Genomic DNA, 72,089 nt, shown 5'->3' with positions numbered 1-72,089 from the left:
AAGGCAGCTGGTGACCTGAGCCCACCTGTTATGCAGGAAGCAATGGCTTTTTTAGAAGGATTCAGGGATTTAATGACATTCAGTGGAATTCACTTTAGTGTACAGGTGGAATTTTAAGGCTCAATGATTGTATATTAAATTTTAGAACCATACTCTAAGCAATCTTTAATTACTGGGAATGGGCAACAGGGGATGGATCATTTGATGATTACCTGTTCTGTTCATTCCCTCTGAAGCAGCTGGAATTGGCCACTGTCGGAAGACAGGATACTGGGCTAGATGGACCTTTGGTCTGACCCAGTATGGCTGTTCTTATGTTCTTATCTTCTTCATTAGGCACTGTAAAGGTCTAGTTAGCCTAGGTTTTTAGTATTATCATGTAAAGAATTCCCTACTTTCTATTATGGACATTTTAATGTAAGTATGGGCCTTGAGAATGCGCAGCAATCTAAACAGCCCACTAAATCAAAGTGCACATCCACTGTATTTTAAAGATTTTTCTCATTTAAAAATATTTCTTCTGGAAAATACATAATATCTAGATTCTAGTTTATCCTAAACAATGTGGTCTGATAGCATGATAGGAAACCCAAGTACGATACAACACTAATTTCTCTCATAGAATGTGGTTTTTACTTGTGCAGAGCTACTCCGCTGGTCTTTCTGATGCCTATATCCCAGAGTAAACTGAAAGATGGTAAAATCTTCATTCTCACAAGATCCTGACCTCTCCCTTATCTAGTAAGGACCTAAAAAGAAAAGAAGCATTTGCAAAAAACCACGCATTCTGCATAAGGATCTAGAAAGCAGAAGTGTAACAGTCTCTCGTTACCTGCTCCATTATTCTTAAAAGCTGCTATACCTATATTTACATGGGCATCTTGGTTATAATATGATCTTTTACTATGTATTAGAACATTGAACATATTTATCCAGCAATGAGATATGCTGCAATGCCATACACTGCGTCCTGAATGTGTCTTAAGTAGAGATGGGAACTGAAGAATTGAGAGTGCATCAGGATAATTGTGCTCATAATAAATGTCAAAGGAATTAATTAATTGTCATTTGTTTTTACAAGATGCTGCCCCAGTTTCACTCTTAGCATTGTAAGACTGTGTGGTTCATTACTGACTGGTTAATGCAACCCTAAACTCCCACCCAAAACTCCACTGAAGTAATCATCTAATAATTCATTGATTGATGTGTTAAATACACTGCAACCAGAATATGCAAAACCCCCTCATAAATCAGTAATTATCCTCATCATGTACTTCCCAGAACAGAATAGCATTATGTGAAGCAAATACTTCAGATCCTAACCTGTACCTGACCTTACCAAAAGTAAGGTAGAATGCAAGATTTATTTTTGTTAGATTGTCAACTTTTAGCTTTGTAAATGGATCTTACAAGGAGTATCCCGTTAAAGCTCAGGATGGCTGTTTCTGGTCTGGGCATGTTTGTTTAACTTCCAAAAGAATTTTTAGAATCTTCGTTTTGCATTGTTTGTACCTAAAGAACCAGTGTGTGTAGGTGTGAGTTTGTGTGTACACGTAGAACCTGAACCTTTGTGCATTACATTAATGGGCAAATGTGGTTGTTTTTTTCCTGCACTTAATAAATAGACTAAAAATTCAGCTTAAAATCAGAGAACACTTGTCAGTACCTACTGCTGTTTAAAAAAATATATATGAAGAAAGACTTTCTTTTTAAAGCTTCTAGCTCTATTTCTAAAGACTACTGTCAAGATGATATACTCCAGGAAACAAAAACATCTCTTAAATGATCACATCCCAATGCAGTATAAAACCATTTTGAAAAAGCATCTCTCTTTCTGTCACCTTGTCTGACAAGCTTTATGTATTTTATTTGTATGCAAGTGAATGGCAGTTTATTGTGTCCCAGAGGATAGGGTATTAATGATCATTTGCTCCCTGCAGTGTGGCCTGTCATAGTTTTGCAGAAAGAAGACTGACAGAAGTAACAACCAATCAGTATGCTAATACTCTGCCTGACAGTGGATAGTTAGTCCATTTTAGCCAAGGTTCTTCTGCCATATCCTTAGGTAATTTTCATTAAAAATACAATTTTTGATAGCATCTGCAAATTGCTAGATAGAAGCAGCCTAAGAAACCATATATTTCTTTTGTGTAGCAGTCAGACTTCTATCTCAGCAGGTGTTTTCTAGGGGAGGGGTAAAAGACTTCCAATCTGAAAGCCCATTTTGGTCAGCAAGAATCAATCTCTAAAACATTCAGCAATTTGTTATATCAATATCTTAACATGGAGAACTCTTTGCAGCATATAAGAATTAAATCCAGCCCTGACAAGTAAATAGATAGCAGAATCTTTTAAAAATGAAAGCTGGAAGTCAAATGTCAAAAAAAAAAACCACAGATTTGTTCTATATGATGTCATTCATTTTTTTTCTCTTCACTGCCATGAAGCTTGTCCAAAACTCAGCTAAAGACAGTTGTTACCAGCTCTGACATATAAATAACCCAACATTTTGTTAGTCATTTTGTATCATACAGCCCATGCTATGCGCACTCTGTGCCATAAAAATAATGTTTCTGGAAAATGATTTCTGAGTGTTTGCACAGCACATGAACATATGATTACAGAGAGGATTAGTGGATTTAGGTATTGATTATCAGCTGCCATAAGGCAGCACACAAAAAAAGCTGTATTTCTATCCATAAAATTACATTTTATTCTCATTCATAAGTGAAACAATGGAAACAATAGAGAGACCCAACATTACTGGTTAGTTTGAAAACGAAATCCTTAGGTGAATTTGATAATCAGGAAAAACAAAGATGAGGAGAGAGTGAAAATCCTTGACAGGTGTACATCAGCTTGAAACAAAAGTCTGCCTCCTTGTTGACAAATGGGTTTGGACAAGGTATGACCTGTCTAATGTGCCTTACCTGAAGAAGGAATTGTTGGTTACCTAAGGATGGATTGCTTTTTGGACCTAATGCCAATTAATATCACTCATGTGTTACAGCTGTATTTGATGCAAATTAAATAGATACATTATATCAGCTACATTTCTATAAATAGAGGTGGGGGAGAGAAAAGAAAGAAAATATGCTTGCTTGCTGCCTGCTGTTCTTTATATGCAAATCTTGCTATATTACATGGCAACATACTTGCCTTCTAAAGCCACATAAATGTTTTACTGTTTTATGAGATGTTTGCAATAAATGTGATTGATGATAATTTTTTTTTATAATTGCCTATTAGAAATACACTATTTTGTGACAAATCCTTTAGGAATAACTCAGTTTCAAATTCAGACAGAATAAGAGAGGTTATCTGTACTAAGAGGTGGGTGGTTCTGCTAACAAAGATCAAAATGTACATTTAGTGTGCTCTTTGATTTCTGTTTGACAATTCTTTAAGCTTGTTAGCATCTTTTCCAGGTTTACTGAGTTTTGCATTTCAGTCAGATGCAGACTTGTATAAAATACTGCTACTGTACCTCAGGGCAAGCAAATAGCTTTAAGCTACACTCACAAATAGTCACAACGGTGGATAGCTATAATTATATTGGAGTGCATCCAAGAAATCAGCTATTCTGTTTATACTTATTGCCTCTTTGAATTTATGTGCACTTCAAGCGAACATACTGTAAATTGATTTTAATACTAAAACTGTTGACCTTACAATCGCAGTTTATTGACTATTTTTTTCACATTACTGCTGTTGTACTGGAAAGATATAAAATCAAGGGAAATATTTATAGCAGGAAACTCCAGGTATATTGATAAATGACCTTAGGTATTGCTGATAACAGTTTTAAAATGCAAGACTTTTACAATTATTTTTGGTCTAAATATCAAGGGCCAAAATCTTGACAAATTTACTACCTCTGCAGTTCCACTGAAACCAATAGCGAATGCATGAGTTGCAGATCAGCACAGAATTCAGCCTTATCATTTAAATTTGCAAGGTTACTTTAAAATTGTAGGTCACTCAATTATTGCTCTTTGAGCAAAAGGCTTGTTGAGATGTGGGTATGTCTACATTATCATTGCAGAGATCAGAAATGGGCATAATGGACTCCAGCTGCACTGTGAAGGATCATGCTCACTAGTGACCCTTGACGTATTTTTGTCAAAGATCACAGAATTATAGAGTTTAAGGCCAGAAGGGAGCATCAGATCATCTAGTCTGACATCCTGTATATTACAGGCCACCAGCAATACAATTCCACCAGCAATACAATTCCACTCATAAATTTGTTCAGCTTTCTCTTAAAACTAATTAAGTTGTTTGCCCCCACAATTCCTGTTAGGAGGCTATTCCTGAACCTCACTCCTCTGATGGTTAGAAACCTTCTTCTGATTTCCAGCCTGAATTTGTTCCTGGCTAGTTTATACTCATTTGTTCTTGTGCCAGCATTATCCTTCAGCTTCAATAGCTCTTCACTAGGGTGACCAGACACAAGTGTGAAAAACCGGGACAGGGGGTAGGGGATAATAGGCACCTATACAAGACAAAGTCCCAAATATCAGGACTGTCCCTACAAAATCAGAAAATCTGGTCACCCTACTCTTCACCCTCCCCAGTGTTTACCATCACGATGTGTTTATAAAGAGCAAACATATCTCCTGCCTGATTTTTCTTTGCTAGGCTAAACAAGCCAAAGTCTTGTAGTGTCCTCTGGTAAGATAGGCCCTCCATTCCCCTGATCATCCTAGTTGCTCTTCTCAGCAACTGTTTCAGTTTGAATTCACTTTCCTTGAATATGAGTGACCAGAACCATACACAGTATTCCAGATGAAGTTTTACCAATACTTTTTACAATGGCAGTAATACTTCTCATCTCATAGCTTTCCAGCCATAAGCCAGATGCAATGTACTGCCTAGCATTGCCTTACCAGAAGAAGTAAGTAATGCGTGTGTGATGTAGCTCTCTAATGGCTGACTTGCTATTGCTAATTATTAAATTGTTCACTTACAAGCAGAGAATAATACAGAAAGTACACTGGGCCCAATTCCTGCCTTGTGTATCACTCTTAAAGTGGTTCAGTGGGTTGAACTCACAACTGGGAATCAAGAGAAGTAGTTTCTATTCTAGAGAGTGACTAGATGTATGTTTTTGGGCCAGACTCACAAGGCTTCAGTTTCCCTCTCTGAATACTGGGGACAAATCTGACCCTTCATTGTAAATCATTTTGAGATCTATGGCTGAAAAGTTCTAAGAATTATTATTATCCATAGAAACTCAAAACAACTGCTTCAACAGCCTGATCCAAAATCCATTAAAGACTATGGGCAAATCCAAAATATCAGTATTACAGCATTATAATGAATTTGTACCAGGTGATTGAAATGTGATGTGGCACAGCCAGGCAAATATTCAAATACTCATATAGAACAAGAGATTCCATATACCTTAAAGTGCTAAAAATATAGGGTACAGTTTAGCAAACTTGTCATATAAGACTAAGGAGAAAGTAGATCAGTCAGTTTTCTATTTTTCCAGGTAGACTAAACAAACAAAAGAGCAGCAATTTAACCTAATAAATGAATGGAACCAAAATAAGACGTTCACATCTGTGGATTATAAATCACAGATTTCCACAATAATACATATTTTTCCCTTCTAGATTAATTCAATTAAGAGGAAATTTGTCCAATTTTTTGCCAAATAAATTAGATTTAACATATTAACTTGGGAAGACATCAGAGCAAATTTACTAGGCTCATTAGGCTTAGGAAATTAAGTTACAGAAAATTGTGCTTCCTAGTAATAGATTTAAGCAGTAATATTTAGCAGTCTGCCAAAGATACACATATTTCTCATACAAATAGCTATTAGGGACCAGCAGCAGCCACTAAGTATATCTTAGCAGTACTTTGTATCACCTTTTAGCAACAAAGAAAAAACTATTTCCATTTTGAAGCGTTCAGAAATATCAGGACTGTACTATTTATCTCTCTGTAGTATTTATTGATCCTGTCCAGTCAAAACAAGCCTGACCAAGCTCCTGAAAGGGTTTGGACCTTGCTATGTATGCAAAGAGAATCTGTGAGAAAACCCAAAATCCACAGGTTGGGAGGCTAAGGATGTGTCATGTGAGTCTGGACCTATAGGCTGCGACCAAGTAAAAAGATATTGCTGTATGATTTGTTTTAGTATTTTTGTACTCCAGGTTGGAGCTCACATCCTAAAAGAAGAAGTGCCAGAATGCACTTCTGGTACTATACTATCACTCATAAATGACAGTACCAAAGTACTGCAACACTGTTCCAGCTCCCTAGAAAAATGCCAGAACAACTCAAACCCTGCTCTAGGTACACTTGTTATCAACAAAATGCAATGATTAATATAAATGGACCAAATTCAGACCTCAGGTGCATACTTGCAGCTTGCGCTAAGTTCCATAGGATCTATGTTTGTATCTGTGCTCAGGATTGGCCCAGTCTCTTGTAATGTGAGAACTGCTGTGGGCACAGCAATATTGGCAATTATGAGATACCATAGTCTTCAATTAGTGGACTAGATTCAGCCCTAGATTATGCTGATTTTTGGATAATGCAGGACTCCAGCTGGAGAATGTCTATGAAGAAGGGGATGCCACACTGCACGGCACCACACACCATACTCCACCAGCCGGGCCAAAAGTTGGCATATTACTGGAGAGGTGGTATGGTTTGGGAGCCAAGGAATGTGCCAAGTAAGGGCCTTAATCTAAAATTCATTCCATATCAATGGAAAACGTCTCCCTCCATTTATTGTATGGGAAGCTTGAGCGCCTAACTTTCTGAATCCCAGTGATTTTCTAGGCACTCAAAAAGTTAGGCATGCTGCTACTCATAATCACCACATACAAAATCCCTTGAGATTTGGGAAGGATAAAAGAAATTGGAGGAAGAGGGGAGTTAATGGGGGGAAGGGTCACAGACTATTCTTTTGAATTTCTTCAGGATTTTGTAGCCACCTGACTACCATAGTATTAGTTCAGGTCGTTGCAGGTTCAACTCACATTGCTAGTCACACTCGCAACCTTCCATTTAGTGTAGATTATAGGCTAGAAATTGGATATTTTACACTTGTCACACACCTATCAATGGCCCCTGTTGTCAGAGGTAGGGATTCATTTTCCCATGGGGGTGAATGACTTGTTTTGACTGCATGCCCTTGAAGATTAATGGAACTTGAACTTGGGTTCCTAGTAATAGATTCACTGGACTCATCAGCCAGAGCAGTCCAAACAAAGCCCAAATGCTTGAGTCTAGTCCCTTTCCTTAGGGCAGATTTTATTTAACAATAGAAGATACAATAGGTTCAAGGTAATACAAATTGCTTAGCAACAAAGACTCTACTGCTTTCTACAAGTTGGGTGTGTGGGGAAATATTCTTCCCCCCAGGTAACTTTTCTGAATTCTACGGAGAGCTCCTTCCAGGTACTTCCCGGACACTGCCTCTCTCTTGTCTGTTCTTCTTGGCTTAATGAAGGTCACACACACTTGCTCCCAATTCTGTGCCCTACAGCTACCCCCTCCCAGTTTTAAGAGGCCTAAGGACTATAGCAAGCATGTTGGAACATGCACACAAGCCCCAGACCCCTGTTACAGTTCCAATAAGCCATGTCTAGACCTTGACATAAAGGTCTCTTGTCTTTAGCTAAATAAAGTAACATGGAAGGAAGAAAATATGAGTTAGGAGTGAGAGCTGGTGGTAGATGAGGACTGGAAGGCACAATATGCCAGGGGTCCAAAGACTGGGAAAACTGAATAGAGGAAGAAACAACAGGCAGTCTGGGATGGAAATAAAGTTGAAATTTATTTTTTGCTTTTGGGTTTTTTTTAAGAGAACAAAAACAAGGTTCACAGTTAGTTTGAAATTTATATGATTTGTTTGCAAAATATCAAAATGTGTGTGTGCACAGTACCTTGATGTACAAAATAAATGGTTCTTGTGAGATCTGCTTTGAGAACCAGGCACTGGAATCTAACATTATTACAATCTGAGACAGTCTGATTTATTAAATAAATAAAATAAATAGAAGCAACAAAAATTGTTGAACATGTGAAACTAATGCAGACACTGATTTCTTTAGAATGTCTTGTATTTCCCATATACTTATGAATGTGCTGGAGGTCAGAGCTTCTGGTTCACATGTGTTGGTTCTTTTAATAGAACATAATTTGTGACTGACAACTTATTTTAGAATCCCAAATAAATATCCCGTAGGCTCCTTAGGATCCACTCACCTCTCTCTCTTACGGATATTGGTCTGAAATTTTCTAAAAAACCAGAGATCGCACTTTTATTTCAAAATTTGCCCCATTAAATTTGTTTTTTTTCACAGCACCTCTTCAGTTTACCTACTTTTTTTTGCCAACTTATGAGGCTGGGGTCAGTCATGCTTCAAATTGGTGCTGTAATTCTTGACAGTACAATGATCACAGTGATGTCCCTTTGAAAATAGACAGGATTGAATATTTATGGCTGATACGTTTTTTGGAGCTGGGCAGGGCAGAAATTGTCAGACTAGAAGATTGCCTACCATCCTATGATGGACATTTAATGGACTGTTTGACCAGCGGGTCCCATATCTATTGTGAAGCAAATAAGACAACCTTCTACTTGTTTGAGATCAAGCAAGAGATTACTTTTTTGCCCTCGCTTAATGTAGCTGGGAAATAGGTTTGTTATTTTTCTACAAAGAATGCACAGGAAGGAATATGCTAACAAGTGTCAGCTGCATCAATGAGCAAAGATTTGCTTAAAACCACTTTAAACACCAGCTTCAGCCCATATAAAATATCAGCTTTACAATGCTTATTCCTAGTTTGTACAGCTGGGGGCTTTGACCCTTCCTCAGCAGATGGTGTAGATAGATGGCTTAGCATATATTTTCAGGATCCATGTAAGATAAAAAAAACATGCTATCTTTACTATTACTCTTTGTGGCATCAATGACTGGTTAGGAAGAAAAGCAATACCTAAAAATAATTGTGATTCAAATTCCCTGGATATTTTGAGGCAACTGTAGAATATGAATTACACTCTATCAAACCATTCTTCACATCTGAGGCCTTTTCTTACAAGTCACCATCTGGAAATTATCAAGATGCCCAGGAACTAGAAAATGTATAAACATTATGGTCTGATTAATCCCTACACTCCCACGTTCATAAAGACAGAATAACTCATTTGTTTTATTTATTTATTTATTTAACGTTTGCAAAGTATTGGAGCCATGTTGGTCTCAGGGTGTTAGACAAGGTGGGTGAGGTAATATCTTGTATTGTCTCTTTCAGAGATTACTTCATCCACCTTGTCTCTCTTATTTATTTTAAAAATTCCTGCGCAGGAGAGTTAGTTCTTGGAAGGAAGACTTGCATAAGACTGAACCAAAGGTCCAGACAATATAGCCTTCCTATTCTTGGTCAACTTCTACAATGCTAGGTCTCCCTATTATACACAAACACCACAGTCCCCAGTCACTGAAGTGACTCTCCTGGGATATAGCCATTGCTGGCAAGGGCAACTTGAGTTAGACATTGCATTTAGGGCCCTCTTAGGAAGGAGACAATTATGAGTGTCCCTGAGCCATCAAACCATCTATGTCTAATAAAGGCATTGCTGTTTCTCTCGCTCTAATTATCATCTCCTTGTTGACATTCTTTGGGAGGCCAGATTAAATTTGATTGAAGCCAGTGGAAAGGCTCCCATTAATTTCAGGGAAGTTGGTTCAGGTCCTTACTGAGGAAAAGTAGAAAATAAGAAAGCTCCAATAGTTTTCAATGTGTCAGTACAAAAGTTGAGCTTAGCTCTCACTGACTGGCAAGAGAAGACTTAAGAGCCAAGTGTCCTTTTCGATTGCACTGGTGCAACTTCATAGACCACAATCTGGGATTCAAATTTAGGTCGTCTTCTTGGCTGTATATAGCCCTTCTCCTCTATATATTTAAAATTGCTTTACAATTGCGCTAACTGAGGCAAAGAAGGATTAAACAACTTGCTCCAGGTCCAACAGCAGGTTAGTGAGAGAGAACACTCATAGTACGGGAGAGACAAGACTTAGCTGTAGTGAATATAAAGTGGACTCTATAATGAGGATACCAAATGCAAATAGTTTCTGTAATTCTTCCTGAGGCTGTAGTTCTCAGATTAAGCACAGCCTGTGTTGCTAAATATCGCCAAAGTACTGGCCTGAACCAAGCAATCATAGGTGGTATTACTTGCAGTGTATATAGCCAACCCATAAAGCCATCTGATAAAAGAGGTAATTTTTAAAGAAATCCTGGCAGACATGAAGTTATGCTACTCTAGTTCAGTGCTATATATTTTCACTCTGAAGTTTACAAAATACCTGTATTTATCATAGCAAAACTTTTGACAAAATGGTGAAAAATTTAGTTTCTATTAGAGGACACATTTCACTATAATGGAGGGGGAAAAAACACAGTTTTGCAAAATTGTTTTAGGCCTATGGGGATTGATTCTTAAAATATATATATACATAATTTGACTGTGGCTTCTATAGTTTCATGCTAGTAGAATCATATTTCTTAATATGGGATTGCTCATTAACATGATATATCCACTATTACCATATTAATCACAAATTGATTTTCTTTACAGACAGGGTGGTTGAAGAACTAATAATTGAAACAGACATTAACAAAGACAGCTTTATTATGAATAACTGACATCAATATTACCTTTGATAGTTACAGTGTAAATTACTATTTTCCAGCTGTCAAATTTCTTTTGCTAGGATACTTTGAAAATAAAATGTGCAAAACCAAAGCAGTTATTGTAGGTCAAACTGCTAAAAAAGTTATTTTTATTCTGATGCTATTTTTAATTTGCCCTTTAAAGAAAGAGGGCAGATTTTTAATACTGTATATGTATACCACACACACACACACACACACTATGCTCTGCTTAAGGAATTATCTCAATGTTCTGTAAATTTTTAACATTGCCCTTTATAAATGTTTCAGGGGCTATAGAAATGAGACAGGCCTATAAGAAGTTTAATGGGTCCCTGTTTAGCCATTTGTAATGGGGATTTAACTGCTTTGTTTGTGAGCTTCAGCCAAGAAAACAGATTACCTTCATCAAGTGCTAATACTCCAGAGTCAATCTAAACTCAGTTCAGCTATGGAAAGGTATCATGGGATGTCAATAAGTACTATAAACACTAATCCAGCAAACCTGTCAGCTGCTATATAAAAAATTATTTCTAAATCCAAGCTTCAAGTCCAACACTACTTTTCCTTATTCAAGGCGTAAAAAAATATGGTACATCATCAGGGACACATCTCGAATTTCAAACTACTCTGCTCATAATAATTGAAACTGTTGCAGTTAAAGGGATTCTTTCTGCATATCAGCAAGCCAAAAGCATGTGATAAATATGAAAAAAAAATCAAGGCCTCAGAGATGACACCATCACAACACAACAGATTCCATCAAAATATGTTTGCTGAGGCATTAGATGGCTCAGGGCATTGGTAATGGAATTTAAGAGAGTTTCCCAGCTAATTCTCCTTTTTGAATTCAATCCTAGTGTCGGTAATAACTGAAAATGATTACCATCCAACTGTCCGGTGCCTATGTGAAATGACTGGGTGTTCTCAATACATTTCCTCCTGGACCAATGTCTAAATTACAAATTCACCATCACAATTGCCAATAATTATTATCCAACAAGTTCTTGGAATGTATTGAAGACATTTTTTTTAATTTCAGAAGGTGAAGAGAGGCTGTTTTAGATTTGATTTTGACAAATAAGGAGGAACTGGTTAAGAATTTGAAAGTGGAAGGCAAATAGGTGAAACTGATCATGAAATGATAGAGTTCATGATTCTAAGGAATGCTAGTATTGAAAAGAGCACAATAAAGATAATGGATTTTAAGAGTCAGACTTTAGCAAACTCAGGGAGTTGGTAGGTAAGATCCCATGGGAAACAAGTCTAAGGGGAAAAACAGTTCAAGAGAGTTGGTAGTTTTTCAAAGAGACATTATTAAAGGCAAGGGAAAATTACTCCACTGCATAGGAAAGATAGGTAGTATGACGAGAGACAATGGCTTAACCAGGAGATCTTAAATTATTGAAATTCAAAAAAGAGTCCTACAAAAAGTGGAAACTAGGTCAAATTACAAAGGATGAATGTAAACAAATAACACAAGTATGTAGGGACAAAATTAGAAAGGCCAAGGCACAAAATGAGATTAAACTAGTTAGAGACATAAAAGGTAACAAGAAAACACTCTACAAATACATTATAAGCAGGAGTAAGACAAAGGACAGGGTAGGTCTGTTGCTCAATGAGGGGGGGGGAACAATAGCAGAAAATGTGGAAATGGCAGATGTGCTAAATGACTTTTTCGTTTCGGTTTTAACCAAAAAGTTTATTAGCGATTTGACATCTAACATGGTGACTGCCAGTGAAAATGAAGTAGGATCAGAGGCTAAAATAGGGAAGAACGATTTAAAAATTACTTAGACAAGTTAGATTTATTCAAATCACATGGGCCTCATGAAATACATACTAGATTACTCCAGGAGCTGACTGAGGATATATCTGAACCATTAGCGATTATCTTCAAAAAGTTATGGAAGACGGGTGAGATTCCAGAGGACTGGAAAAGGGCAAGATTAGTGCCAATCTATAAAAAAGGGAACAAGGACAACCCAGAGATTTACAGACCAGTCAGCTTAACTTCAGTACCCAGAAAGATAATGGAGCAAATAATTAAACAATCAGTTTGCAAACACCTAGAAGATAATAAGCTGATAAGTTACAGTCTGCATGGATTTGTCAAGAACAAATTGTCAAACCAATCTAATAGCTTTCTTTTAACAGGGTAACAAGCCTTATGGATGGGGGTGGGGGAGTAGTAGATGTAGAATACCTTGACTTTTGATACTGTCTAGCATGACCTTCTCATAACCTAGGGAAATACACCAAGATGGAGCTACTATAAGGGGGGTGCATTACTGGTTGGAAAACCGTTCTCAGAGGGTAGTTACCAGTGATGCACAGTCAAACTGGAAAGGCATATTAAGTGAGGTCCCACACAGATCAGTTCTGGGTCCAGTTCAGTCCAACATCTTCATCAATGATTTAGATAATGGCATAGAAAGTACACTTATAAATATTGCGGATGATACCGAACTGGGAGGGCTTGCAGGTGCTTTGGAGGATAGGATTAAACTTCAATATGATCTGGACAAACTGGAGAAATGGTCTGAAGTAAATAGGATGAAATTCAATGTGGACAAATGCTCCACTTTGGAAGGAGCAATTAGTTGCGCACATACAAAATGGGAAATGACTGCCTAGGAAGTAGTACTGAGGAAAGGGACCTGTGGGTCATAGTGGATCAGAAGCTAAATATGAGTCAACAGTGTAGCACTGTTGCCAAAAAAAACCCCCAAAAACCCCAAACATCATTCTGTGATGTATTAGCAGGCATGTTGTAAGCAAGACACAAGAAGTAATTCTTTCGCTCTACTCTGTGCTGATTAGGCATCAACTGGAGTATTGTGTCCAGTTCTGAGTGCCACATTTCAGGAATGATGTGGACAAATTGGAGAAAGTCCAGAGGAGAGCAACAAAAATGATTAAAGGTCTAGAAAAAGTGACCTATCAGGGAAAATTGAAAAGAATGGGCTAGTTTGGTCTGGAACATAAGAACATAAGGAAAACAGATCTTAAAAGACATTGTAAATGTGGTTGGACATGGCCTGATCCAAAGCCCATTGAAATAACCGGGAGTCTTTCCCTTGACTTCAGCATGCTTTGAAGCAGACTCTGGGAGGCCACTCTGGACATGAAGGCACCACCTCCATTAGGGGCAGAGGACAAACTTTCCATCACCCATGAGTAAGGATAAGATTTTATCATGGAGGTCACAGAATCCGTGACTTCCAGAGACCTCTGACATTTTCTGCTTCAGTCTCAGGGTGGCAAGGGGGAGCTCCCCGCTGCTGGGTGCGATGATGAGTGCTGGACCCCACCACCCCATCCCCATTTTGTCACAGTAATTTTTAGTAAAAGTCATGGACAGGTCATGGGCTTCCCAGAATTCTTGCTTTATTGCCCATGACCTGACCTGTCCTTGACTTTTACTAAAAAGTTACAGTGAAAGTTTTCTCAGCAACCACCTGGCCAGACAGTTAAGAACATAAGAATGGCCATACTGGGTCAGACCAAAGGTCCATCCAGCCCAGTATCTTGTCTACTGACAGTGGCCAATGCCAGCTGCCCCAGAGGGAGTTAACGTAACAGGTAATGATCAAGTGATCTCTCTCCTGCCATCCAGCTCCACCCTCTGAAAAGCAGAGGCTAGGGACACCATTCCTTACCCATCCTGGCTAATAGCCATTAATGGACTTAACCTCCATGAATTTATCTAGCTCTCTTTTAAACCCTGTTAGAGTCCTAGCCTTTGCAAACTCCTCAGGCAAGGAGTTCCACAGGTTGACTGTGAGCTGTGTGAAGAACTTCCTTTTATTTGTTTTAAACCTGCTGCCCATTAATTTCATTTGGTGGCCTCTAGTTCTTATATTATGGGAGCAAGTAAATAACTTTTCCTTATTCACTGTCTCCACACCACTCATGATTTTATATACCTCTCCACACCACTCATGATTTTATATACCTCAGGTATATACCCTATACCTGAGGGATTCTCAGACTTTTGTACTGGGGACCCCTTTCACACAGCAAGCCTCTGAGTGTGACCCCCCCTTAAACATTAAAAACACTTTTTCATATATTTAACACCATTATAAATGCTGGAGGCAAAGCAAGGTTTGGGGTGGAGGCTGACAGCTCGTGACCGTCACTGGATTGTGCCTTTCTGTTGCTTGGCCAAGCAGGGGACTAAGGCCCTGCACCCCTATCTAGACTACTCAAGTCTTGGACAAGAGCTAGGGAGGAGACAGAGCCTTAACTCTGCTTATTCCTACTTTTTGGCCGGCGTAGCTAGGCAAAAGGGGTGGGGTGCCTCCTTTCAGGGCTGTAGTAACTTAGGCCTGGTCTACACTAGGCATTTAAACCGGTTTTAGGAGCGTAAAACCGATTTAACGCCACACCCGTCCACACTGAGAGGCCCTTTATATCAGTATAAAGAGCTCTTTAAACCGGTTTCTGTACTCCTCCCTAACGAGAGGAGTAGCGCTAGTATCGGAATTACCATATCGGATTAGGGTTAGTGTGGCCGCAGATCGACGGTATTGGCCTCCGGGCGGTATCCCACAGTGCACCACTGACCGCTCTGGACAGCAATCTGAACTCGGATGCAGTGGCCAGGTAGACAGGAAAAGCCCCGCGAACTTTTGAATATTTCCTGTTTGCCTAGCGTGGAGCTCAGATCAGCACGTGTGGCGATGCAGTTAAAAATCAAAATAAAGAAAGAGCTCCCGCATGGACCATGCGGATGTGATCGCTGTAAGGGCAGGCAAATCTGTTCTATCAGCGCTCCGTTACAGAACACGAAATTCAAAATCATTTTTAAAAAATCTCCAGACAGACGCCATAGCAGGGGCTCAGCGCACTGCTGCGTGACAAGCATAACGGAAAGCCAAAGAATCAAATGGACGCTCATGGACTGGAGGACTCAAGCTATCCCACAGTTCCTGCAGTCTCCGAAAAGTATTTGCATTCTTGGCTGAGCTCCAAATGCTTCTAGGGTCAAACACAGTGTCCATGGTGGGTCAGGGCATAGCTCGGCAATTTACGCCCCCCCCCACCTCCAGAAGTGAAAGGGAAAACAATCCTCTCTTGACTCTTTAACATGTCACCCTATCTTTACTGAATGCTGCAGATAGACCCGATGCTGCAGCACTCAACACCAACATCCTTGCTCCCCCCTGCCATGGATGGTGCAATACGACTGGTATCTGTCCTCATCATCAGCCTATTGGCACATGGGGCAGTGCAAAAGGACTGGTAACCATGCAGACTAGTATCGGTGAGGTTTATCAAGGGTGCCTGGCCCTAATTTTTCCTGGTAGATGGTACAGTATGGCTGATAACCATTGTTGTCATAGCAACAGGGGGCTGAGCTCTGTCAGCCCCCACCCTTCATGTGTAAAAAAAAGATTCAATTGCCCCTGGACTAGCAGAGGGATGCTGGGCTCCTCTGCTCCACACTCCTTACTGTCCTGTCTGGACTATCATAGCAGCTGGAGGCTGCCTTCCACTCATTTCTCACTAACAAGTCAGTGTGTCTTATTCCTGCATTCTTTATTACTTCATCACACAAGTGGTGGGACAATGCTACAGTAGCCCAGGAAGGCTGGGGAAGAATGGAATCAACAGGTGGGGTTGTTGCAGGAGCACCCCCTGTGAATAGCATACAGCTCATAATTTCTGCAGGATCTGACACAGAGCAGCTGTGCTCTCTGATACAGTGGTTCTCTAATACACTTGCCCATATTCTAGGCAGGACTGATTCTATTTTTAGATACCAAAAAGGAGGGATTGACTCTGGGAGTCATTCCCAATTTTGGCTTTTGCGCCCCTGGCTAAGAGCAGCCAGGGGCACTTATGACAGCAGCAAATGGTGCAAAATGACTGGTAGCCATGCTCATCTTTTTACCAATTTATGGATTGGTAGATGGTGCAGTATGGCTGGTAACCATCTCTGCTGTCATGCAAAAGCGAAAGCATGCTGCTGTGTAGCGCTGCTGAATCGCCTCTGTCAGCGGCATCTAGTACACATACGGTGACAGTCACAAAAGGCAAAACAGGCTCCATGATTGCCATGCTATGGCATCTGCCAGGGCAATCCAGGGAAAAAAGGCGCGAAATGCTTGTCTGCCGTTGCTTTCCCACAGGAAGGAGTGACTGACGACATTTACCCAGAACCACCTGTGACAATGATTTTTGCCCCATCAGGCACTGGGATCTCAACCCGGAAATTCCAAGGGGCGGGGGAGGCTGCGGGAACTATGGGATAGCTACGGACTAGCTACCCACAGTGCAATGCTCCAGAAATCGACGCTAGCCTCGGACCGTGGACGCACACCACCGATGTAATGTGTTTAGTGTGGCCGCGCGCACTCGATTTTATACAATCTGTTTTACAAAACCGGTTTATGCAAATTCGGATTAGTCCCGTAGTGTAGACGTACCCTTAATTTCCTCCCTTCCTACACTACGGGATTATTCCAATTTTACATAAACCGGTTTTGTAAAACAGACTGTATAAAGTCGAGTGCACGCGGCCACACTAAGCACATTAATTCGGCGGTGTGCGTCTATGTACCGAGGCTAGTGTCGATTTCCGGAGCGTTGCACTGTGGGTAGCTATCCCGTAGCTATCCCATAGTTCCCGCAGTCTCCCCTGCCCATTGGAATTCTGGGTTGAGATCCCAATGCAAAAACAGTGTCGCGGGTGATTCTGGGTAAATGTCGTCACTCAATCCTTCCTCTGGGAAAGCAACGGCAGACAATCATTTCGTGCCCTTTTTCCCTGGATTGCCCTGGCAGACACCATAGCATGGCAATCATGGAGCCTGTTTTGCCTTTTGTCACTGTCACCATATGTGTACTGGATGCTGCTGACAGACGCGGTACTGCACTGCTACACAGCAGCATTCATTTGCCTTTGCAAGATAGCAGAGATGGTTACCAGTCATATTGCACTGTCTGCCATTGTAAATTGGCGATGAGATGACGGTTATCAGTTGTTCTGTACCGTCTGCTGCTATCATGGGTGTTCCTGGCTGGCCTCGCTGAGGTTGGCCGGGGGCGCATAGGCAAAAATGGGAATGACTCCCTGGGTCATTCCCTTCCTATGTTTTGTCTAAAAATAGAGTCAGTCCAGCCTAGAATATGGGGCAAGTGTACTAGAGAACCAGAGAGCACAGCTGCTCCAGGTCAGAGCCCCAGAGATCCCGCAGAAATGATGAGCTGCATGCCATTCTAGGGGGTGTCCCTGCAACAACCCCACCCATTGCTTCCCTCCTCCCCCAACCCTCCTGGGCTACCATGGCAGTGTCCCCCCATTTGTGTGATGAAGTAATAAAGAATGCAGGAATAAGAAATGCAGACTTTTTAGTGAGGTAAAATGAGTGGGAGGAAGCCTCCAGCTGCTATGATAGTCCAGGCAGGACATTAAAGGGTAGGGGGGAGAGGAGACCAGCCTTCTGCTGCTATGATAGTCCAGGCAGTACAGAATCTTTTCTTTAGACATGATGGGGTGGGGGGGCTGATAGATCTCAGCCCCCAGTTGCTATGATGAGGATGGTTACCAGCCATTCTGTACCATCTGCCGGGAATGACCAGGAGTCATTCCTATTTTTACTCAGGTGCCCCTGGCTGACCTCACTGAGGCCAGCCAGGAGCACTCACGGGCTGATGACGAGGACGGATACCAGTCCTTCTGTACTGTACCGTCTGCCACTGGGGAGAGGAGGGGAGGGGAGAGGATGCTGCTGTTTAGCTCTCCAGCATCCCATCTACCAGCAGCATGCAGTAGACATAGGGTGACATTGAAAAAAGGCGAGAAACGATTTTTTTCCCTTTTCTTTCGGGGGGGGAAGGTGTAAATTGACGACATACACCCTGAAACACCCGGGAAAATGTTTTTGACCCTTCAGGCACTTGGAGCCCAGCCAAGAATGCAAATGCTTTTCGGAGACTGCGAGGACTGTGGGATAGCTGGAGTCCTCAGTATCCCCTCCCTCCCTCCATGAGCGTCCATTTTGATTTTTTGGCTTTCCGTTATGCTTCTTACGCAGCACTGTGCTGAGTCCCTGCTGTGGCCTCTGTCTATCATAGCCTGGAGATTTTTTCAAATGCTTTGTCATTTCGTCTTCTGTAACGGAGCTCTGACAGAACAGATTTGTCTCCCCATACAGCGATCAGATCCAGTATCTCCCGTACGATCCATGCTGGAGCTCTTTTTGGATTTGGGACTGCATCGCCACCCGTGCTGATCAGAGCTCCACGCTGGGCAAACAGGAAATGAAATTCAAAAGTTCGCGGGGCTTTTCCTGTCTACCTGGCCAGTGCATCCAAATTCAGATGGCTTTCCAGAGCGGTCACAATGGTGCACTGTGGGATAGCTCCCAGAGGCCAATACCGTCGATTTGCGGCCACACTAACCCTAATCTGACATGGCAACACCGATTTCAGCGCTACTCCCCTCGTCGGGGAGGAGTACAGAAACCGGTTTAAAGAGCCCTTTATATCGATATAAAGGGCCTCATTGTGTGGACGGGTGCAGGGTTAAATCGGTATAACGCTGCTAAATTCGATTTAAACGCATAGTGTAGACCAGGCCTAAGTAAGAGGGGAGCAGGAGGTGGTATTGTGACTGAGTCACAGCTTCTTCCTTGGGCTGCTCCTGGGGAGGAACAATTACATGCCATCCCGGTCCTGAGCAAGCCTCCCATCTCTACATATGATTCAATATGCAAATTGAATGTTCCCTTAGAAGTTGTCCCTCCCAAATCCAGCTGAGGCACGCAGAGGCAATGGATTAAATCCTTGAAGATGAATAGAGCTCTGGCCCTGAATCCAACGAAACACTTAAGCATTTACTTAACTGATTATGCAGATATTCCCTTTTACTTCAATGGGATGGATCATATGTTTAAAGTTAAGCATGGCCCAGATTTCTAAATATATTTGGGCACTGCTGCACTCAGTGTTGCAACGGCTAATTGATTTAGGAGCCTAAATTTCATTTAAAGTATTTAGAGCAACTTTTAAAATAATAGTTAGGCTCCTAAATCAGTTAGGCATTGCAACACTAAGCACAGCAAAAATCTGGGCCCATATGGCTAAGTGCTTAGCTGGATTGGAGGCAGCACACAAAGCAATTTGTCAGATCAAGCCCATATTAAGGAATCTTACACAATTGTTGCCTACATCATGCATAAACAGAAAACTTCACTCTCCAGGGCTTTCAGTCTGGCACATTTTATGAGCACTAAAAATTTGGCATAAGGAATCTTTGAGATGTCTTTCTTGATTTTCAGCTCCTTTGGCTGCAGCATTTATTTGATGTGTTTTTAATGGTGTTATCGTTTTTACACAGCTGAACCTGTGTTCTTACAAAGTTTGGTTAGCTATATTTCTTGCTCCCCAGTCAGATCTACTACGTACTTAATACATACAGTGTGCTTGGGAGTAAATATTTTTCTCAAAGCTGTGCTAGATTATAAAGAGGGGTGTTCAATGGAAGAGAAATTATAAGAATTACATATGATTGGCATATGGAAAAATATAAACAGAACACTATTTGCATTACAGTACATTAAGAGAATTTCTTTTATGTTTATTCAACAAATGTTTCCTAAAAGGTTTTCCTCCAAACCAAGAAATTTAATTTTCTTTCTAATGTTATTCTCAGTGGTTATAAACTTAATTAAGCTTCTTAAACTTCACATTTATTTGCATTTGAGATAAATGTAATCTGTTCTTAGTATAACTTTTTGAAATCAAAATATGGACTAAAAAGGGGCAAGTTTGATTAGAGGAACAGATACTGTAGCAAGTAATCATAGCAATGAGATGTTAATTGATGTCTGGGTGGTTCTATTCATAGCAACAATAGGCCGTAATAACACTCAGTGTCCTCTACTGCTCAATTGTATTTTGCTGTGGCATTTATTATACTGACAATTATATTGTACTTGAATTTCCTGCCTGTCTTCCCAATAGAAAGGTACATAAAATGAATCAGGCACCTGTGATTTTGTGAAGCACACTGTTTGGAAGTAATATACTGTAATTTACCATAACACCTGTTTGCTTCTGAAAGTCAATGAACAAAAATATAACACATTTTTCTGCACATCATAAAGGGCTAAATTCTGAGTCTCGTGCTTACACAAACAGTCCCAGACTGTCAGTGGGATTAGTTCAAGAGTCAGGTGAGTAAGATTTAGCCCAAATTCTAAAGAAACAGGAAGAAATCATAGGGTTTAACAAGAGATTTGCCACTCATCATCCTGATCTCTGTATATATGTTATATCCTTTTTTAATGTCCCACCCCATCTGTCTTGTCTATTTAGATAGCCAGCCCTTCAAGCTGAGACTGTCTTATTTATGTTTGTACCATACCTAGCATGATGGGACCTCAGTCTCTAATCTGGGTCCTAAATGCTACTGAAATACAAATAATAAAATAATTTTCTGTGCCCTTAAGGCACAGGTCAGAATTGGAGCCAATGCAGAGCTGCACCACGCCACTGGCACAGTGCCTTATGGAACTGGATGGAGCCCCATTACTATACCACCCTGAAAGAGGTGCAGCGACTACCCCTTTCCTATCTGTTTTGGTGAATCTAGCATCAGCAGTAGCACCGGTGCTGCAAGGGTGAGACACTTCTTGTGTATACGTCTGGGGACATCTTGTCTATAATTAGTATATGTGATTGGAAACACACTATAGTCTGAGGCATACTTTTGGGAGGTAATTTGGAGGAATGAGCACAGGGTTGGGAGTCCAGAGAAGTTCTAATCCCGGTTCTATTGTGTGTCTTTGTACAAGTCCTTTCAAAATTTCAATGCTGCCTCAGTTCCCCCATCTGTAAAATGGGTTAATAAAAATTGCTCACCACACTTGGAGATTCTTCCCAAAATACCCTGAGCTTTCACTGGGTCCTCTAAGAGAGTCTCAGATTTTGAAGAGGCCAGAATGCCTTTCACTTCTTTGGACTGAGATCCCATTGTTCTAGGAACTTTACAAGAAACATGCAAAGACATGGTCCTTGTCCCAAAGACCTTACAGCCTAAGAAAGACTCCATGCTCAAAGTCCTAAATGCTTTGTAATCTTGACACTTATTGAATTTGTGTTATTTAACCCACAAGTGAAGATCAGTTTATTCGCATGTAATGTTGTGGATGCTCCTTTGTTTTGACTTTGATATCTTAAATACGGGAATTACATTAGCTACCCTCAATCTAGTCCTCTGCTAATTAACCTTATGGAGCAAGTCATGCTTCTTTCTCAGAAGGTTTTCCTATTTCCCAGTCCCTTCAAAATTTTGGTATGTAATTGATCTGTGCCTAGGTCTTTGCCAATTTTTCAAAATTATTGTACATGTAAGAAGAATTATGCAAAAACAAATATACAACCCAAAAACATACAAGTTTTGGGAGGACAGGATTTGCTGTTGTAGTTTATTTGAAGACTATGAACATAATATTTAGCTACATTTATGAAGAAATTTTTTTTAAAAATCCTCTTTCATGATTTAGAAACTACTTCTAAGAGACCTAGTCTCCTATTAGGACATGCAAAAAATTAAATAATAGTTTCAGATTGACTATGAAGGTGACAGGAAAAGCCTCTAGTTTTCACTACATCTACAAGAAAAGTCAATCCTTTAGGATTTAAAGGGTGTTCAAAAATAGTAAATAAACCAATATATTTTTAATAAATTAAAATTTAAAATTTTACTTGCTCAGGCGCTGGGGTGAAGTACTATGTCCACATTTCATCTGTGAAAAAAATAATTACACTGCACTAAGCTATGGGAAGGTGAGATGGGAAACAGACTTTCCTTGTCCAAAACCTTTGTGCAGATGAGGAAGGGAGGTCATCACAAAACCTCTGTGAAAAAAGTACTTTTTGCAAATGGGTGAAAATTTGCCACTTGTTATATGTCTGAACTTCAGCATTTCTCACTGTAAAAACGTTGACAATTTGCCCTTGTGGAAATCAGCAAATCTTGGCAAATGCAGAAATCAGAGTTTTTGCATAAAGATACTTCCTGTTTCACACACCCTGCACCTTAACCTCTTTCAAATGTGAAAGTCAAGTGAGGCACTCCAGGCTGTAACTATTCACTTTCATGTCCCTGATGTCATCAAAACATCAGGTAATGGCATGACTGGGCTTAATCATTCATAGCTGATAAGGAGAAGGTGGTTGCATCAATAATTGCAGCCTTAATTGGGGTTATAAATATCAACCTGGATAGGATTTAAAACACAAAGAAGAATGAGTTGAGTAAGTGATGAAGGAATAAGATTTGACAAGGGCAGGATTGAAAATAATGAATGAGAGAAAAATGAGAGAGGAAAAAGATGAGATAAGAAAGGCAACAAAAAAATTAATACATGCAGTATATGAGATTTAAAATGGAAACATCCTGTAGCTGCTTCTCTCATCACCTTTAATGAACAAGGGATAACCAGAACTCAGTTCACCAAACCTGAGCCCAAAGATTTTCCCTATCTGTGCAAAAACCTAGTAATCCTATCACTACAGTGCATCTTTCTTCTCAAACCAAACTCTACCCTCCTTTAAACAACAACAACAACATAAAAGTACTCCAACAATTTTGACTACAGTTTCTCTGGAATTTTTTGATGAAGTGTTTTTTCATCAGAAAATGCTGATTGGTTGAAATCAAAACTTTTCACGGGAACATATCACTTTTGATTAACTTTTCTTGGATAAGGTTTCTCGGGTCAAAACCAGTGAGAGACAGACAGAGAGAGAGAGAGAGATCTGTTTGATTCAGAGCAAGGATCTGAATCTCTCTCCCATTTTTTGGGCAAAAATTCAAAAAAGTCTCACATTCATCCCAATGCAGAACAGGACACTTTGAAAGCATTGCAATTTTCACAGGGTGGGAAAACTGTATCCTGCTCACCTGTAATCCTGACCCAGGAAATGAAATTCCACTTTCATTCATAAGCAAGGAGACAATACAGTTCTCATAGCTGCAGTCACACATATTCCAAAAAAGTGTGATTCAGCTGGTTCAAAATATCTTTCTAGTATCTTCTACAACAAAGCAATCTGACCTGTGCTAGTTTACTTCTGCAGGAAACTGTCTGAGAATGAACAACTCTTGCATGTAAAACAGGTTCCTCATACCCCGAAATTGATTAACTAAAATAATTACAATCAATTAACAACCTTCCAAGGGTTGCTACAATTCAAAGAAAGAACAAAATCAAGCAAGTGACCTTTAGCATTAAATATGCCAGAAAATTTACATACTAAGTTAATACAAAAAGACTCAGGGCCAGATCCTCATTTGATACAAATGAGATGGTGAACCATAGCTGTATTGGAAACAAATATAGAAACAATAAAAGTTAAAAGGGTTGAAGAAGAACAGAGTATAAATCACATCAGATTCAGCCTCTTTATCAGCTAACAATCTTTATCAGGCATATTTGTGAGGAGAGAGATTTCCTTCATTTTAAATTACTGGTACTCTATGAATTTACTCTGAATTATTTTACTAATTTAATTTTTTCTATGGCTTGTTCCTATACGTCTTAAAACAAGCTGTTTTGGTTAATTTTGACTGGTCACAAGAGTTTAATGGAACTGTAGCTTTTGCCCAATGATCTTTTTCTTTCTAGCTTGTGTAGTCCTGGCTTCAGGCTAGGGTTCCGGACATGGAATTTGGGAACACTCTACCCTGGTGTATTAAGAATGTCCCATCCTATACATAATATACCAGGTTCTTTATAGCATTTTCTGGCCTGGAGTTTTCTGTCAGCACTATCATAGTCATAAGGCATTTATTTGTGAGCATACAGTGGAGGGTATAGACAGATGGTTGAATGGTTTGTTTAGTTGTCTCTGTGCCTCAGGACTAGTGTCCTCCTCCTGCGTTAGTATCTTTATCGTACTGTATAATAACTGCCATTCCTGGTCATTGAATGGATAGAAGAAAAGGAGTCATAACTGCAGAGGATGAAGAAACTGCTCTGCAGAGTAGGTATATTTAGGTCCTAGCATGAGGCAAGCATCAGCCCTAACATGGGAACCAGCACAGTGTTTTCATAACACACCACTTCTGTCAGCTTCAGATGACAATGGGCTACTGCAAGGAAATATCAGGCCATTTTGTTCAATGTGATAGAGAAAGCAGTCAAAGACTTTGAGTTCAGACTTCAGGGGGACGTGGTGCATATTGTTCAGTTGTAGTCTGACTAGTTCCGTGTACTGTTATGGTGTCTGGAGAAGACCATTTAGCAGAGAGTGACATATTTCTGGGGTATACCAAGATAAATGACAATGCTACCATGGAACTCATTACTCATGATGATTTGGGAATGAAGAAGCAGAAAGGTGATGAAACTGAGTCATAGAGAAGGTACTAGAAGAGGAGCTCTTAAGGAACATTGTTATGGACACTGTTAAGTAAGGTATTAGCAAAGTACATATACCTTCTGTGGTGGGTTGTAGGGAAGAAATTGGAGCTGGAATAAGAGACCAAACACAGTGGGACAGCAGGCACTTCTCGACAGAACACGAATGGGAACTGCACCCCACAATACTCCAACAGCTTTTCTCCCAGTGGGGCACCCCATCAATAGATCTCTTCGCCACGACCCAAAACCGAAAATGCCCCTTGTTTTGCTCCAGGGCGGGACTCAGGACTGCATCCCTAGGGGATGCATTCCTCATCCCATGGAACAACTACCTCCTATACGCCTTCCCACCTATCCCTCTACTACACAGGGTTATTCGGAAGATTGCGGACAACAAGAACTTTTTAGGAGGGTTGCACTCAGTCAGGATATCCCCTTAGAAGAGGTTCAGGAAACGCAACACAAACTCCTCCCAGAGAGTTTGCCAGAGTGTGTCAGCTGGCTCCATGAGTGCTTCGTTTATAGGGAGCGCGATTTTCGAGGGCGCAGACGGTTGAAGGATTTTGACTCCCCCTTGTCTGTTTGCACAGATGGTGCAAGTCCCTGCAGCCCCATTTATGTTTCTAATGCTACACACAGGCAATCTCATTGGAAACACCAAAAACAAATTATAGCTGTGAGTATTTTTCCCAGTGATCCAACTCACATAATTTAGTTACATGCAGACTGACCCCTAAGAGCTGGGTATTTCATTTCTCAGTAACCATATAAAGCATAATCATAGCAATGTATACGCACATCAGAAGAGCCAGGGTCAGCAGCATCTTGGCTTAGGTGAAGGGTTGCCTCTCTCATCACTAAACAATAACTCAGGCAAATGCCTTTTCTGATGCGGAGACAGGGCAGCAAAACCAGCAACGGACTCAGTTGCTCCTAAGAGCCTCAGTGTTTTCCTACGCTAGTTGAATTTAGCCTAGGGTAAAATGGGCAAAAAGTACCACCATGAATAACCTCAGTCTTATTTAGTGAACGCCGCCTATGCTGGCCAGAGGGGTTTTTTTAATGATAGTTGCTACCACTTCATGATCGCATGTACCTCCTTTCCCTTCCTACTCCCCACAAAACAAGTTGTATCAGGGCTCTGCTGATCAGCGAGGTAGCAAGGCAAACTCATGTCACCATGAGAGGATCCACCTAACTGCAGACACACGGACAAGCCACTAACTGCATTGACAGTACATAATGAGCTGAAATTCAGCAGTAGCAATCAGCATGTCACACTGCACACTTCCAGGCTGTGCTACAACAGTGGAGGGTGATATAGTCTCTCATTCAGGTCTGTAGTCTCTGACAAGTGGCAAAACACAAGGAAGGCAGTGCATGATGGCAGTTTTCTATATGCATCCTGCAATGTGCACTGTTTCAGTTGCTCTCTCATCACTCAATGAGAACTTTGTGGGATTCTTATCACACCCAGGAAGAATTGTGAACACTTCAGCTGATCTCATGCCATACAACATTCTCCAGGAACTTATGTGGAGAATCAAATTCCATGCCACTCGATGAAAGAGAAGGCAGCAACACAGTGAAATTTCACATCCTGGATTAGCTCTAGGAGCATCAATTAGCTACATACCATCCATGCTCCACTCAGATTCAGCAGTCTGCACTTAACACCAGAAGAGTGGTCATTAATAATGACTCTGTGACACCTCTAGTCCACAGACATGGTCAGTGATACATATTGAAATTCATAAACAACTTCCTGATGGGATACCAAAATAAAATAAAACAAAACAAAAGCTACATAAGCAGGAAGGCTCTGAAAGATAGATCTACAAGTGGCCCATGCTTCCCCCACTCCTGCTAAAAAACTCATGCTTGAAAATACTAGGTCTTCTTTCCTACTTGAAAGAGAGGAAGAAAAGATCAACTGACCTTGATTATTAGCAGGTAAATAGGCCCAATGGTCTGTGATGGGATGTTAGATGGGGTGGGATCTGAGTTACTATAGAGAATTCTTTCCTGGGTGTCTGGCTGGTGAGTCTTGCCCACATGCTCAGGGTTTAACTGATCGCCATATTTGGGGTTGGGAAGGAATTTTCTTCCAGGGCAGATTGGCAGAGGCCCTGGAGGTTTTTTGCCTTACTCTGCAGCATGGGGCATGGGTCACTTGCTGGAGGATTCTCTGCACCTTGAGGTCTTTAAACCACGATTTAAGGACCCAATAACTCAGACATAGGTTAGGGGTTTGTTACAGGAGTGGATGGATGAGATTCTGTGGCCTGCGTTGTGCAGGAGGTCAGACTAGATGATCATAATGGTCCCTTCTGACCTTAAATCTATGACTCTATCACCTAGTGGCTGTGTATGTGACAGGAGTGACCATAATGGAAATGCCAGGCAGGACTAGTGTGAAAGTAGTAGTTGAGTGAGGGGAGCGCTCTGTGGGAAATCCTGGAATACTTTGATTTTATTGCTGCCAAGCTGCAGACTTCATTTAAGAGAAAGGCTGCACATATGGCCAGTATACTATTGTTATATCTGCCAATATAGAACTTGACTGTATTGGTAGCAGTACAGGGATCCATAGCTAGCCTTGTTTTGCGTTCAGCTGTACAAATCCCACTGGTAAGCTGAGCCTTTCCTCTAAATGCCTTCTGAGTACAGCAGATGCTGTAGTCACCAACAGGTGAACTTGCCTCTCCACAGAAAATATGCAGGGGCTTTGACATCATAAAAATGAACAAACCACGGCTTCCACAGGCATACAGACTACCAGAACATATGGCTAGAAGCAGGGAAGCAGATGCACAGGACACAAACAGGGATAATGAAGGGGATAACATGAAAGACTTGGAGCACCAACAGTTGGTTTATTTCTCTTTCTGCCTCTCTTTGTGTCTGCCTCACACTCGCACATCCATAGAGTTTTTATTTGAAGTATGTTATGAAAAGGTTGCTTATCTTACTGACAGCAAGTGTGGCCATTCCTCCATTTCCTCCCAATTAGAAGGACAGGATCTGCCTGTGTCTCAGTTTTCTCCTGGTCTTGAGTAGTTTAGCTCTTCAGCCAAACTATAAGCTCCCTCGGTCCCCTCCAGGGTAAACAAGAGTCCAATTCTTTTTACTCTTCAGTTCAGGGATTCCACAAAGAATCATTCACCTTCCCCAGATCGCAGCCTTCTCTCTAGGATCTGTGTAATCTCATCCTTCACTGGTCACAGCAGCCCCATAACCATTGGTTGCAGGAGTAGCCACTCATTCCCCCAAAGGACACAACCAAAGTGGAGAGCACATTAGCTCCCTTATCTACCCCAGACTCTAGGCCCAAAGTCATAAACAACAAAGCAGCCATCTGCTTCTGCCTCAAACTTTGCTTTAGCCTTCCCCCAGGATTACCTCCTATCTAGGCTAACTGACTTCCCTCTCTCCCTCTATGGTCTTTTTCCCCAAGATTCTTTTCCAGCACTTGCTTATCAGGGAACCCCAGGGCAGGTCTTGCCCAGTCCCCTACCAACAAGCTGCTGGTCTAGCTAGCTCTACTCACACTGAGATTGTCGCTTGGCTTCTTAGTAGGATTTGCTCTTAACCTATGGTCATAGTGATCTCTGAGAACTACAAGTCCCAAAATTCCTTTGATCTGGGAGGAAGCCAAACACGGAGCAGAGCCAGGATTTCTCTTAAAGGCCTGCCTTGTCCTGTGTCAAGGCCACTTGAGTACTTCTAATGCAAATGTAAATATGCTAGTCCTGAATAGAGCTAGTCAGAAATTATTGTCATTTTCCCCAACAACAAAAGACATTGTTAAAATCAACACACTGACAAATGTTTTCATTTTGATAAAAGATCATTTAGAAAAAAAGATATAATGCACTTTGATAATCTTGAAACATCCCACTTCAAAATTTTCAAAATTCATTTTTATATAAAAATAGTTGAATAGTGATAAAAGCTCAAAATCAAAACAAAACATTTCACTCAGCCTGAGATTACTTTTTTTTCAAAATTCCATTTTGCAGGAAGTTTTGAAATTTTTAAATTATGTTTCATTTTGGAATGGAAAATATTCAAAATCACAAAATTTTGAATCACATGAATCACATGAAACAGAAAATCTGGTTCTCACCCAGCTCTGTTTATGAGCATACTACAGTAAGAGTTGAAAAGCCTCTTTCCACAAGTATTTATGTAAGTGTAACTAATCCCCCTGGGACTGACAGTAGTGTTTGAATCTGGGACCTTTAGCATTAAAACTATATCTTGGTACTTTTATCTGCCCATCATCCCTACTACTTGAGACCTCAAAAAACCCATCACCTCCTGTAAGTTATCATCCCTGTTTTGCAGATGGGGAAGTGCAAAGACAGAGTAAATTAAGTGATTTTTCCAGGTCATGCAGGAAGTCTGTCGCTAAACTAGGACCTAAACCCAGGTCTCCCTGGCTAAAGCCAGTTCCCTACCCAGTATACTATCCTCCCTCTACTGTTTGAGCAAAGGATTAAACCTCTTGTTTTGCTGAAGTGAGAGCTAAGTCCATTAGCTAGAAGTAGTAATAAAATGTATAAATCTCTCATGTACAGCAGCCACAAGAAGAAGACAGAGACCCATATGGTCCTAGCATGAATTACAAGTGGAATGTACAATCACAAAAAGGGGAGTGAATACACTGCATTTATTTTTATTTTATTTATTTTAAAATGCTTGTGGAAATGTTACTGTGATGTTTCTCCAGTGCTAGTTTAAAAGTAGGAACAATTCTTAGAGACCTTGTAATATAGAAGCTGCACTTTCGCATGTGTTCTACACCTTCTTGTCCTCTTTGCCATCAGAATGATACAAGTCATATTCCTGTTATAGCAGCAGTCAGTTTATTATCTGCTAAGCACAATGGGCCAAAATGTGTGGGGCAAAGGATTGTTTTAGATCTGAAATCAATTTTAGAGTTACTGCTGGTCATACAGCTACAGTCCCCATAATGGAAAGTGATTTGTGCAGCAAAGACAGAAAATTTAGATTATTTACCTCTTTGTAGGCTGAACCCCCTAGTCATTCGATGTAGTTGGTAGACCAAGCCAACAACGGAAGTGAATGGGGGGAAAAGATCAATGAGTGGAGGAAATTCAGTTTCCTGGTCCCTCCATGAGAAAAATGGCAAAGGAACAACATGTAGCCCAATGCATTTTCTTTGTACAATTACCTAATCATTATCTGGAAATGCATATTTGGGTAAAGAGCCCAAAATCATTTTTGGAGATAAGGATCATCTCATGAACCAACCTACATAACACATTTTTGAACACGTATCTAATTTTCAGTATACTGAAACCTCTCACACCATATCATACTTCAGTGAATCCAATGTAAAATTGGAAAGTTCTTCTATGAATGTATAGTTTAAACTGGGGAAAACCCAAAACATATCTATGTAATAGTTGGAATTAATTATGGTATTAAAGTTTTATTTGATTGTTTTTTGTGTTGCAAAGATGTCAGATATAAGAATGGAATATTTTCATAATACACGGGCATTAGCACTTTTTCTCATCATCCTCAACTTCTATAGTACCTTCCCTAAACTATAGGAGCCAATCTAGCAAACATGCACAAGAACAATATTATTCCCATGAGTAATTCCAGTGACTTCAGTGGAACTACTAATTTATCAAAAATTACTCAGGATGCCTGTGGTTACTTCAGTGGTTGGGCCTATAGGCATGACTATTTAAAAGGCTCTTTTTGAGAGTCAGCCCATCATTTTTAATGATCAGTTGTAGTCAGCACTTATGCTAGGCTCTGATAGAATTACCTGCCATTTCCAGATTTTTTTTAAAACAATAGTTCCAGTCCATAGAATAAGATGGATTATTCCTGCTGACCCATTCCACTAAGTGTCTTTCTGTGTAAAAATCCTTGCTTTGGTTTCCTGCAGGAAAACATATACCATTTATGGAGTGAAATAAAATCTTCTATAATTGGGCACAATTTGTTACAGAAAATTATAGCTTAAATTGTGTATTTAAATAGCTTATTTTGCTAGTGATTTCTCCCTTAGTAAAACTTCTGCTGAATGGATCCTTATGTTTTGGGATACATCTTTTCCTTGATGCAGATGCATATCCCTCATTTATATCAGAGCATGTTACCTGTGGGTCGAGGACTAGATCATGCAAACCCTTCCTCACATCAATAGTCTTTATTCGTGCAAGTATTCCTATTGGCATCATTGACTCTACCTGTGTGAGAACTACTCACGTGAGAACTGTTTGCAAGATTTGGATCCTGAAAGAACAGATCTGTCAGCCCTTTAACACATTGCAGGATCACTTTCCATTGTGTTGCTCCATACTAGAGTCCACTGATACCCTTATGCATACAGAACAGTACCTTACTCAGCAAATCCTCAGTTGAAAGCCCTGGGAATATTCAACAAAACAGGGAATATACATTCTGAAGAAAGGTATCAGTTGAGCCCAAAGGAAACACTGGGGATAAAACTGGAGTAATACAGTAGTGAATCTGGCCCAGATTGCATAAAAAGTTGATTGAGCAGCAACAATAAAATAAGTTCTGAAAAATGGTAGAAATAATTATGATTTCACAAAGATATAAATTATTCTTTTAAATAAGAACAAAATTACCCATTTGTTTTTCTTTTGGATGCACACAAGAGGATAAAATATTTTTCATGTTATGTCTTCCTGTTACTTCCACTTTTGCTGATTGATGACTCTCTTTCTTTCTTTTTATTGGCTTTTGATTTTGCAAGGCTAAATCAAAAGCAAGGTCCCAAAAGAGAGAAGCAGTGATATGTGACCATTCAACATAACTGCCTGTCTTTTGGTCCACTATAGAATATTTTTAAAACATCAAAAAAATTCAGTTCCTAAGGACAGTAATCAATCCTGGTTAGCTGAGAAACTGGAGATCCCATGTTGGCTGTGTGCTTGGCAAGTATCCACTTTCCTGTGTATTATAAGTTTAAGTAGAAACAGAGCTAGGCAACAACAGGCGGCCTCAGGCTCCAGAAACGTATCCTCTCCTCCAATACAAAATGTATAATTCATAGTTAATACCTCATCTATGCCCAAACAAAACCAACGGTCCTGTTTTGCCCTTACTCACACTGTGCATGCCTTAGAATTTAGCATAATTTAAACAAAATAGAACACTTTCACAGATGTCACATGATGTTGATGTTCTCTTCTTTGCAGTTTAGGACTTATAATTTTCAGAAGGTTTGACTGCATAAAGGACTGTGCATATCCCAGAGGCATACATGAAAAAGTACTCATGGAGCTAAATAACTAGGGAACACATGGAAAGGGGAAAAAAGCCATTCTCCAATTTAAAAAAAAATTATAGATGGCCCACTCCTGCAACAGAAGTTTCATGTGTTAGGTGGCCATTTCAGCCTGGCACATATAGCCTAAACATAATGCTGCTATAACTAGTGCCAAAGGCCAAGCTATCCCCTGTCAGGCTCCAAATTCAAGGGAGCATAAAGGACATCCGGCCAGTGCTGTTAACTGGTGTGAGAGGAGACTCAGACCCATTGTCAGACCCATTAGCTGTAGATTCCGAGAACTTCACTGTAGATATTAAAAATGAAGTCTTGAGATCAAAGGGTCCAAAATATGCTGCCAGTTATAGTTGTATGGCAGTACTGATTTTAATGAATCATGACTTAGAGCAACACTTATGGAAAAATCCTATAGGAGTAGTAGAAATATTTTTCTAGGACTCTATTAACATTAATAATGGTCCATAATGGTTACTTTAAAGACCTATAAAACTTGCTAGAAAATTATACCCTTCTATGGTTTTTTTTGTTTTTGTTTTAATTGTCTTGTAGAATTCTATAAAAGGAATATAAATCTCCATTGAAAATCTGTAGGATAGCTGAAAGAACCTTACTATTAATTTCTACAGGACTTTCTGCCAAGGGGAATTTAGCCCCAGATGTTTTCAGTATTATTTCAAAATGACTCTTGAATTAGCAGTAAAGCAGAGTGCTGATCTGTTCCTGGCCTCAGATTTGAAATAGCTTTTTCCAAAATGTGCAGAACTCTCCGAATTATCAAAGGAGCTATATTTTTAATATCTGGGCCCAGAGGTTTCAGCAGTGTTAGTGCGAGCTGCATGATTAAAGCTCCATTGGGAAAGTTTCCCTTTCCTCCTCCTTGCTTCACATCTATACTTTGTATTATATACTATTCCACTGCAACTTGATCGCAATTCAACATTAATCAGGGCAGTATACAGAAACTGGAAGAGCTATTCACCTCTGCAACGGATTTGAAAGTTACAGCTAAGTTCAGATAAGTATGTTCACTTTCCAGGACTTGTCTGAAACCTCCAGAACTTTTGATCCTGTGTACCAAGATTTTCCAATCCCATGGTGCACTCTTAGTGCACAAAATTGCAAGGAAGCTCAATAAAATTAAACATTTTAAAAGACAATTTAGTAGGATGTAGTGAAGGGATCATTGTTCATATACATCTACGGTATTTTACTGTAATATCCCAGGCACCACAACTCATAAAGTGATCCCACAGTATTTTGGACTATTGTATCCTTTTATTTTGACATGATGTGTCCTGCTGAGACCTATCTGCTATAATGAAGAAAGGAGCAAGCCATCTGGCCACCTTCTGATGGAAGAAGACCTTTGGTGGGAGAGGGAAGTGGGCCAACTTGCAATCCTTGAACAGAAGGCCTGCTACTGGAGGTAAGCAATGGGGGTTGGAGTCAAGGGACTTTGTGGAACCTTCAGAATGTTTCAGTTCAGATTATGTTTTAAACATAGGCAAAGGTTTAGTCAGGTTCTTATTGTATCCAAATCAGTTCACTCATCGTTAGTGTGAGGAGCTCATTTTAAAACAGATTTTTTTTGTCAGGCTTTGATTCTGTCATTTTCAAAGGTGTCCCTTGAAAAATGTGGTGGGTGTGTTTACATAAAACCATAATATTGTTCACAAAGGTATATGGCAGAGTACAGTACTAAGTATACAGCTCTGCTGATATCATTTAGTTGAACTGATTAGACTTTGATCTGTCCAGATTAGGCATTATAACCAAAATTCCCTGAGCTTTTGAGAGTGTTATAATCTTTTGACTCATACATCTGCATTCAGTTCTACTGAAATGAGGAAAAAACTCATACATGGTTCTATGTTGTCCATATAAAAGGACTGAGCAGTTGTTTACTATCAGGCACAGTAAATACTGCTAGTATAAATTACACATAAACAAGGTGATCCATTGCCCGAGAAAGCTCTATGATACTTATCAATTATACAGTTAGTTCATACGATTCACAGAGAATGTTTCATTCCTATATATAAATGAACAATTTGTTCCAAAATCTCTGTTTTATATATATATATAGGCACTAAATAGAAATAATGCACTATAATGAACAGCAATTGTATCATATACTGTAATTATTTAAATAAGTTCCTAAATCAGTTCCTGTATTCAAGTAGATTGCCCTTCATGATCCACAATTTAAGAATCTTTAGTTTGCAGGAGCCAAACATTTTAAAATCATAATGCTATAAAAGGTTTGGCAACTATAGTCTAATTTTGAAATAAAATGTGAGCTGCTTAGAATTTTGGAATTATATCTTAGTCTCCTTCATTGAGATATTACTTTGGTGTCTATCAAGAGTTTGTCTTCAGCTGGGAATTATTGGGCTTTTTGTTGTTGTTGTTGCCTTCTTTGTTGTTTTTACATTTAAAAGCTGTCTGATTCTAAAATGAAACTATTTAATCCCTTGTCATCACATAGCCATAAAAATTGCAGGCAGACAGAAGTTAGCAATGGTTGCTTCACAGGCCCCACAGCAATGCATGGTAACAGATTTTCAAAGCAGTTCAAAGAGTCCAGTTTCCATCTGTGTTTGGTGAAAGGTGCAAAAACCTCGGGGCCATCTGAAAACTCTGCTTCATCTCTAACACTTGGAATAACAAAGGTGTTATTTTTCAAAGCCACATTCTCCCCTCCTGGGGTGGCTCGGCAGATATAGTTCAGGGAAGGTGGAAAACTTCAGAGTAGATATTCTCCTTCTAGACTTTGCCTCCTTCAGGGAGTTCTTTTGAGGATGTCACAATAGTGGCCTATATAACATGGGTTACTGCCAGCAGAGGCCAACAGTTAATGAACCCTATAGACAAATTCTTTCTTCAGATTTCTGTGCAAAAATCTGCAGAAAAACAGCATCCAGGTTATTTCCAAGCCCTGGAGTGTTATTTAATCAAGAGAAAGCAGAGGGTGCTCTATACCCATAGTACGAGCCAACATATGCCATACGTCTCCATTTCATTCTGCTGTGCCAGTATCACTAAACACCACATTATGAAAACGATAACTTAAAGATGGTTGGATTGTTTTATTCCTAATAAATTGCTGATTGCTAATGTTTGCCTGACCTTTGCAAATAAGGCAAACCTTCAACATTTATTTTCACTTTTGGTATCATTTTTTAATTTATTCTTTGTACACAGAGCACATTTCTATAGGATGCTAACATAAGGAAACTGATCAGTAGCATGAACCAATAACTTGTAATTATTCATATAGCACCAACAATATGTCAGGCATTTACTAGATTCTCACTGTACTATCAATACACTTACTTATTTACCATCTGTTACTATATTTCTTGTATCCCATATTTATCACACAAACATATGTGACCTCTCCTATATTGGGATAACAGAATGGAGAATAAGTCAGCCAGAAAATACCAGTTACTCTCAATCATCAGTGTAATAACTGTAGTTTCTTGCTTAAATGCCAAAGTTGCTTAAGTAGTCCAGTGTTGTGAGGTAATGAGGTTTTTTTCAGCCCTTATGCTCATCTGAGAACTGGAAGTGCATTATTTATGAGCATTTTTGTTTTGCACAAATATTGCAATGGATGTGCTTTACTTGTACACTTAGGTTTGTCTCAGTGCTCACTAAGGGTCTGATCCACTTCCATCTGAGTCCATTAGGAATCTTCCCGTTGTCTTATATGGATTTTGGATCAGGCCCCAAGGGTTGAATTCTTCCCTTACTTACACAGAAAGTAATTCTATAGGGGTCCATGGAGCTGCAGGGAGTGTAATGCTATTTGATTAGTTAAAACTGATATTACTAGAGTTTGAGAGAATGAATATTATAGTGTATTTGGGGTTTGGAAAATGGCTTTGAGTGCTGTAATGTTCTAGAGTTTATCAAACAGTCTTAAAATGCAGACATATTTTGCAGATTGTAATCAAGCATTTTTTTCTTGCATAGGCTACTCAACAATATCAACTTCATTGAAAATTTGCAACTGTCTTAGACTGATAATCATCTTAACTGACTTCGCTTTCTAGAATTGTATCCATCAACAATGTGCCTCACAGTACCTTTTCAAATCTCTTTTTCTTCCCCTCATTCACCCCATTCTGGCCCCGATTCTCTCTGTTCCATTACATCAGTTTTACATGGTGTGACTCAGTGCATTTCAGTGGAAATAAAACAGGATGAAACTGATGTAAAGGAGGTCTGTTTCAAGGGCCCTGCCTCTCTTTCAGTGCTGAAATTTGGATGCAGGGGGGAGATGCTGGTACTTATGATCCCCAGAACATGGATGATATGCTCCCACTTTCTTAGTCATTTTCCACTCCCACAGACATCATTGTGAAGTGGAGAGCGACATAACCACTGTACTCCCCCACAAATCCAGGAGCTGCTCTCTTATTCTCTACATTTGAATGAAACTCCATCCATAACTGTCTGCCCACGGGGTTCCCTGATTTTTCCACAGGCATTTATTTCTATAGTTCAAAGCTTTTCTGTCAGGGGCAATTTTTGCCCTGATTGACATCTTTTGCTACCCCGGTGTCTTCAGCATGGTGAGCCAAGCCAGAATTTAGCCCAGAGTCCTATGCTAAAATGTTTTCTTCTAAAGTTCTGCTCTGACCTCTGCTAGTAGGTTTATTTATAATTATTGCAGCCTAAAATTAGACAAAGAAAGGAGGGAAGTAGTGAAAGAGGTAGTGCAAATATGATGTGTACCTTGTTAATTCCATATGACTTTGGGTTCATAACATAATGTGGGTGAGGTTATAAGATTATGAGGTAAGGCAGACAAGCAGGGATGAGTGGTTAGTGGTGGAAAGTTTGCCAAAGAACTGAGCTTTTAGGATATAGTTGGAGGAGGACAGCAAGATGACTTGTCTCAGCAAAAGACAGACTCTTCAAAGTCTGATCCAAACCCCTCTTGATGTTCAAAGATATGTTCTCTCTCTGCTGTGACCTCTTTGTTCCATTACTGTTGGGCTCTACTTCCTTCTAGGCCTCTTTATCTAGTCCAAGGAATTCAAAACTCTATGTGTTGGTTTTCCAAGATTTTTATAACATCCTCTCTATCCCTTCCAATTTCACCACTTGCCCACACATCTTCCTGGTAGTGGCCCTTGTCTTTGCTACCTTCTGTGTTTCTGGTGGCACTGGATAGAGGATACCCAGTACCCTATTTTGATAGCTAATCAAAAGGGACATAAAAAAATCCCAAAGCTGTTAAAGAAGTCACACACATGGGAATCTTTCAAATGGCTAAATCAATTCCATTCTGCTTCTTGGGGCACAAGAGTCTAAGGTTCCATTGTAGTATGTACACATTTTTGCAGAACCAGAACAATAAAAGCACAATTCATAAGAAGAGAGGAGAATGACACTATGTCCCCTCCATACCAGTGAGACTGAGGTGTTCTACTTAGAGGAGTCCAATAAGCTCTCCACCCCAGGAACAGCTTTGAGAGAGTAGCTTCACTATCCCAACAACTCATCCAGCAGAGCCAGCTCAACAGCCAGAGATTCCAGGAGGCCATCCAGAATGCATGAGAGCAAGGCAGAAATTCCAGCAAGAAGTGAGGCTGGAAATCTAAGACCAGCAGAGACACCAAAGCTGTTAGTGAGTAGGGAATGATGGCATTTTTGGGTGGGAAGGAAGCACTTTGAAGTTGTCTATTGTTCTATCTGTGATGGTTCTTATACAGTACCCATTACCACGGTAACCAAGTGCCTTAGAGAAGGAGGAAATCTACTTTGGGGCCATACATGTACAACACTGGTTTCCCTGACTAAATTATTAATGTCAGATCCCCAAGCTGGCATAAATTGCCATTGAATTCAGTTGAGCTATACCAATTTGCACCATCTGAGGTTCTGGCACTTAGTCTACAATTTGTATGAATTATTATAATAGTGCTGCATGTACTAAATACTGTACAGCCCCCAACATGATATCCATGATGATCCAAGGAGCTTACATATTACCAGAGATCCTAGAAACTCATTTGCTGCAGAAAAATGCAGAATTTACATTTTTAGAGAATCTTTAGATTTTACATTTTGTGGAAAAATAAGAACATATTTTAACTATAAACTATTTTTACTGAAAGTATCAGTGTCACTTATTCAATGCTTGCAACTTCCCCCCATTGTAGGTGATTTTTGAATGTGCTTTACATTTACAATGGAACCCTGTTTTATCCAATCTAATTGGGACCGGGGCCAGGTCAGATAATAAAAAATTCAGATAATCAGGAGAACTGGCAAAGAGCTTTCTACCCCTTATTTTAAGATGGGCGGTGGGGCTTGGGAGGTCAGCCCCATGTGGCTGGTGGTTTGGCTAATATGGACTGCTAGATAATGGAGGCTTGATTAAATGGGGTTCTACTTGTATATCAATAAAATATTGTGTTCAACTGATACCTATATATACGGTGGTTAGGGAAACTAAAGCTCAGTTTTTCATTTTAATTGTGGAAAAATTGTGGAGAATTTTGGGGGGTTTATCATGGAAAATTAGGATCTCTGCACATTACTAAGCTCACCACATTAATATGAATATGGAAGTGCTAAAGGTATTAGCTATTTGTTATGTTCTGTGGTAGAAAGTTCATCTTTGCAAAGCTGCTTTATTCCTCACAATGTTTGTGGTTGGACTCAATTTAGAATTTACTCTCTTCTCCATATTTATGCATAATTCCCATTGAAACTAACAGAGGCTACTCCCAGAAGAATCAACCAAATATAAATTACTTATGGTGAATGGAAAAGGTGTCAGTTAATGGACTTGACAAGGACCTTAAAATTAAAAATGATTGTGTGGCCATGCACACAAGTTTACACAGGTGTAATTCCATTCACTTCATTAGCATGACTCCCAATTTTCATCTCTGGGTGAGAGGAGGATCAGACCCTACCAATGCAGTACATGTCAAGCTATGTATACAGATATTGCCTGTGTATCAGGCAACAGAGTAGTAAAGCTAAGAACAACAGTTTTAGCTGAAGGGTTTAAACGTCACAAAGCTACCGTATATTTTACCATTGATTATTATTTCAGTGGCATTTGCTGTACCTCCTCTTTGGATTAGATGTTGTACTGATCTCCACCAATGACCTCTCAGAAGCAGTTGTGCTATAAATATTTCACTTTCAGTGTACAGCCTGCTGAAATATATCTTAATTTCATGACCATCATTGCTGGCTACATTTCAGATACACCTGGAGTTAAACTTCAAACACAATTCACATTTGGTAATCAATGGTTAAATCTGATGTAGATACCAAGAGAAAAATCAATAATGTAACACCCAGTCAATACAAAAGGTCAAAAATAATATAAACAGACAAGAGTTGCACTTTACGAAAGACAATGTGAATTCACTGGTATGTTTATCAGCGATAACGTAGCACAGGAACTCTTGCTATCCTGATATTCATGGGTATTGTCAAAATACCTAGAACTATCCATGGGCATTCAAAATTGGTGGGGGGTTGCCATGCTTTGAAGCCATCCTCACAGATAACACACATGAAATCACAGAATCAGCCAACCTGGACTGGCAATTCAATTCTTTGTAGATGTATTATAGGACAGTACTCCAGGGAATGCAGAGAACAGCATGTTGTGTTCACTGAGCTCAGGCTAATGCAGATATAAAACTTGCTTCTTATTGCTGGCCTCATAGTAGCTTTATAGGGGGAGATACCCCCACTTCATTTTAATGATTAAGCTACTTCAATACTTACACTGACTTAATAGAAATTGTTTATGATTCCTTTCATTTCTATATTGTTATATACAATTATAAGTGTAAAAGCTATTCCTTTAATATAAGGAGCCATTTGGTAGGCAAATATTCTTTATATTGCAATAGCTGTACATACTACAGTAAATTGTCTGTCCACACTAAAATTCTAGATATTCCAAGAAGACTTCACAGTAATAATTTCTTTTAGTGACTCTTATACATCAAGAAAGTTGTTAGGGTTTTATAAACATAGGTTTTAAAACATCACTCCCTATGTGTAATCTATGATCAACAGTGCGGAATTGGTAGTGAATCTGAAGGTGGAAGGGAATTGGGGTGAAAGTGATAAATTTCATGACTATAAGGAAAGGAAGGAGTTAGAGCAGCAGCATAAGGACAATGGACTTCAAAAAAGAAGACTTTACCAGATTCAGAGAACTGGTAGGTAAGATCCCATGGAAAGAAAATATAAGAGGGAAAAGGAGTTCAGAAGAGCTGGTAGTTTCTCAAGAAGACAATATTAAAGCCACACTAGATGGACAAATTGATAAGGAAGAATAGAAAACAATAGCACAAGCATGTAGGAATAAAATTAGAAAAGCATGTAGAAAGGTTAAGGCACAAAATGAGTTACACTTAGCAAGGGACATAAAAGGCAATAGGAAGAGGTTCTTTAAATACATTCGAAGCAAAAGAAAGATGAAGAAAGTGTAGGTCCTCTACTTAGTGGGGAAGGAGAGTTAATAAGTAATGACATCAAGAAAGCTGAGGTGTTTAATGCCTATTTTGCTTCAATCTTCACTAAAAAGTTAATGGTGACCAGACACTCAACACAATTAACATTTCCAAAATGGAGAAAGGAATGCAAGCCAAGATAGGGAAAGAATAGGTTAAAGAATATTTAGATAAGTTAATTGTATTCAGGTGGGCAGGGCCTGATGAAATTCATCATGGGGTACTTCAGCTAATTCCTTAAGCAATCTCAGAACCATAAGCAATTATCTTTGAGAACTCTTAGACAATAGGTGAGGTCCCAGCAGACTGGAAAAGGGCAAATATAGTACCTATCTTTAAAAAGGGAAACAAAGAGGACTTGGGAATTACATACTAGTCAGCCTAACTTCAATACCTGGAAAGACACTGGAATACATTATTAAGCAATTGATTTGTAAGCATCTGGAAGATAATAGGGAATAGCCAGCATGTATTTGTCAAGAACAAATCATGCCAAACCAACCTAATTTCCTTCTTTGACAGGGTTACTGGCCTAGTGGCTAGGGAAGAAGCAGTAGATGTAATATATCTTGATTTTAGTAAATCTTTTGACACAGTCCCATATGACATTCTCATAAGCAAAATAGGGAAATGTGGTCTAGATGAAATTACTATAAGGTATGTGCACAATTGGTTGACTGATTGTATAGTTATCTGTGGTTTGGTGTCCAGCTGGCAGTGGGTATCTAGAGGAGTCCCGCAGGGTCAGTCTTGTGTCCGGTACTATTCAATATTTTCATTAATGACTTGGATAATGGAGTGGAGAGGATGCTTATAAAATTTACAGATGACACCAATGGGAGGTGTTGCAAGCAGTTTGGAGGACAGAAATAGAATTAAAAATGACCTTGACAAATAGGAGAACTCATGTGAATTCAACAAGATGAAATTCAATAGAGACAAGTGCAAAGTAATAGACATAAGAAGCCAAAAAATCAATGCACAAAGTACAAAATAGAGAATAAGTGACTAAATGCTAGGAGTGCTAAAAAGGATCTGGTTAGTATAATGGATCACAAATTGAACATGAGTCAACAATGTCATGCTGCTATGAAAAAGTCTAATATCATTCTTGGGTGTATTAAAAGGAGTATCATTCATAAGACAAAGGAGGTAACTGTCCTGCTCTACTCAGCACTGGTGAGGCCTCAGCTGGAGTATTGTGTCCCTTTCTGGGTGCCACACTTTAGGAAAGATGTGGCAAACTAGAGAGAATCCAGAGGACAGCAACAAAAATGATTAGAGGTTTAGAAAACCTGATCTATGAGGAAAGGTTAAAAATCTGGGCATGTTTAGTCTTGAGAAAAGACGACTGAGGGGGGACCTGATAGCCTTCAAATATGGTAAGGGATGTTATAAAGAGGATGGTGATCAATTGTTATCCATGTCCTCTGTTGTTAGGCTAAGAAGCAATGGGCTTAATCTGAAGCAGGGGAGATTTAGGTTAGAATATAAGAAAAACTTTCTAAGTATAAGGGTAGCTAAACTCTGGAATAGGCTTCTAAGGAAGGGTGTGCAATTCCTATCTCTGGAAGTTTTTAAAAACAGATTGGACAAGAACCTGTCAGAGATGGTGTACGTTTACTTGGTCCTGCCACAGTGCATGGGGCTGGACTTGATGACTTCTTGAGGTGCTTCCAGCCCTACATTTCTATGGTTCTATACACATTATGTTGTACATCCAAGAAAGCTTTGTCCCTCTATTGTAATGATGCATGAGCATATGTGAACATAAGTGTAACAGTCATCAGACTATAAATACAGCTGATTCTGGAATAGAGTGAATGGTTCTAAATTAAATCTCTGACCACTTAGCAAGCAGAGGAAAACTTAAATGTCTAAAATGTGTACAATATACCTCCGTGCCAACAGAGGCAGAGGTTTATATGCATAAAAAACTAACTCATCATTATACAGGTGAATGAATTATTAATAAATGCATTTGATAAATGTATTCTCTTTTTCTCCTGAAGAGTTACATGAGCAGACTGATATCCTCAGATCTATCCAGTTTTTGAATTTATTCAAAAATCTCTTCTCAGATTTGTAATTCAGTGGATTGATTACTAGTACTGATAAATCAAGCTGAGTTACTTACTTGTGATTAGTCAGATAAGTCATATGGTATTGTTGCTATTCACTAACAGGATGAGCATGCAAGCATTTCTAGCACAAGAGATTGTGTGTGAAAAGAAACATTTGGTTTCTGCAATGACTCCTGCATGCAAGTTTGAAGTGTTCTTTCCATAAACCTTTGTACCAGTAAGACACGATCATTCAGGTGTTCATGAAAAGTAAACATCGGGGGGGAGGGAGGCATGGCCAAAGCAAGTTCATTTAAAACTTAACATGAATATTTTCAGAAAACGAGTAACCTGAGTCTCCCAGCTCTGATAATTAGAATAGCTCTCGTGTTCAAATAAATATTGCTGCATGGTTCATGAATGTACTTTATATACCGCTCACAAGTATTAATATACTTTGTATCAAAAGGAACCCAGCTGAGTTAGCTTTAAAAAAAATAAAAAAGACAGGTGCTTCAGTGAAACAGGGGGAAATGTATTTATTTGTCCTCCCCACCCTGTGAAAAACAACCCAAATAAACAGATTACACATCCAAGTTATTTGCAGTACCATCTTAGACAGAATAAAGACCTGGGGGCACTCAGTAACATTAGGCCAAGGAGATAGGAAATACCAGCTCCCTTTCAACTCAGATTTCTGTCCTTTTTAAAATACAGTTTACTGTGCCTCAAGATTTCTAATTCTTAACCTATTGCACTTCACTCCCAGTTGCAAGCAAGCATTAACAGCAACTTGTCCACAGGTAATTGCATATTTATACTTTACTGGTTTTCTAAGGCGATAGAGTGAAAAAAAACAACGCTGCCATAATTAATACAAAGGAGGAAACAAAACTGTTCTACCTTTCACACTTCATTTAAATCTGAAGCCCCAAACAGTAATTTGACCTGAATCTTTAAGAGGAAAAAACAAAAATCCAAACAGCCATTTAAGGAAATAGACCACCGTGTCAACACTTGGAAAGCAAGTTACTTTATCTGACATAAAGTAAAATGATGTAAAGTGACCCTCTACAAACTGTATATATAGAGAGAAATAAGTACATCTAAAATTATGACAGAACTAGTTTTCTCAACTAAAAGTGTGTATATTGAATTACATGCCCTAACATAAGTCCCCTGATACCAGAGAAAGTACTGGGTTTACAACTGAAAAATTACCATCTAAAGCTGCACCACTTTTACCACATCAGCAACTGGTATCATGGCCATATCATAGCAGGCAAAAGAGAGAAAGCTGAGAGAGAGGTGTAACAAAACAAGGACACCTAATTAAAAAAAAAAGGCCTGGGGAGGGAGAGGGCAGATTCTGAGCAGATATAAATCAGCTGCAGTAAGTCGGTGAAATGCTGGCAATTTATACTTGAATGAAGATCTGGCCCTTGACTTTTTTAAATGGATGGGGTGATAATGAGGTCAATAGTATGAACTACTGCTCATAGTTTACAACAAAATCCTTTCTGACTGGATTAAGTTAAGGAAATGCCTCTGACCATATTCTGGTCATCATGCCAGAAAACAATGGTGAGTTATTTTAAGCAGTGTGTGTGAGGGGAGGGAGAGGTTGCTATATATAATGCTTATAGCTAGTGCCACTGTCCTTCACTGCATGCATTAAGGAGACAGCATCTGTGGATGTAATGATAAACCACAAACCATTTAAAACAGACAAGCTGGTGTCTCTTGAGCAGATTTCCGTTATAGGCAGAGTTCATTATAGATCAGATTGTTGCTGGTCTTTGCAAGGAGGGAAGGCATAAGATGCTTTCTCCATCCACTTCACACTCAGCAAAGAACCAGTTACAGTGCAGTACCTCTGGACAGAGGAGTAAAAAGGACTGCTTGCCCTGGTGACATCAGGCCAGAGAGCGCTGCATACACCACCTTTGCCCATAAGGTCTGCCCAAGACACAATCCTGCTATGAGCTCCCCCTGAGTGGTTCAGCTCTGCAAGGGACCAGTGCCATAAGGGAGGGCATAATTTGGCCCTACATAAGCATAACATGGATGTGTGTGCGCGTGTGTGGGGGATGGGTGAGGGGAGAATATATACAGGGAAAAGAACTGATAGGCAATTGCTGGTTGTCAATTAGAAATCAACTAAATCATTCTGTGTATTCCAACATATAAATTATGACATTTACAAAAGCGTTGTGCATTTCAGATTTGTGAATGTCCTAATTCTAGAAGTAATCAGTTATATGGAGCTGATCAGGTAGAAAAACAGTTGATAGTCAGCATCTGACAAATCTGCATTTAATCCCCTCCCCTCCATGAGTTCTCCTGTATCACATGTAATTCCATGATTTCCACCTCTATAGCTAGCCATCTGCAGATTTAAAATCCTTGTCCCTCATAGCTGAGGTGAGCTGCTGTGATTTTGCATTAGCAGGGGACTGGTAATCAGTGTTTCTCAATCCCTGGCATTTGAAAACCAGCATAACTGATCTTACGCCAGTCCTTTGTTATTTATTTATTTAGGCCAGGATTCTGATTCCTGTTCCATTCTGACAAGAGCTGTTCTACTTTTTGCTTTAATTAGGTCATTGGAGGTCAATTTAGATAGAACAAAGGGAGCTACCATGTCTATCAGGTTCATTTTTGGCAGAGATGCAGCAAGCATGATTATCACAATCTTTCAGCAAAGAGATAGAATGACTGATTTTTCTGGAAGCCATCATGAGCAGAGATTAGCATACAAAGCTGAGGGTTATTTACACCTGACTACAATAATAAGTTTTTAACTGGTTAGTGCTAAACCATGCTGACACCAATGAACACTAAAACAGCACTCATGCAAAATTATTTCAGTGCCAGTATTAAGTGGAAACAAGTGCTATCATGGCATGTATTCATTTGATCTGGGAAATTATTGCAAGTTTTTTTATTTCAGTGGTGCCATCTCAAGAGAAGTGTGCTGTACATGGTTCTCTGATGGACTCCCCTTGACAGCCCGCTTAGTGTAATTCAGAAATCTAGTTATGGCGCATGACACAGATAGATCAGCTAGAGCAGATTTAACCGATTAGCCAAGCACTCCGTCTGGTGGGAGGGCTTCCTGTGCATGCATACTTTGTATGACTGTATCTGAACCCTGAACAGGGAACCAAAAGGAGCTGGCTGGTTCGATAGGGATTTTCATCTTGATCACTTGTGGGAGTTCTGCTAAATTTGTCTCAACTGGAAGTTTTTGGTTCTTGCATTAACCAACAATAAGCAGACTGGGCAAAGGTGTGAGAGGATGTTTCATACTTTCTTTTAAAGCATCAAGACAAGCTACTTCAGCAATAAGATACCAGACTAGATGGACCTCTGGTCTGTTACATGTCTAATTCCACTAATATTAATAATCCCTTTAATAGGCTCATGGCTTGAGCTAGAGCCCTTAATCTTGCTCTCCTCACTCCACTCTAATTCTGACTAACAATCAAGGAATCTCCATCCTTCCCTGTTACTAGGCTGCAGATTGTGTCAATAGGAATTAGGCAGGCACCTGTGATACTACCTGCTGGAATCTCTAATTCGTTTAGTCACTTAACCATTCTTGGTTTTTTTATAGTTCATTCAGTGCAAGAGAAGAAGGAGAAAAGAGAGAATGCCATTAATGCCAAAGCTACAGCACTCAGTTAGAATATTATCCCTATCACATGGAATTAATCTGGTCTAGTACCCAGGCATTCAATTGTTTGTATTCAATCTGACTACAGTCACTACAGAATTTCTGAACAATTTCAACCACAGCACTTTTTCTCTTTTTTACTCTTTGTGCTAACTTAATAAGGATCTGTAACTGTTGTCCACTCGTTTCAGCTTCTGGTATGGTGGTGAACTACAAACTTGTGCCTTGACATATTTCAGAACTGATTTTATGTATTGATTTTTAAACATTGCAACAAGTCAGCAAATTGGGAACGATGTCTGGAAAGGAAAACCACTTGCCCAGTGTACAGAATGCAGAAGGAGTTAGATCCTACTTGCAAAAGATGGATATACAATGTCCAATGGGCACGTAACACTCCCTTACTCACTCCAGAGGAGGGAGGTCTGTCCACCTCACTACAGAATGATTTTTGGGGGTTGACCAACTGTGAGCAGATGGAATATAGATGGTGATGAATTGGAACAAGAGGAGCAGTGGAGTGTGTGGGCCAATAGGTGACCAAAGCTGTTCAATCTCATATTCTCATGTAAAAAACATCCCTCACCACTGCTTGAAGTCGTTTAAGCCCTTTTGGCCCCATGCATTTAACGTTTAACAATGCAACTTCAACCCTGATGAAGCTTGTAAAGCCAAATGGAGTTCACACAAAGTCACAAATAAACACCTTGTGAAAGATCCAGTGCAAAATATCCCTGGCTTCAATCTCCCACAAAGCTCATGGCCAACCCTAAACCATATCTGCACAAACCATGGCAGATGCAGATTCTTGCTGCACAAATGGAAAATTAAAGACTCTCCAGTGTGCAACTGTGGTTGTCCAGAACAGACCATGGAACATATAACAGCTCAATGCCTGATTCACAAATATGAAAGAGGCATTACAGCAATACACTCTGCTACACCAGCTGCAATTATCTGGCTTAACCATCTAAATTATAGTTGTTGCTCTACATTCACATCAGCCATATGAAGAAGAAGCAGATGTGAATCATCACATGCTTAGAACCAAGAACGACACTGTAAAATAAAGAACAAGGATGAAAAGGAAGGCACTATCCCCTCAGCCTGCACCTGAGAAAGAAGAGTAGTATGATAAGAAGTGCTTCAAACTGGTAGCCCAAATGCCAAGTCTTCAGGGAGATTTGGAATTACCAAGCAACAAAAGAGGAAGAGAAAACACTGTTAATGATATGTCTGTGGCACAGTAGTGTGTTTGTGTGCATTTTTTTCAAATTTAGTAACACCTTCTGAGGAAGTTAAAGTGTGTAGATTGGGTGTGCATCAACCTGTTAATCGCACTAATAAGTTAGTGGTTTATAGTGATGCTATTAAAAAATGTGTCTCTTGCAGCTGTAAAAGTGCAAACATTTATGAGATGGGTATAAATTCCTGTGGCTCTTGTTACAAAGGTAACATTTTTGGTCTGTGAATGTAACGCACATGGGTAAAGCTTGTGTGATTGAGTACAAGTAAAAGCTGTCAGTAGACAAAAGTGCAGCATTTGCCAATAATAGGTACGATTTTTGCATGGAATAGTATGCAGTTACATAAATACTCCTGCATGGTGCATAGCCCCATCCAAAGGGCATTGCTTGCAGCAATTGCAGTATCTGATCCTGCAAACACTTTACATGTTGTAAGTAGCTCCACTGTTTTACAGTCAGTAAAATTAAGCATTTGAGTAAATCGTCTTTTGTTCTGCTAACATATTCTAACTCTGATTTCAATCGGCCTGTAAAGAATATTAATCTATGTGATATAGTATCAGAGGGGTAGCCGTGTTAGTCTGGTTCTGTAAAAGCAGCAAAGAATCCTGTGGCACCGTATAGACTAACAGACGTTTTGCAGCATGAGTTTTCGTGGGTGAATACCCACTTCTTCGGATGCTATATGTGATATAGTAATTTTGCAACACAAAATTAAGTCATTAACATCTAGGGATATGATGTATTGTAATGTTTGGGGATACATTGTTAAATTGTTTTAGCATCAATAAAGATCAGGAACATCCTATTTAGGGGTGTTAGAAAGGTGTAAGGCTCTCTTGTTCTTATAGAATCATAGAATATCAGGGTTGGAAGGGACCTCAGGAGGTCATCTAGTCCAACCCCCTGCTCAAAGCAGGACCAATTCCCAACTAAATCATCCCAGCCAGGGCTTTGTCAAGCCTGACCTTAAAAACCTCTAAGGAAGGAGGTTCCTTCTTGTCTTCAAGGTCCTTCATTCCTCAGCCCCACCCTGTATCTCTGACCTTGTCTCCTATCAAGTTCCCTATTCCCCTCTCTTTTGCCAATAATACTAGTCTAGACTCACCCTCCTTTATTCCACTTCATTTTTTTCATGCTGTCCCCTCTACATGGAATTTCCACCAAGCCACCCTGCTCTCTTTATTCAGATCCCTCCTAAAAACTCATTTCTGCCCTGTTGCCTATGAGAAGGGAGGATTAAAAAAACCCGCAAACCCTGATGTGATGGTACCGCCAAGATCTGCACACAACATTTCTGAATGAGACTTATTGTCCTGCCTCTCATTTTTCCCACCTTTTGTTTGCTTATCATCCTCACATTTGTGATAGGCCATGATTGAGGAGCACATACTTAAGCCCATCCCGATTCAGAATAGCATTGAAGAACATGCTTAACATCAAGCATGTGCTTAAGTTCCATTGTCTAAAGTTAAGCACAGGCTCTAGTGCCGAACAGGTTAGGGATGCTTTTCTGAAGAGCTGCCTCAAGTGGTAAGCAGTGTGGGTATGGACCATGCCTTTACTTATTTCCGTGATGCAACTAGCAAACTCTTGGGCACTTGAAAAAATAACAACTATAATATAATTAATAGCGCAGAAGATGGACGTCAATGGAGCTATGACAATTTATAGCAGCTGAAGATCTACCCCTAAATCTTTACCTCAAGCCTTCTTCTAGGGAGGGAGACTTGTGAATTGATGAGAGAAAGTGTCAGTGGTGAACTTGAATTTTCTGCACATAACTGAGGTATTTAAACTGAATCCATTAAATTGTTACTATCCAACTAGCTAGCAACATCCACCTCAGTGGAAATGACCTGATATAAAGTGAAGTAAGCCAGGTAACGGAGACAGACGAAATATTAACTACAAATATTTGGGACACACTACAAAAAGTAAGAGCTGTGTACAGTGCTACCTGTCTCAAAGTCACAGGACCTGTTTGCATTGCTTTTCTGTGATAGGCGACCTAATTGGATGGCTAAGTTCTATATTCCTAATAAAATATCTATTTTACTCCTGAGTAGCTGGGCATCTCAATGTTTGGAGGTAGCTAAACTTCAGAGGTAGTTAAACAAATTGCTTTGTCCCAACTCTGTCTTCAACAAATTCTGTTCCTAAAGAAAAACACAGTGAGGCAGTGAAATATCACTTTTGCTGTATAGAATGTGCTTTTTTCATGGTTTTATTTCATTTTGCTTATCAAAATCAGGAGCCAACTATCAATTCTACTGAGGCCTTGTAAGTGAAGATTAAAGCATTCTAACATGCTTGTCTACAGGTGTGCCATGGTGAATTATGATCCTCGCATAATTCATAGAATGAAAAAGCTACACCCAGAAACCAACTGTTAATCAACGCATTGGCACAGAAGATCAATCTTTGATTCGTATATTCACAAATCCTGTTTATTTGGCCACATTAGAGAACAGTCCGGTGAGCTGGAATGGATTCTGAGAAATGATGGATGTAATTGTCAAAACTGCCAAGGTCAATGTATAATGTTCAAAAAAGAACTAACTCATTTCAAGCACCTTCCATTTATCATTCATGCAATTTGACCCCCAGTTCTCTTTGTAATAACATACTATGAAGGAACAACTGCTGTGTTCATTCCTATATACTCCTGTGGACTTTTAAATACCATTCAGGTCACAGCCTTTCCAAAAGACTGAGGCCATTTGTATATAACTTTTTTTTTTCTAAGTATGTTGAAACTATTAGATGAAGCCTGGATTTAATAAAGAATAAGTTGACTTCATATGTAGTTGTTGTTGTGTTGCCATACGGTATACATTTAAAAAGGACCCCGTTACAATATTTTTCACAATGTTCCAAAAAAATTTTTTTTTTTAAAAAGGACACTGATTTACAACAACCTCTTGGAACCTGAAAAAAGAATTCTGTTTCTGTATAGAGATGTTCCACCATTGCTGATGCATTCTAGTCACTGACCCTCATGCTGCAGAACATAAGCCAGCCTCTCAGCAATGAGGATTTGAAAGAAACTGTCCCCAGGGGCAAGTTTATTCTATAACGGCTTTCTACAGGCTTTCTTGCACATTCCTTTGAATACCTGCCACTGTCAAAGACAGGATACTAGACCAGATGGATCCTGGGTGTGATCCAGTTTGGCAAGTCCTATGTCATTATGTTTGATTCTTTGAGTACTGGCTTCTGGCCAGAGCTGGTTGAAAAAATGTGTTTTATTTTCGACAAAAAAATTGTCAAAAAAGAACATTTGGGGTTTTCATAAATAAAAAAAATGCAGATTTTTTCAGGTGTCAACCAAATTAAAAAATATAATTGTTGTTGTTGAAAATCAAAACAACAACAAAAATTGGGTTTGTGACAAAAACCTGAAACATTTTTGACCAACTCTACTTCTGGTACCTTTCATAGGGGACCCTGTTTTTCTCATTGTTTCCTCTTACATGGGCACATAGGGCTTATGATTCCTTTTGTAATGGAATAAAAAGCCTAGAATCATAAAATAAATAATAAAATATACTGGATATTTTCTGTGAGCACAGGGTAGTGACTGGACTTCAGGCTTTGTGGGATTTTCGACTATTGCTTTCACATTTTCTGCGGAGCAACTAAACATTATTAGGCCAGATCCTCAGCTTCTGTAAACTGGCCTAGCTCTAGCTGAGAATATGGCCTGAGTAATCTGAATAATTTGGAATCAAGTTCAGATGAGCTCCTAAAAGTCAATGGGAGCTGTTTGGTGAGCATCAGATGGACACAATTTGGCCCTATTTTGGCCTCAGTTCAGGAAAGTATTTAAGCTTATGCTTAACTTTAAACATGTGCTTAACTCCCATTTACTTGAATGAGACTTAAACACAGTTAACGTTAAGCACATGCTTAAACACCATTCCTGATTAGGGATGCTTTCCTAAAAGTTAGGGCCTTTGAACTCTGAAATTAAGGCACCACGTAATAAATAATTTCTTGTCATTTTTAAAGCAGCATTCTCCTAAAGTATCACATGTTCAAGAAAACATTTCAAAGTGTGTAGCAAATGAAATATCATTTCCCTCCTCAGTGATAAATCATTTCTCCTACTCAAGCTTATGACATTGTAGTTCAGCATATAGTCAGTTTACATAAGTGCTTCCCTACATATTTAAAAGGGAAGAAGGCACAATATGGCAAAATTTGTAGGTGGGAAACTGTGACATCAGAATGAGTGGCAGCGAAAGGTGTAAAGGGAAGCAATCATGTCTGAAATGGCACAAGATGGTTTTAAAATGTCTTTTGTTAACTTTTACACCTTAGAGCTGAGCTGTAATCTTGGTAATAGAGCTTTTTCCATTTGTGAAGAAGCACTTTGTTCAAAAAATATCCTTTAAAAATAAGAAATATAAAGAAAAAGTATCTTCAGGGGATCTAGAATACAGAAAATACGGAGACAAATTAAGTGATAACTTAAGTACATGAGTATCGTGGGTATGAAAAAAAATGGATTAAAGCCTTCAGTTTACTAGAAGGGTCAGAAATGCATTGCTGGATGAAATTTATGAATTGTTACCCTTTTATTCACAAAACTCTTACTACTTATATTTACTTGCTAAAGAGAAATAAATACATAGGCTTAATTTGAAAGACATTGGCTGCCATTTGATGTTAAACTGGTCTCCCTGACACACACTCCAGATTTAAATAAATGAATTATCTCCAGCAGAAGCCTCATCAGAATTTTGTGTCATATTGTGACATTCCATTCTTCTGCCTTCTCTCTTGTCCCATGAATCTTGAAGCATTTGTAAATGGACTTACTAAAGTCTCTCTTCATTGTACATTAGCTCTATCTGCCAAAGGCTGTGAATTAATTTTTTTAAATGAACCGTGGCATAATAGGACAAAAATTGAGAACTTATAAACTCCTTTTAGAAAAAAGAAATTGAGACTGTAAAAATTGATTCCACTTATGACCATTACAATACAGGAGAAGGGAGTTTTACATTGATTAATCTCAATAGGTCCCCTGGAACCAATATTACTTGCCTGGAGGGCCAATTTTATATGCTGGTGTAGAGTCATGGAATGCACAGCACTGGACATTTGATTCAGTCATACTTTGTATACAACTGCTAGGACAAGCACAGTGCAGTACTATGGGCGGAGCTTGAATGACAGTGGGAAATGGCCCATTTGCTTTAAATATGCATCCTGGGCAACCTACTAGAGGTGTAACTTTGGCTGCTAAAAAACTCTGCACAAAACTATAGCCCCTGCTATGTCAGTGGCTGCAACGAATCATTAGGACACCAGTAGGCAAAATTGCATCACTGCAGATGTGCTATATAAGTCATGGATGAGGCATGCCAATGAGCAGGACTCTGCAGGATATGTTTAGTTGCAATATACAACCTGCTTACTTCCCTGTGTCCCTTGCCTTGGGGTTGGATTACTCAAGCCGTAGAATGATACACCCATTGAGGAAGCTATTTCATTAAGGCTGGTCATGTTTCAACCTCTGGTATGAGGCTAGTAACTATATTGCTCTGGTCATTACTGCCCTGCGCACACTGGCAGTGGTGTTAACAACTATCACGTGAGAAGTGTGAACAGTGTGAACACTAGTGTCAGGTGCTCACCCTTCTCTCTGGCACAGTGCTGATTCGCTGAAAGCTGCGTACACTGAGTTTTTGAAGTAAGGCAATAAAAGTGAATGAAAATGAGGCTGCTTTTTGCATCCCTTCTCCCTTGGGTCCATGGGACTTTCCACTGGGCAGCTGCTGTCCAAAGCTGTTGGAATACCTATCAGAATACCTAGTGGCCTCTCAGCCAATGATCACTCTAGTTTGAAGGAGGGAAAGGGTGGCTCAGTGGTTAGGACACTAGCCTAGGATTAAATTCTTTGCTTCACCATATACTTTGTATGTGACATTGGACAAGTCTGTGTTCCTCAGTACTCCATCTGTAAAATGGGGATAATAGAACTTCCCTCACAGGGGTATCATGAGGACAAATGCATTAAAGATGGTGAGGTTTGAATACTACAGTGATGGAGGAATCATAAAGGTACCTAAGACAGACAGGTACAGTTGGAGCCCTGCTTTCCTGTTAAACTCTATACATTCAGACAACATAGATGATGCACACTTGATGCATGAATTGATTTACAACCCTGTACTGAAGGTGGAAATTAATTATTGTATTAATTGCTACAAAATGTATTTGAGAATAGTAACCATGTGGGATGGTCATGCCCCTTTTCTATGTAACTCACTACTAACCTGAGCCCTTCTTTGCATCCTTATAGGTAATATCCATACCTTTGTCACCATACACCACACCAAACCAGTGGTATAACTATTTTAAATATTCTTAACATATATAAGAAATGGCATGGAATAAAAGAGGCAAGATCATCTTATTGTAGGTGCGATTTGCTTCTGTCACCTAATTAATTCTTCTCTGTTTTCCAATTTTGAAATTGTCGAATTCCATTTGAAAATTAATTCCACAAAAAACTGGGAAAACTGTGCCATTCAAGTATATAATGGGACAGAAAATTCTTTGGAGTTTGCTGAATATTCTGTGGAATATTTACTCTCCCCCCACCCACAACCAGAATATAGCTTTTACATTTCAATATTTTTTATTTATTTCACTACAGGTCTGGTCAACTCATGTTAGTGTACGTTTTTCTTATATTTTTTCAAGAGGATTTTTCTGATATTAATGATTGCTAGCTGATTAACTCCACCCCATGTAGACACAGGAAGTTTGATTAAGTTTGATTTAATTTTTCATTGTTTGTGAACCAAGATAAGAAAAAAGTAGAGATTAATTATATTTCTGCTTACATCTCTCTCCAGCACAATGTCAGATAATGCTGTATGTATTACTGTAGGTTTCAGCAAAACAAACCAAAAGGACGACGAGTGTCAGAATAGAAAATGGAAGAATAAAGTCAGCTTTGAAGTCTACCTGTACATCTGCAATGCAGTGTCAACTCTGAGCTCATTTTGAAATCAAAGAATGATCACACAAAATTCCAAGCAATCAGACACAGATTGCTATATAGAGACTTCACATCAAATTATTTCTTTGTAGGAAGGCGATGTAAAAGCCCTGATGTTTTGAGATGAACAGTACAAGCAAATTAGTCACATCTAGCATACAATTAATGTTATCAGCAACACACTGAAAAACAGCACTTTGAAACTTATAAAAATGTGGAGTTATTTTCTTGGACATATAGTATAAAAAACCTGTCATTTTTTTGAGACAATGACTATCAATTTAAAACTTTCACAGATGTGCTGTTAAAGTTATTAATTTCACCAGGATTATCAATAATACTTTATTCAGTTGTTCTCCAAGCATTAGAATAATAATGAATCCTCTCACATTCTAAATTATAACACCTCTTGTCCTTATGGTCAGGATTTTTGTTTTGCCTTATATGTTTTCAATCTCCTGGCATTAAATTAGTAAGACTGTTTTAAAGAGTTGAAAGCTTTAATTCATAATTGCATAAAGTACAAAATGATTATGGAGACTTCAGTCAAATATATTAAGCTGTGTCAAATTATGGAAAAAAAAGAGAACTCTAGCTACTTTTAACCCTATTTGTGAAAATGTCTGGGACAGTAGACTTCAAAGAGAAGGAAAATGACTTAAATAGGTTGCATATGACAACATGTATGAAAAGAGACAGTGAAATAGAAGTCAGAAATGTTTGATTCAATATTAGTTTATTTTCACACTGGCCATAGTAGATATGAAAATTTGGCAATCTGTTATTTAAGACAAAATTCACTATTGTTATGTAACCCTATGAAATACTTCGTTAACAGCATCCCACTCAATGCAAGACAAACAAAGCTGCTGCCGCCAATATTCATTTTAATTAATCCAATAGTATTAGCTGCTTATGACTTCACTCTCCTCAGTCCCAGTGGGCAACCTGAAAGGCAATTCTCACTATTACTTAGCTCCTGTGGTGTAATCCACGAGAGGCTGTCAGCTTGCCATGGTTTGTGACCTCTGACCCAATCACTTTCTTCCTTTTAACATTACTACTTTTGCACATTTAATGAACTTTGTACATGGTTAAAAAAGATGTCAGCACAGAGAAATGATAGGCCCTGCTGTGAAAGGCTCCATTGTTTCTATAAGTCTAATTGACCTTTCACATCACAGAAAATGAGAAAAAAATCAATATGGTTACTTAGTCACCAATCCAATGCTATCTTTTATTAATATGCTAAACACATTGCTTTCAGAGCATTGACACCCAAACACCCCTAGACGTACAAAAATGACTTCTCATTAATAACCATTATATTAATCACTGTTGCCCAGAACTGGAATCTCACTGCGAAATCCCCTGGTGGAAATTGCTGTAATCGTTCAAACTACAGGAACGAATATTTTTTCAGTATAATTACTGCTGTCTTCTTATTGAAAAATATTCCATTAGATGGCAGCTTTTAGTTACGTAAATCGAGTTGATTAATTTTTAATTTCTAGCATTTATATGACATTGCACAAGTAAAGATCTTTGATAATTTAAATGATGAGCTGAGCAATTATTAAAATAATGTACAGCAATTCAAATATTCATTTAGTTACTAGCAATGCCATACATCATTAACTCTTGGTTAAAATAAAATTTGGGAAATTGTAAATGCTGATGTGATCACAATGATATTTGTGTTCTTGTCACTAAAGAAATGTGCTAGTGTAAAAATACGTCTACTAAAAATAGGTTAGAAGGAGATTGTCTTACCTAGTAATTCCTTACTGTGACTCTGTTCCACCACTGAGGAGGGAGGAGGAAATCAGTTCTCCAGTGACTGTCAATCAAGCAAGAGGCAACAAATAGGAACATAGCATTTTGGTGCTGCTCAGAGTCAACTCCCCCTCTAGGAGTCGGAAAGTGTCTGACTGTAGAATATAGACAAGCCGACTATGAGAATAGAAAAGCCCTCTACCTCTAGGCAAAGTCCTTTAGGGACATGGAACTGGCTCTGATCTCACTAGCACTGATGTGAATCAGGAGCAACTCTACTGAAATCAATGGAATTATTTTAGTGTAAAAGCAGTGTAAATGCAAGAATTGGGCTGCTCATGGTATCTGGGTCTCTGCTTAGTCACCAGTTTCAAGCATTTTTCTGAACTATGCATTCTTATCCCAAAATATATGAGCCTTGAACATCTTAGTTAATCACCCCTGACAGATCCTCTTCTGCCTTGGTGTTCACAAACTTTAAAAAATTTTACACTGTTATGTCACCATAGAAATTGCATCCACAATGTTGCACATGAAAAATTTAGTATTTGCCTGAATTAATCATATTTAAAATAATGAAGTAAAAAATCTCATGCAATCCCCATTTCTTCATACATTTAAAATTTAGATTAGATAATTGCTAATAAGTGTACTGTAGGGAACCATTTCTTCACTGGGCATGGATTAGATGAATTAATAGGTCTTTTCCATCTCTAATATCTATTATTCTAACTATGTCAGGGAATGTTTAGGAAATTCTTGCATCATTCTTATGCAATTTCCCTTAAGGAAAAGAGTTTGAGTAAAATTATAATATAATGGCTTAATAATTACCTTCAACAAGAAATACCCCAGGCTCACAAACAGTTTCAACAAACCTTTCTATATTTCTCCAACTGTCAAGGACAATAGCTTCCCTGGCTGCTGCTGCTGCTGTTTTATATATGTTTGGTTTTTGTTTTTGTTCTATTCCTATTTTTATACAATGTTCCAAAAGGTGATAAACTGGTTTCACACCTTTCAGCAATAAGAAATGTATATTTAGTATGGGAATAATAAGGAAAAAATTGAGTTTTGCCCTTGGGGAACCTCAAAGATGAGAGAGAATTCCTACATCAAGGAAATGACTGTGCTGTAAAAGGGTGGTTCTAAAGTAAGAGATTTCCATTCTACATAATAGACCTGCTCTTTTGTCTGTATTCAGGGTCATATCTGCTTACTTTTCTGACCAAAATCAGCTTACAAGATTTTACTCCTGATAGTTACAGAATTCTAGGAAAGTGAGCCAAATTCTATTTTGACTGTGTATCATCAACAACATTGTTTGCTATTATTATTTATTGTTTAGCAGTAGCTAAAGATCCAAGTCAAGATGAGGGCCCTATTGTGACTGGCAAAGTAAAAAAAAAAACATATAACACTTGGTCTTGTTCTGACTCCAGAATCTTATGATTGATGATACATCAGTCAGAAAGAACCCAATTTCATTGTTTACAGGACTGTCAGGAAAAAAAAATAAAAACAGCTGCTTACCCACAGACTGAGCAGATTTCATCTAGGAGCCACTGAGAAAGACTAAAGTATAGGACTACACAAATTCATTTTTACAAAGTCATTTTTCAGACTATAACCACACTAAAAACACTGCAACATATATGGACTTCCTGGTAAACACTATGCTTCACATATGGGCCACTCAGAACTTCACCACAAAAGCAGTGAGAGATCCCAACTTTCCTACTCCAAAAGTACACCCCCTACCGTTTAATCTAAAAGAGAGTCTCCCAATTATAACTGCAGGGCCTGTGACACAGCTGATCAGTTTTGATTCCTTCCTACAGAACACAGGTTCCTGAATTATTATTTTTTTGCTGCATTCCCCCTTCTCCATGGGAATTACTTAACTGTTCCCCTACCCCCCGCTACTCCTGCCTGTACATGACAAAAAGTGACTGATTGCGGGGAGTGAGTGTCTCACACCTGGGGCAGCCACAGGACCCTGCTGGCTCTAACCCCAGAGGAGCCCATGGCAGTACAGCATGAAGCGGACTGGGGTTCTTTGTCCTCCCTCCCCCCGCCTAGATCCTCTTGCTCCTGCAGGCTTTGGAGTGTTTAAAATATGCGGGGTTTTGGCTGGCGGGGCATCCCGGCCAGGGCAAGACAGCAACAGGGAGAGCACACGTGTCCCCAGTGGTCAGGAAGGGGAGAGCAGCAGGCCGCTTCTGTGGTGGGCCAGGGCTTGTCAGGGCAGGGCAGGACTGCATTCCCCCCTCACCCTGCCTGCTGGAGTCTCCCTGCATGCTCTGCCCACTGCTGCCCTGCCTTGAACCAGACATCTGGCTGGCCTCTGCCCTGTGCCCCGCCTTACACCTCCATGATAATCTTGTCATTCCACCCCAGGGGCGTGTGCCCCACAGTTTCAAAACCAGTGCTACAGCAGTACGTATACACTAACCAGTTTATTACAATATGTTCTGCAGCAAAAGGGAGGCTTTTAGCTTGAACATACTTCTGAGGAAAGATAAAACCAGAATAAACTGGGTGTAATTAGCTTTGGTTTAGAAGGTTAAGGACCATTTCCGATTAGAGATGTGTGAAATGTTTTATCTGAAACTTTTTTTTTTTGGTTAAAAATGCAGATTCAACACCACAAACATTTTGTGAGTTTGTGCCAATTTTGCCACATTGGTCTTTTTTGGCACCTCTGGGAGGAGGGGATAAAGTTTTGTTTCAACATTTTCAGAATGAAATAGTACTTTTGTTTTAAAATTACTTTTTTTTACAATTTCCTTTAATTTTATTTTTTTAAACTATAAATTTAAAAATGGTCGGTGATTTTATGGAAACAAAATTTTGGTTGATCCAAAATGATTTTGGGGGGACTTTCTTGAAATTGCCAACAAATTGAATGAGCCTAACTCAATTTGTGACTACCAGCTTGAATGACTATTTGCAAGGAAGCATTTTAAGATTTCCTCCCCAACCCTAATTCTGCATTTACAAGCATTATTGACCATAGACTGATTTCAAGTCTGTTTGATTGGTAGCTACAGTATTACTATCCCATTAGAGAGAAGGAGGCGGGGACCAAAACTAAGATGCAGAGAGATTTAAGGCCAGATTTTCAGTTTGGCCTTATTTTGCCTCTTCTTCTACATACACACATGAGGCTGCACTTTGAAGATGCAGGCAAGTGTTAAAATTTGCACCCACAAAACCCATTTGGACAAATACATCTGCAGTGAAAACTGTAATACCTTATATGAGCATATGTTAAAATTATTAAAGTGTCACACCAAGAACATTGTGCACAGAGAAGCAAAGGTTGGGGTCTGAAATCAGGCAACAGTTGACTTGCCCAGAGTCACACAGAAAGTCTAGGAAAGAGTTGAAAATAGAATCTAGACCAAGTCTTGAGTACTCCCTATTCCCTGTTTTGAACCATAAAATCATCCAAAGTTTTGTACATTGCCATATTTGTTTATGACACTATCAGTTAACACTATTAGCTGCCTTTCACTGATATCAAATCTTATTATAAACACCCTCCTTACCTGTTCTAACACTCAAAATATTTTGCTCTTGGGAACAGCTTAATACAAAAAATAAAAGAAACTTTATTTTTGGAATGTTGGTTGTTTTTTATGATCCAGTTCAATATGGTTCCTTAGAAGATTAGCATTATTAGTATGCAAAGCATAACATTCCCAAAGAAGAACAGATAGTATGAACAACTACCGTGTCAATTAAATCTTTGCATTTATTATTCCTGTGTCCTCTTTCTGCCCCTTTCTTCCTTGGTGGTCTTCTGGTATTTTCCTTAAATAATACCAGCAGCAGTGTAGAAAAAAAAAAGAGATACTACAGGCAATATCTTAGTACAGTTACAGAGAGAAACTTTTTTGTATAATATTTGAAACTGCAGGCCTTGGAACTTTGAGTTCCACTATTTACACAGATGTTAGAGAAGGCAGCTTGTAACCATCTACCTCTGCCCTTGTGGTCACCTTTGCCTCTGAGCAATCTTTGGGAGGTACATTAATAACATTTGTATTAGATACCCATTTCTAAGATACAATATTTTTATTTCACATTGTCTGTGTGGAATGTAACTTAATATATATTCTTGATGCAAAGAGATGTTTACTTAGTATTTTATGATTGGTTCAATTGTAGAGCAGGGGTTTTCACAGGCTAATATCAATAGCCCATACAGTAAGAAACAAGGCAAAATACAGTTATGCTGTTTTAAAGAGTGGCACACACAAAAAAGTTAGAAACTAATCTTAAAGGCATAATATAAATATTCTGCTACAAAAAGGAAATAAAAGAGACCTCATCTTTAAATCTTGTTCTTTGAAATGAAATGAAAATATTTTCAGGAGAGAAAGATTGAATAAAAAACAGACAACCATATTGTGTATAAATTATATAAAAATGATTCATAATCACTTGATAATGTGATTAAACTGAAAGGCCTTTTTGTTGTCTCTCTCCTGATTATCTTACTTTAGTCATTCTTTAGAACATTCCAAAGAAAGAATAATAATGTTGATACAGGGTATTAGAGGGCGTTATGCAACATTTCCTTTGATTTTTGTCTTTTAATTCCATTCTCTTATTTTATGGAATACAGAGTAAAATTGGAAGAGGGCTTATTCCATAGGCCCTTCCTGCCTCTTTAATCTTTAGTCTTGTTCTTTCAGATGCTGCAGGTGCCCATATCCTGCTGGTAGGCCGAGTGCTAGTATCCCACTGGGATTTTTACTCAGCCAGGTGTCATGGCTGCCATGCTGAGTGATAAACACTAAGTAGAACCTGTCAGAGGAATATTTGCATTGTGGCTTTTCCTTTAGAATCAAAAGGTGTTATAAGATGTCATTGAAGAGCTTATAATAGTGACTAAGCATTTTCTATACTTTTGCATCTCTTGGCCTAACTTAGTCATATGGGCCTCCTGCAGGTATGCCTAATAACTCCAGCTCTACTGCCTATATCTTTTCACACCTTTTTACCATGAAGGAAGCATTGTCTTTGATTGTCCATCAGCCGTAATCCTTTCTCAGCATGACACTTGTTAGCATAATTACAGAGAAGAAACCAAAAGGTACATTGTGTGTGTTTCTTTTTTAATGATGTGGGCTATTTGGATAAAAGGACCACTGTATTTATTGCACTAATCCAGCATTTTACAAGTTTTTTTCCATGGGCGGAAAATACCCAACAACTTCCACCTTTTAGTTTTCCTCATTTATATTAAATCAAAAATCCCATCCACAATTCAAAGAACCCTTCACAATAGTCACTACATTAACAGGGTTAAAAGAGATGCCTTGCTAGCATTAAAATTGGAGTTTCTATTGAATAAATTATGAATTATGATCAGCACTTGCACTTCCAAACTCATTCTCATCTTCCTGGTTGGCTAGTAGAAACTGTGGCACTGATTATGAAGAAGAAAAGTTATGGGGATTGTAGTTTGACCCCCTTCTTTCAAGAGAAAGGAAAACTTTTAAATGATCTCTCCTAGAACACTGGAGGCTAAAAAGGTAACGAGCAGCTAATGAGCCCTAAAACAACCCTTTCAAAGTATTTTTTTTCCTTGACCACCACAGGAGCCTGCAGTCCTTATAGTCATGCAATTGTTATTTTTGAAGCAGAAAAGAGACTAGAACATGTTTAACCCTAGAAAACTCCCCCACACTTTATAGCAAGATTTGCATCATTTCCTATCACTCTCTTAGGAAGAGTGGAGGATGCTGAGCTGCTAAAACAAAAACAAATAAAAAAATCCTACAGATGGATAGTGGTTTGGTCTATGTGTCCAGGCAAGGGAGTATGGGGCTGACCCATACGTTATGTAACCCATTTTGATGATTTTCAAGGTCCCCCCACCTCCCTTGTAACATTGAAACACACAAACAAAATTAAGGATTCACCCACCCCGTAATCTGTTACCTAATTTATGGACAGCCCTTAAAAGAACCTCCCCTGCACTTCTACAGGGACTATGTGCACTGTGGATCCTGAGTAGGTGGGTGAGGAAGAGCAGGGGAAGGATAGATCCTTGGCTCCACCCCTCAATACACTAAGCATCATAGCTGAGCCAGTGTGGGTGTTGTAATTTGATGCTGGCATAGGCCAGCAGCAAAGAGAACCAGACAGGGAATTGTGTCTCTGAAGTATGCCTCCCAAGATCTGCTCCTGGGTAGGTGCAGTTTACATACCCTCCCTTGCTCAAGATACAGTTTAGTCCTAGGTGATCTTACACAAAAGTCTAGGGCACTATTGTGCTTTTAAGAAAGAGTGGGTCTGGTGTGAATGCAGACATGCTGGCAGTGGCAGGAGAGCTGAGGAAAAGGTGGATACTGTACCACCCTGTAAGAAGATGCAGCTCTCTCATTAACTTCATTAGGAATTTTGAGGGCATCCGTATCAGGGCCTTGAGAATAAAGTTAGTGAAATCAAGATTTCAGGTGGCTAAAGAGGAAACTGAGGCATACTGGAATTTTTCACTTGAAACACAAGCATATAGTTGGGGTGTGTAACATTCACAGCATTTGCATATGTACAAATGGCATTTTTATCTAAATACATTTAATTTTAGTCTATAAAAATGCCTAGATATAATAACTTCCAAAGATTTATTGTAAAGAAGAACAAGGAAATTAACTGTGTAAAATGTGAAATCTGTATTACTTACTAGTCATTTTATATGGCCTAAAATGATATACATTTAGATAAAAGTGTCATTTGTACATATGAAAATAATGATTCTTACATTTTGCGTAAGTAGCCCAACTATACACCAGTGCCCCAAGTAAAATAGGTTGTTTCATGAAGGATAACCTGGGACCTACATAAACAGTACACTCGAGAATTTTGGAATACCAGAAACTATACATTCCCATAATGTTTTTCCAGAGCGCTATATATCACAGTGTTAAGTGTATATCAGTCATTACATGTAAGTACACATAACAATTTTAACACAGATTGTTTATTCCGTAGGAAACAAAAGGAAAACCCATCTTCAGTCAAAGAATGGTGTACAGGGAAACCAGATATCAAATGCTTCCTGTTTCTGAGAAGAGATGTAATATTCTGTGAATGACTGACCCAACTTTGACCTTGATCATGGGAAGAGATTTGTTTTGGTAGTCTGCTGTAGCCAGCTACCTGAAGAGAGGTTTGGGAATCTTACCAGCGGGAGTTCTCAACACTGCACATTTGTTTGGGTGGAGATACTATTGCAGATAGGATATTGCCATGTATTTAGATTTCTTGATTAATTATTTGTTCTGCTTTTAATGTATTTAATACATAAGTATTTATGGCTTCTTGAACATAAGGTGAAATCCTACAAATAGCACCTTCATTGATGGGATTTCTATAATAAAAACCAAACCTTCATTAGAACAACAGTAAGGATTTAAATTATAAACAACCCAAGAAATTCAAATTTAAGATTTCTCTTTCCATATATACATACATACTGTTGACCCTAGGTAATGCAGAGGTCTGAGAAAAATGTACCATGTGTACTATATTGTCTGGTACAGAGGCAAGAGTAAAGCACAATGAGAAATGTTAGTTGGATTTCCAGGCATTTAACAAGACATTTACATTATTTTAGTTAGTTCTTTGTGTGCAACTTCCTGTTTTTGATTTTGCTTTAAAATCAAGAGTGCAATAAAAGAAAGGGGGAAGATGGTAAAAAGGAATTTAGCACAGAAATGGAATGGAAGTTATGGAATCGGGTATTTTGGTTTATTTTTCACTTGAAACATCTACTGTATAGTAATAGAACTAATTGTCAAACTGCCAATGTTCCAAACCACTGTGACAGTGATTAATTCGTGTTTGAAATTTTCAATCAAACTCTTCTTCAGATCTGTAGTTGTTTGTTGCTAGGAGGTCTGACAATAAAGTATACATTTAAAATGTGGAACAAGCACATGATCCTGCATCCGTTTTGCATCCAAACCTACCGCTGTCTTCAAAGAGAGTTATATAGGTGTACAAAGAGATCAGACCCAGACCCCAATAGAGAAAGCAGAATATTGGACAGTATATTACCAAATTCTGCAACATAAATGGGTACCAAATGTAATCTTCACTCCCTTCATTAAGTAGTAGTAGATAATGGGCCCTAGTCAAAGTTCATACATCTTTCTTCTCTATATATTCCTGTGTGTATATGTGATGTATATTTATACAATTCACACAATACCAGATGGTAATCTCATTGACACATACTTGAGTGCATGCAGTTGGTCACTTCTTTGCACATTCTTTACTTTATGTATATGCACAAATCTCAGATTTACACATGTAATGGCTTCTATAGGTATCTCTTGGAAAGCTGTGTACACATGTAAATAAGATGTGCAAACACTAGGCCTGCAATTGAACACACACAGATGAGAATGTGACTGATTCTTGAAGAGCAGGCCTTAAAAGCTATTTCTGTGGGGAAAACTGTAGTTAAGGATGCAAAGTGGTTTCTAGTAGAATCCCCTGATTAACGTATTAGAATCTGTATCTGTCTCTCTCTCGCCAGCATTTGCGAGTGATTTTCCGCATTGCAAGAAGTGTAAATTTTGTAACTGATTCAACAAATGAAATTAATTTCACAACTCTGACCTGCTGCTAGCCAGCTAATGAAAACAAAAATAAACTCAAATTTGTCTTTGAAATGAAGTGTTCTCGGTTTGCCACTAGTGTGCCATCAACAATCTTATAACCAAATAAATTATCAGTTTTGAGTAATTTAGTCACACATGCATTTAGGAAGTACACAGCATAACTAAACACAAATAACTTTTCATTTCCCCAATATCCATTTATTTCCTTCTTCATATAGCTGTGAAATGGCATATAGAAAGCCCATGCTGGACAACAAGGGGTCCAGGAGCTGCTCTGGGCTCAGCCATCCCTACCCTGCTACACCTGCAAGAGATGCACAGGCTGGAGGAGACATTAAAAGGGAGCAGAACAGCTCACTTGTGGCCAGGCTGGGAAGAGAAAGGACCTCCATGTTGCAGCTCCTGAGGAAAGGGCTGAGAGAAGGCAGGACCTCTCCTATTGACAGCTGCCTGAAGATCCCGCCCTGATAGGCTCAGATAAGAAATTTATTTCCCCAGTTCACTTGTTAGCTCAGTTTGTTTGTGTTAATTCCCCGTGTTTTGTTTATGGACTACACCTGAAGGGGAGAAAATGGAAACTGGCCTGGCTGGAGGGTCAAGGCATCAGAGAAGGCAGTTGCGACCACAAGAGGCAGAGATCTACCATGTCAAACCCAGCGGCTAAGAAGTGCCAAGCAGTGAGCTTTCCCCATTCACACTCTTCTTCTACAGAATGTGAACTTTGAACTTTAGTAGGAAGTGGCCCAGGAGGGAGCCTTAAGGTGCTCCTGGAAGTCAGACCCTTTGGTCTCTCTCACAGGCTGGGCCAGAGCCCAATGGAGTGAGAGGGCCCGTGCTCCCCTATCAAACATCCCTCTGCATGTTGAAGGTCCAAGCCCCTAACCACTATGCAATGCTCCTCACAAGCAAAGACAATCGCAACTTGGTGGAAAATGTGGGCAACTTTCCCACCCTTGGAGAGAGATGAAATGAATGGCAGACCCAGACGATCAGACCACCTCAGACTAGAAGATGTGGGCTGATAGATCAAGTGAAATGGATCTAGAGTATCGGCTTAAGTGGATGATGGAGAACCAGCAGCTGCAACAACTTTGTCAGCAAATGATGCTTGGCCTCAACAGCTGATCCAGGATTTAGGGGACAATAGCAGGAAAAGCATCAATGATTAGTCCAACAGATCATGACCTTAATGCAGCCCTAGGGTTCCCCTCCAGGGGCTATAAGCCCAAGCCCCAGGTGTCCTGCTCATACCAGTGAAACTCACAAAACTGGGCCCTGACGATGATTCATAGACCTTCTTGGTAAAATTTGAAAAAGTGGCAATGGCATCCCAATAGCCACCTAACCAGTGGGCCATCATGTTGGGATCATCCCAGGCTGCATATCAGGCTCTGAATGCAGTGTCATCCCAAGACTATGCCCAGGTGAAAGGTCCCCTACTGGACTACCTCCACACCACTGGGGAGACCTCCTAACAGAGGTTCTGGAGGGGAGAAATACTCCTAGGGAGCTCAGACCTGCATGATTCCCAGAAACTAGGGGACCTGTACTGGCAGAGGTTGAAGCTGGAGATGTGGACTAGAGTCGTGGTGGCTGAGCTCATTCTGGTGGAGCAGTTCACTCACATACTCCCAGTTGGGAGTAGGGCCCACAGTCCCACCCCTTCCACCCAAGACCCCACCCCTTCCCCACTCCCCTCCCCGCCAGAGGCCAGAGTCCCTCTCCACACTGCAGCTGACTAGCTCCCCACAGCCCTGTTGCAATGGGCAAGCAGGCAGTGTGGCCCCAGCCCCAGAGTGACAGGAAAGCAGGCAGTGTGACCCCAGACCACCCCACCCCAGCCCTGCAGTGACAGGAAGGCGGGCAGCATGACCCCAGCCCTGGAGTGACAGGAGGGCATGTGGCATGGTGGCCTGAGCCGGGACCACTCCACAGGGAGACTGGAGCTGTGCCAAGCGGGAAGCAGGAGGGGTGGGGCATGGGGGTGGGGCATGGCAGAGACACTACAGGCTGTCTATAATACAGGGACTATAATACCCCCAGCCTATAATACTTGCCGCCCATGGGTACAAACACATATTAGTAATAGTCAGTTATGCTATCCTGAAACAATCCCACTATTCGAAACTAATGCAAAGACTATTGCCGCAGAATTGCTGAAAGTCTTTGCTCAAGTAGGGTACCTAGGGAGATCCTTATGTATCAAGGCACTAACTTCATACCTCGGCTGCTGAAACAGGTATGTGAGCTTCTGAAAATAAAGACCTCACACACACAGTTTATCGCTCACAGACAAATGGTCTAGTTGACTGATTCAAGCAGGCCCTGAAGAGGATTTTAAAAAAGTTTATGCCTGAAGACTTCTGTCATTGGGATCAGCTGATCTTCCCACCCCCATCGTTTGCTATTCAAGAAGTCCCCCCCAATCATCTACTGGGTTTTCCCCATTTGAACTCTCGTTTGGGAGATGGCTCTGGAAATTCTTGACCTGGTCCAAGAGATGTGGAAAGGGTAGGCTCCTAGAACAGAGAATGTCCTATCATACGTACTGAAGCTCCAGGAGATGCTCGAGAACCTAGCAGCCTTTCCCAAATAAAACCTCCTTAATGCTCAACAGAACCAGGAGTGAACCTACAACAAAGGGGTGTGTGTGCACATATTGAAGCCAGGTGGATCGGGTACTCCGTCTGCTCCCAAGTACAGAGTCCAAGTTATTTGCCAAATGGCAGGAACCCTCCTACTAAGTAGTACTAAAAGCCAGGCCAATTAACAATGAAATTAGGCAGGAGGAAAGCCTTACAGATCTATCATGTAAGCCTTGTAAAGTCATGGAAAGAGTGAGGAGGCATATTTATTGCCTTTGCCCCCAAGCCAAAATTGAGGCCCCGTGTGTCTACCACACGGCCCCAGACTCTATAAATATGGGGGAACACCTCTGCCTAGAACAGAGGGCCCCGGTGAGAAACCTCCTAAAAGCCTTCTTGATGATGTTCTCCTCCTAACTGGGGCAGACCCACATGCACCATCACATCCAGTTGAAATCTGGGCAACTTGTTCAGGAGAACCCCCCCAAAAATGCAAGAGAATGTGAAGCAAGAAGTCCAGGTGATGTTGGAGCAAAGGGTTATTGAAGAATCTCAGTGAGTGATGAAGCCCAGTTGTATTGGTCCCAAAGCCAGATGGCACCATCTGGTTTTGTATAGACTTCTGAAGACCAATGTGATCTCCAGATTTGATGCCTACTCCTTGTCCCGAGTAGATGAGCTGTTAGACAGGCTGGGTGAGACCTGGTATATCACTACATCAGACCTAATGAAAGGGTATTTGCAGATCCCACTCACACCAGAGAACTGCCTTTTCTATACATTGGATTGAGTTTTGCAAGCACATGGCTTATGCACCTTATGAACCTCTAGCACACATCGCTGCTGTCCTTCGGTCCCTACTGCAGGCTGTTCTAATGGCAAACCCCACAAAGTGCAAGATGGGAAAGGAAGAAACCAACTATCTGGGATATACTTAAGGGAAGGGCCAAGTCTGGCCCCTTGTGAGTAAAGTCCAGGCCCTCAAAGCATGTCCACGTCATCCCATGAAGTCAGAAAGTATTTGGGGCTTGCAGGTTACTACTACTGCAAATCTGTGCCGGGGTTTTCAATGACCACAGTATCTTTCACTGACCAAGTTAAGGACAGTTGCCCCAAGAAGGTGCACTGGTCCAAAGCCTGCAAAAAGGCCTTTCAGAAAGGAAAAGAACTCCTGTGTAAAAAGCCTGTCCTGTTCAGTCCTGATTCTCAAAAGAATTAATTTTATAGCCCGACACTTCAGAAATGGGACTGGGTGCTGTCTTGTCGCAGGAGACAGATTGAGCAGAATACCTAGTACTGTGCTGTTCCCACAGGAACAGGCATATTCTGTAATAGAAAAGGGAAGTCTTGCTGCAAAATGGGCTGTGGACTCTACGATATTGCCTCCTGGGAAATTCATGCATGCTTGTCATCAACCATGTCCCCTGGAGGTAGTTAAATGCCATTAAGAACACAATCCCTCAGATTATGCACTGGTACCTGTCTCACCTGTCACCCTACACCTTTCAGATTCAGCATAGAGCCAGAAAAGCTCAACAAAATGCTGACTTTTTCTCTGGGCTCTCTTCTGGAGCCCAGTGGAGTAGGAGGGCCAACGGTCCCCTACCAAAATCACTCTCTGCACGTGGAAGGACCTAAGCCCTGACCACTAGGCAATGCTTCCCACAAGCAAAGACCATCACAATCTATATATTGCCGATGCTAATTGTCCCCATTTTTATTTTGTGTATCAACCAGCATAGGAATCATTCCATAGTTTATAGCTCATTTTAAAGATCCAGAAGTTTAATTTACAAATGCTAATTACCAAAGAACATTCTAGCTCTGTTAGCTTTCTATTGCTCCTGCTCATGCACCACATTACAGACTACATAACTAACTTCATTAAGATGGCATCTTCCTTAGCAGGTGTTTTTGGAATTCCAGCATAATTCTTTTGTCATGCAAATATAAGTATGCCTACCAGCCCATCAAATTATATCCATTGTAGCCAACATCCTAACAATAAAAAAGGTTTTGCTGTAGTGTTTCTTTTTTTCCAGTACAGGATCCCAAAATTATCTGGGGAGCAAGTGTAATATATTGAAACAAGAACTTTCAGATGAGATAAGGTGAGCACAGATCCCAGTGGCTCAGCCAAAATAGGATACTACTTTGGCTCAATTTGTAGAAGTGTTCCCTGTGCTTAAAACAAAACAAACAAACAAAAAAAACCCCTCCAACTGAGCCTCTGTTGTAGTAACATAAAGGACACACCTAGAGTGAGTTTAACTATCAAACAAGAGACTTCCCTAACTGGCTAACCCCATGTGGCAGACACAACAGCTAACTAAAGGAAAGTTGAAATTGAAATGTAAGAAACTAATGTTCAGAGGAAAAGACATAACAGAGTAGGAATTTTAAAAGGCTGGATTTGTTATACAGGTAAGAAACAGCACTATGTGAACATGTAGGAAGAAAAAAGTGATGTATAGAAAAACCGTTGTGGTTTCACAGAAAAAAGGTGGCAACCTTACCTCAGCATGATAATAATTATATATAAGGTATAATGTGTTCTCAACTCCAGTGTGATAGTGTTTATATTTGAGGAGTAGTGTGATTTTAACTTTAGTGGGTTAGTAATTAAATGTAAGGTATATATGAATAATACATGGGGAATGAGAAGGGGCATTTTTATAGAGAAAAGAAGTGAAATAACCAGTTGGAGATGTTGTTACAGAATTCTGAATGTGCAAGCTTCCAGATGTTTTTGTTACCCCACTTAAAATATTCATGAGAGCACTAAAGATTTACACCCAGCCCTTAAAGCAGCATATGAGTGGGTCTTTTAAGGGTATGTCTACACTGCTATTAAACACCCATGGCTGGCCCATGACAGCTGACTTCTTGGGCTCATGGGACTCAGGCTGCAGGGCTGTAAAATTTCAGTGTAGATGTTCAGGCTCAGGCTGGAGCCTGGCCCGAATGTCCACATTGCAATTTTACAGCCCCGCAGCCTGAGCCACGTGAGCCCAAGTCAGCTGTCACAGGCCAGCCATGGGTGTTTAATAGCAATGTAGATACACCCTTAGACATAAACATGACCACTTCCTGAAAAGGGCTGTTTTTAAGGTTCTCCATGATTGAAATTAATAGACCCGCAACTGAATTAACTGGACGCAAAGTCATTTAAAGTTAGTCCTGTCTCAACCTCATGGGAAAAGCATTGCTTCACCACAGAAGAAACCTGTAATGTAAAAAAGTGTAACATGATCTAGTGGCTGGAAGTTGAATCTAGACAAATTCAGTCTGGAAATAAGGCATAAATTTTAATCAGTGAGCATAATTAACCACTGGAACAATTTACCAAGGGTCATGGTGGATTCTCCATCACTGGCAATTTTCAAATCAAAATTGGATGTTTTTCTAAAAGATCTGCTTTAGGAATCTAGTTCTAAGGCCTGTGTTATATAGGATGTCAGTCTAGATGATCACAATGGTCCCTTCTGGGCCTCGAATCTATGAAACCTTTGCAGTAGTTTCAGTGTAAGCCATATATTTCTGTATATATGATGACAGTGGAGACAGCACTTATTTTCTAGGTCCTTAAGATTCTCCCTCCAGATGAGAGAGAAAAGTCACATTATCAGGACCAAATCTGAATGCTTGTGCTGCCACTACCTGTGCCACACCTGTTCTGTGAATAACCAGAACACTTGTTCTAGTGCAGTCATTCTAGCACTCCCACGAGAAAAAATATTTTATTAATATATGTTTTTTTTAAAGTTGCTAGTCCCTAACAAACAAAAAAACACCCCCAAATATCTAGTTTGAAATGACTTGCAAAGCTTATCCAAAGATTGGTCATGAATTGAGATCAAAGTGGTACTCTGGGAACTAAAAATGCCACATTTTTCTCTTTCTAGACCCAGCCACCATGAACTCCATTTGACAAAATTAAACCTATGTCTCCTACATATGACTAACTTTATAATATCCAAATAGTGTATTACAAAGCAGCTAATTTTACTCTGTACACAGCAAGTCCTTCATCTAATACAAAGAATATTTTTGCTTCCAGACGCTTAATTGCATTTCATACTTGCATGGTATCAGAGAGTAATTTACAAGTGTATTAAAAATATAGACAAGACACAAAAATATTACAGTCATCTTCTATTCTGGTGATCTGAATCCAG

The sequence above is a fragment of the Mauremys reevesii genome, linkage group 9 (genome assembly GCF_016161935.1).
Source record: "Mauremys reevesii isolate NIE-2019 linkage group 9, ASM1616193v1, whole genome shotgun sequence".
NCBI classification, from domain to species: domain Eukaryota; kingdom Metazoa; phylum Chordata; order Testudines; family Geoemydidae; genus Mauremys; species Mauremys reevesii.
This window is presented reverse-complemented; position numbering follows the sequence as displayed.